Below are 72,089 nucleotides of genomic sequence, written 5' to 3'. Positions count from 1 at the left end.
GTACAAACCCACCCACAGCGAGGAAATGCCACAATAAAGAGAACTCCACAAACTGCCAGAATACAGAAAGGACACCCCAAACTCAGCAATTTAAACAAGATAAAGAGACAGAGGAATTCCCAGCAGGCCAAGGGAGAGGATAAATGCCCACCAAACCAAACAAAAAAGGAAGAGATAGGGAATCTACCTGATAAAGAATTCCAAATAATGATAGTGAAATTGATCCAAAATCTTGAAATCAAAATGGAATCACAGATAAATAGATAAATAGCCTGGAGACAAGGATTGAGAAGATGCAAGAAAGGTTTAACAAGGACCTAGAAGAAATAAAAGAGAGTCAATATATAATGAATAATGCAATAAATGAGATCAAAAACACTCTGGAGGCAACAAATAGTAGAATAACAGAGGCAGAAGATAGGATTAGTGAATTAGAAGATAGAATGGTAGAAATAAATGAATCAGAGAGGAAAAAAGGAAAACAAATTAAAAGAAATGAGGACAATCTCAGAGACCTCCAAGACAATATTAAATGCTACAACATTCGAATCATAGGGGTCCCAGAAGAAGAAGATAAAAAGAAAGACCATGAGAAAATACTTGAGGAGATAATAGTTGAAAACTTCCCTAAAATGGGGAAAAAAATAATCACCCAAGTCCAAGAAACCCAGAGAGTCCCAAACAAGATAAACCCAAGGTGAAACACCCCAAGACACATATTAATCAAATTAACAAAGATCAAACACAAAGAACAAATATTAAAAGCAGCAAGGGAAAAACAACACACACACAAGGGAATTCCCATAAGGATAACAGCTGATCTTTCAATAGAAACTCTTCAAGCCAGGAGGGAATGGCAAGACATACTTAAAGTGATGAAAGAAAATAACCTACAGCCCAGATTATTGTACCCAGCAAGGATCTCATTCAAATATGAAGGAGAAATCAAAAGCTTTGCAGACAAACAAAAGCTGAGAGAATTCAGCACCACCAAACCAGCTCTTCAACAAATACTAAAGGATATTCTCTAGACAGGAAACACAAAAAGGGTGTATAAATATGAACCCAAAACAATAAAGTAGATGGCAACAGATCATGCTTATCAATAATTACCTTAAACGTAAATGGGTTGAATGCCCCAACCAAAAGACAAAGACTGGCTGAATGGATACAAAAACAAGACCCCTACATATGTTGTCTACAAGAGACCCACCTCAAAACAGGGGACACATACAGATTGAAAGTGAAGGGCTGGAAAAAGATTTTCCATGCAAATAGGGACCAAAAGAAAGCAGGAGTAGCAATACTCATATCAGGTAAAATAGACTTTAAAACAAAGGCTGTGAAAAGAGACAAAGACAGTCACTACATAATGATCAAAGGATCAATCCAAGAAGAAGATATAACAATTATAAATATATATGCACCCAACATAGGAGCACCGCAATATGTAAGACAAATGCTAACAAGTATAAAAGGAGAAATTAACAATAACATAATAATAGTGGGAAACTTTAATACCCCACTCACACCTATGGATAGATCAACTAAACAGAAAATTAACAAGGAAACACAAACTTTAAAGGATACAATAGACCATTTAGACCTAATTGATATCTATAGGACATTTCATCCCAAAACAATGAATTTCACCTTTTTCTCAAGAGCACATGGAACCTTCTCCAGGATAGATCACATCCTGGGCCATAAATCTAGCCTTGGTAAATTCTGAAAAATTGAAATCATTCCAAGCATCTTTTCTGACCACAATGCAGTAAGATTAGATCTCAATTACAGGAGAAAAACTATTAAAAATTCCAACATATGGAGGCTGAACAACACGGTACTGAATAACCAACAAATCACAGGAGAAATCAAAAAAGAAATCACAATATTCATAGAAACGAATGAAAATGAAAACACGACAACCCAAAACCCGTGGGACACTGTAAAAGCAGTCCTAAGGGGAAAGTTCATAGCAATACAGGCATACCTCAAGAAACAAGAAAAAAGTCAAATAAATAATCTAACTCTACACCTAAAGCAACTAGAAAAGGAAGAAATGAAGAACCTCAGAGTTAGTAGAAGGAAAGAAATCTTAAAAATTAGGGCAGAAAAAAATGCAAAAGAAACAAAAGAGACCATAGCAAAAATCAACAAAGCCAAAAGCTGGTTCTTTGAAAGGATAAATAAAATTGACAAACCATTAGCCAGACTCATCAAGAAACAAAGGGAGAAAGATCAAATCAATAAAATTAGAAATGAAAATGGAGAGATCACAACAGACAACACAGAAACACAAAGGATCATAAGAGACTACTATCAGCAATTATATGCCAATAAAATGGACAACGTGGAAGAAATGGACAAATTCTTAGAAAAGTACAACATTCCAAAACTGGACCAGGAAGAAATAGAAAATCTTAACAGACCCATCACAAGCACGAAAATTGAAACTGTAATCAGAAATCTTCCAGCAAACAAAAGCCCAGGTCCAGATGGCTTCACAGCTGAATTCTACCAAAAATTTAGAGAAGCACTAACACCTATCCTACTCAAACTCCTCCAGAAAATTGCAGAGGAAGGTGAACTTCCAAACTCATTCTATGAGGCCACCATCACCCTAATACCAAAACCTGATAAAGATGCCACAAAAAAAGAAAACTACAGGCCAATATCACTGATGAACATAGATGCAAAAATCCTTAACAAAATCCTAGCAATCAGAATCCAACAACACATTAAAAAGATCATATGCCATGACCAAGTGGGCTTTATCCCAGGGATGCAAATTTCTTCAATATCTGCAAATCAATCAATGTAATACACCACATTAACAAATTGAAAAATAAAAACCATATGATTATCTCAATAGATGCAGAGAAAGCCTTTGACAAAACTCAACATCCATTTATGATAAAAACTCTCCAGAAAGCAGAAATAGAAGGAACATACCTCAACATAATAAAAGCTATATATGACAAACCCACAGCAAACGTTATCCTCAATGGTGAAAAATTGAAAGCATTTCCTCTAAAGTCAGGAACAAGACAAGGGTGCCCACTTTCACAACTACTGTTCAACATAGTTTTGGAAGTTTTGGCCACAGCAATCAGAGCAGAAAAAGAAATAAAAGGAATCCAAATTGGAAAAGAAGAAGTAAAACTCTCACTGTTTGCAGATGACATGATCTTTTACATAGAAAACCCTAAAGACTCCACCAGAAAATTACTAGAGCTAATCAATGAATATAGTAAAGTTGCAGAGTATAAAATCAACACACAGAAATCTCTTGCATTCCTATACACTAATAATGAGAAAACAGAAAGAGAAATTAAGGAAACAATTCCATTCACCATTGCAACGGAAAGAATAAAATACTTAGGAATATGTCTACCTAAAGAAACTAAAGACCTATATATAGAAAACTATAAAACTCTGATGAAAGAAATCAAAGAGGACACTAATAGATGGAGAAATATACCATGTTCATGGATTGGAAGAATCAATATAGTGAAAATGAGTATACTACCCAAAGCAATTTATAAATTCAATGCAATCCCTATCAAGCTACCAACGGTATTCTTCACAGAGCTAGAACAAATAATTTCACAATTTGTATGGAAATACAAAAAGCCTCAAATAGCCAAAGCTATCTTGAGAAAGAAGAATGGAACTGAAGGAATCAACCCGCCTGACTTCAGGCTCTACTACAAAGCCACAGTCATCAAGACAGTATGGTACTGGCACAAAGACAGAAATATAGATCAATGGAACAAAATAGAAAGCCCAGAGATAAATCCACGCACATATGGACACCTTATCTTTGACAAAGGAGGCAAGAATATACAATGGATTAAAGACAATCTCTTTAACAAGTGGTACTGGGAAAACTGATCAACCACTTGTAAAAGAATGAAACTAGAGCACTTTCTAACACCATACACAAAAATAAACTCAAAATGGATTAAAGATCTAAACATAAGACCAGAAACTATAAAACTCCTAGAGGAGAACATAGGCAAAACACCCTCTGACATACATCACAGCAGGATCCTCTATGACCCACCTCCAAGAATATTGGAAATAAAGGCAAAAATAAACAAATGGGACCTAATTAAACTTAGACGCTTTTGCACAACAAAGGAAACTATAAGCAAGGTGAAAAGACAGCCTTCAGAATGGGAGAAAATAATAGCAAATGAAGCAACAGACAAAAAACTAATCTCAAAAATATACAAGCAACTCCTACAGCTCAATTCCAGAAAAATAAATGACCCAATCAAAAAATGGGCCAAAGAACTAAATAGACATTTCTCCAAAGAAGACATACAGATGGCTAACAAACACATGAAAAGATGCTCAACATCACTCATTATCAGAGAAATGCAAATCAAAACCACTATGAAGTACCATTTCACGCCAGTCAGAATGGCTGCGATCCAAAAGTCTACAAGCAATAAATGCTGGAGAGGGTGTGGAGAAAAGGGAACCCTCTTACACTGTTGGTGGGAATGCAAACTAGTACAGCCACTATGGAGAACAGTGTGGAGATTCCTTAAAAAACTGGAAATAGAACTGCCTTATGATCCAGCAATCCCACTGCTGGGCATACACACTGAGGAAACCAGAATTGAAAGAGACACGTGTACCCCAATGTTCATCGCAGCACTGTTTATAACAGCCAGGACATGGAAGCAACCTAGATGTCCATCAGCAGATGAATGGATAAGAAAGCGGTGGTACATATACACAATGGAGTATTACTCAGCCATTAAAAAGAATACATTTGAATCAGTTCTAATGAGGTGAATGAAACTGGAGCCTATTATACAGAGTGAAGTAAGCCAGAAAGAACACCAATACAGTATACTAACGCATATATATGGAATTTAGAAAGATGGTAACAATAACCCTGTGTACGAGACAGCAAAAGAGACACTGATGTATAGAACAGTCTTATGGACTCTGTGGGAGATGGAGAGGGTGGGGTGATTTGGGAGCATGGCATTGAAATATGTATAATATCATATATGAAACGAGTCGCCAGTCCAGGTTCGATGCATGATACTGGATGCTTGGGGCTGGTGCACTGGGACTGCCAGGAGCAGGAGCTCTGCCTGTGGCAAAGGTCATGAGGAAGGAGGCTTGGCATACGCAAAGGCGGGATCGAGCCTCAGGAGTACCCCTGGAAATTCTCGAGCATCTACCCCCAAAACCAGAATCTGCCTACTTTCTGCTTTGTGCTCTCACCTACACCTCTGACTTTACAGGGGGCTGTCCCCCATTACCTCTCTCTGAAAAAACTGTTAACTTACAGCTCCAGTTAATGAAGTTCCTGGGTGTGATAGTGTTTCAACCTACAAACTCCTTTGGAAGTCTTCTAGCCTGCCTGAATAGGTTTTTCCAGCCACGTGTGATTGCTCAGAGCCTCCCAACTGTGAGAGGCATGAGATGTTCTAAACTGTCTAAATACAGATTCCTTTGAGCAGTTAAAAGATTGATTAGAAATTGTATTGGTGAAGGGTTTTTCACTTTTTGGGCCAATGTTTGCTGCTAAGTCTCCATATTCCTCACCTGCTGTGTCCCTGGCAGTGAATTGATTAATATAATTGGTGTAAGTAGTAGCTTTAATGTTTGTAACCTGGGACCCTTGAGTTAATTCTTTTTCTTGTTATAGCCCACCACACCTTTGCCCTATAGGAATGCAACTGTATCTAATGCTTTTGGAGGGTACACTTGACTAATCACCTTTAGAGAAAAATAAGTTTTCTGAAGAAAGGGTCTTAAAATGTTAACAGGCCTCCGGGCCAGAAGATGATGCAAATCTCCTAAACTTTTGCATGTGATAAGTTTGCAGGAAGAAAGCCTGGCTTACTTCATGACTCCACCCCTTCCCCCAGTGTCCTCTATGCATAACTTAAGGTATAAAAACTACTTTGGAAAATAAAGTGCGGGCCTTGTTCACCAAAACTTGGTCTCCCCATGTCGTTCTTTCTCTCACCTTCTGGCTGAATTATTCAGCCTCTTTTCTCCACTGAATTTCCACACCGAGCTATCCTTATTTAACCACTCTTTATATCCTTAATTAAAGTTTAATTAAGCAATTGTTTCCTGATCCTCACCGATGCCGTCCCTGCTTCGAACCCAGAGGGATGGTATGGGGAGGGAGGAGGGAGGAGGGTTCAGGATGGGGAACACATGTATACCTGTGGCAGATTCATTTTGATATATGGCAAAACCAATACAATATTGTAAAGTTAAAGAAAATAAAATTAAAAAAAAAGAAAATAATCCTACTTTAATTGCATCAAAAAGAATAAAATACCTAGGAATAAATTTAACCAAGAAGATGAAAGACCTGTACTTGAAAAGCATTCATGAAAGGAATTAAAGATGACACAAACAAATGTGAAGATATATGGTACTCAGGGACTCATACTGTTAAAATTCCCATACTACCCAAAGCAATATATAGATACCAATGGCATTTTCAACATGACTAGAACAACTCTGTTTATTGAAGAGACTCCCCTCTTTTTATTCTATATTCTTGATGACTCTGTTGAAAATTAGTTGATGGTATATACTTCGTTGTATTTCTGGGTTCTCTCTTCTGTTCCATTGGTCTTTATGCCAATACTATACTGTTTTGATTTCTGTGGCTTTGTAACATATTTTGAAATCATGAAGTGAGGCCTCTAGCTTTTTTTTTTTTTTTTTTCTCAAGATTGTTTTTGACATTTTGAGTCCTTTATAAAAGTTCCATATGAATTTTAGGATTTTGTTGTCTATTTCTTTAAGAGAGTAATTGGAATATTAGGATTTAATAGAAATTTCAGTGAATCTGTAGATCACTTCATATATTATGGACATTTTAACAATGTTTCTTGCCTCTACCTGCTTGAATGGTTTCCACTGTTTGAAATACTCTGTCCATTTCTTCTTTCTATTAAATTTCTTCTGTCCAAATTTATGAAGTCTGGGTAATGTCTTATAAATAGTAATAGAGTTTTGCAGTTCCTTAAGTACTGACTATTGTCAAGCTTATGAGAGAATTACTTGCCAATAACTTTCCCCCACTATAAGGGATTCCCTAGTGGCTCAGACAGTAAAGTGTCTGCCCGCAATGCAGGAGACCCAGGTTCAATCCCTGGGTCAGGAAGATCCCCTGTAGAAAGAAATGACAACTCATTCCAGTACTCTTGCCTAGAAAATTCCATGGATGGAGGAGCCTGGTGGGCTACAGTCCATGGGGTTGTAAAGAGTTGGACATGACTGAGCAACTTCACTCACTCACTCATTGTCAAGCTTAAGAGGGAATTACTTGCCAATAACTTTCCCCCACTATATGGGTAGCAGAAACTGTTTTCCTGAAATCAAAATTCTTAGCAGTACTAGCTTGGTATTGAACTATATCTGGTCAAGGTCATTTATAGAGACTGAGTGATCTGGTTTCCAGTTCAATACTCTTACTGTGATTCAACACCACTTCCTATCACCTCTTTGGGTACCAAGTGAAAAATGGGTACAAAGCAAAGATAACCTGATCATCTCTTAGGTCATCACCCAGTTATGACTTGTAATCCTTTTGTTTTTTCTATGAGTAAACTTGGTCCTTTAATTTCCTCAGACCCTTCTTCATATCTTTGTTCCTCAGGCTGTAGATGAAAGGGTTCAACATGGGTGTCACTATTGTGTACATAACTGTGGCTACCCGGTCCTTCACCACTGAGTACATGGACAGTGGCCTAAAATACACATAGATGACACTCCCATAGAAGAAGACCACCACAGTGAGGTGGGAGCCACAGGTGGAGAAGGCCTTCCACTTCCCAGCCGCAGAGGGGATTTTGAGCACCGTGATGATGATTCTCAGGTAGGAGAAGAGAATGCACAGGAAAGGGGTGGCGATGACAGCCAGGGTCTCGGTCATGACCACAATCTGGTTGGTAGTCGTGTCAGAGCAGGAGAGCTTGAGCACAGGTTGAGTATCACAAAAAAAGTGCTTGATGACATGGGAGGCACAGAAAGACAGGCGGGACATAAGTAGCACACGCAGCACGGAGTGCAGGTGAGAGATGGTGCATGAACCCAGCAACAGGAGGAGGCAACGCCGTGGGCTCATGACCACATCATAATGGAAGGGGTTGCAGATGGCTACCAGCCTGTCTATGGCCATTGAGGCCAGCAGGTAGCTGTCAGTGTTTCCCAAGGCCATGAAGAAGTACATCTGGACCAGACAGCCCACATAGGAGATGAATTTTGTCTCTGAGAGTAAGTTCACCAGCATGTTGGGCACAATGACTGTTGTGAAGCAGATATCCATGAAGGACAGGTTGCTGAGGAAAAAGTACATAGGGGTGTGGAGCCGAGAGTCAGAGTGGATGGCCAGGATGATGAGTCCATTCCCCACCAGGGTGATCAGGTACATGACAAGGAATACAGCAAAGAGGTGTTTCTGCATCTGGGGGTTGGAAGAGATGCCCAGGAGGATAAAGTCCACAGTGCTGCTGCTGTAGTTCTTTATCTCCATGTCCTTGACCTCTTCGTCAAGGTTTGGAGGCCCCGTGGGAGAGATGTGAAGGGCAATTTGATGAAGATGGCTCTTTCCTAACCTCCAGCCTATTAAAAAAAAGGAAGCCCACTGCTTTTTGTTAGGATTTTAAAGAATAGTTATTTCAAAAAACTACAGAGATCAGGGGATAAAACCCAACAAGGGGAAAGGTAAACAATTCCAAGCTACTCCCTAAATGAGAAGCTAAGATTTTCCCAGGTGTTCTTAGAAACATCTATGGAGCATAATTTTTTTGAGTTCTCTTTTGAAAGATTCTTTGGTTGTTTTACGTTTTTGCTCAGCCAACATCCCTAATCAACTCTCTCACCCCTCCCTGCCTTTTTTCCTTCTTCTTGTAGGGGAAAAGTCTTCTGGGTCCCACCTTGAATCAGGATGCTTTCATTCAAGAGGTACCAGTGAATGAGGTCCTCTCATTTGGATCCTCTCCTGTTCATATGTCCAGAGGTGGTGGTAGTAGTGGGGGTGGAGCAAAAGTGAGCATTGAATTTCATCCATGCTTCTCAGTATCCACAGAATTCAGATGAGAATTTTTTATGGCTTTGGAGCAAAACCTGCTTAATGTTTATTTAAGCATTTCCATTTGTCTAACATGTTCTTGATGCTCAGATTCTAGGTTTTTGGTTCAGGGATGCCACTCCAAATAGTTATATTATCAGGAATGGCCTATATTACCAAGATTAATCTTTTCAATATATTGAATTTTCTGATTAAGAAAGTATGAAGTTCTTGTTCTAAACAGTCTAATATTATAGGAAATTCAAATGCTGTATGTAAGGGCCCCATTCTCACTAGTGTCATGGAAAAGACTGGCAAGAATGATCTGTGTTACCACTATTAAGCTACACTGTTATAAAATAAATAAAGCAAAATGGAAGAAACAGAAGGCATAAACATTAGAAAAATTAAACTTGTCATTATTTTTAAGTAGTTTTATTGTGTATCTAAAGAAATCCAAGACAGTCATCTGAAAACTTCTGAATCCTGTGTAGATTTCAGCAAAGTTGCCAAGTACCAAATAAATATACAAATATTAATACTCTTCCTGGGATTTGCCTGGTGGTCAGTGGTTAAAAATCTGCATGCCAATACAGGGGACATAGGTTCCATCCCTGGTCGAAGACGATCCCACATACTGTGGAGCAACTAAGCCCATGCACCACAACTACTGAGCCCGCCTGCTGCAGTTACTGAAACCTGTGCGCCTTAGCGGCCCTGCTCAGCAGTAAGAGAAGCCACCGCGATGAGAAACCTGTGCACGGCGACTGGAGAGTCGCCTCTGCTTGCCACCACTAGAGAAAGCCCGTGTACAGCAGCAAAGCCCCAAGTAGCCAAAAATAAATAAATAAACCAAATGTAGCTCTTATTATTTCTTTATTCAGCAGTAAATGGTTATTAGATAAATTTCTATTTCTATGGTAGAAATATGTAACGGAAAAAAATGTTATAACTGACAATGGTAAGAAAATCTGAAAAATGTTTAGGGTAAACCTGAGTAGCGGAAAAAGAGATGATGGAGAGCTATATGAAGAAACTATACAGAACACAAGACGAGGAGCTGAATAAATAGAATAAATTTTAGGAATATTGCTAAAAATGGAAGATTGACTATTTAAAAATGCTAATTCTTAGATTCCACATATAAGTTTTATCATAAAATTATTTATCTTTCTCTGACTCTTTCATTTAGCAAAATGCCCTCAAGTTCCATTCATGCTGTGAATGGCAGGGTTTCCTTTTTTCTAACGGCTGACTCTAAAAAGCACAAGCTTCGGAGAAGGCAATGGCAACCCACTCCAGTACTCTTGCCTGGAAAATCCCATGGATGGAGGAGCTGGTGGGCTGTGGTCCATGGGGTCACTACGAGTCGGGCATGACTGAGCGACTTCACTTTCACTTTTCACTTTTCTGCATTGGGGAAGGAGATGGCAACCCACTCCAGTGTTCTTGCCTGGAGAATCCCAGGGACCGGGGAGCCTGGTGGGCTGCCGTCTATGGGGTCGCACAGAGTCGGATACGACTGAAGCGACTTAGCAGCAGCAGTGTGTAATATTTAATCTTAGATACTATCTTTTTAAATCACATAGTCATTGCAAAAATAAAATTATGATTTTTTTAATGCCAAAAAAAAAAAAATAAAATAAAAAGCACAAGCTTATAGAAACAGTATTGTGGTGGTTGCCATGTGCTGGGAGCTGAGAGAAATGGCAGATGTCAATCAACAGGTACAAACTTCCAATTACAAGATGAAATAGCTGTGGATCTAATGTACAGCCTGGTGACTAAAGTTAACACTATAGTATTATATACTTGAAAGGTGCTAATGCCCAATTCCCCAACCCTTCAGCCCCTGGTAATTACCATTCTGCTTAAGGGAGTGGATCTTAGATGTTCTGATCCCCCAAATAAAAATGGTAATTATGTGAGGTGATGGGTATGTTAACTAACCCTACTGTGTTAATCATTTTGAGACATGTAAGTGGATCAAATCACCATGTTGTACACCTTAAATGTACATTGTTATATGTGAAATCTCAATGAAGCTGAAAAAAGTAAATTTTTCTCAAGCCAAGGAAATTCAATTCACTAATAACACCCCAGGGAAATATTTAATGGAATTTGAAAAGGCCATTTGGGGGTGGGAGGGGGGTTCAGGATGCGGAACACATGTACACCCGTGGCAGATTCATTTTGCTGTATGGCAGAACCAATGCAATATTGTAAAGTAATTAGACTCCAATTAAAATAAATAAATTTAAATTTAAAAAAAAGAGGGAAAAAATAAAATTAATCTAGGGGTATAATGGACAAAGAAAAACAACTTAAAAATGGAATAATGATGGAGAACTTTTCTAACCAAAAATCATAGCATGGCATAATGAAAAATGGAAAGATAATTATACACACAGAAAAACAAATCAATAGTTCAACATAAAGAATTTTGTATACCTGTATTTATGCATATATATACAGCTAGCTCTATGTGGAAATGAATACATAATAAAGATTTATTTCATAGCAATGGAGAAAGAAAGGACTATTTAAAAAAGTGATGCTTATCACTTTTGGCTCAATGTTTTGAAAAAATAAGGCTAGATTTCTACATTATCTCACTTATACATAAATAAAACTCATATGAATGAACAATTTAAGAGTAAAAAAAATTAAACCATAAAATAATTAGCTAAAAATAAAGGAGAATATTTTATAGTCTCAGAATGGGGTTGCTATCCCAAGAAAGAAATAAAATATAGAGGCATGAATGACAAAATACCGTACTCAGAAATGTGAACATTACTCCAAAAGAGACCATGCTGCTCCTGCTGTTGCTAAGTCACTTCAGTTGTGTCCGACTCTGTGCGACCCCATAGACCGCAGCCCACCAGGCTCCCCAATCCCTGGGATTCTCCAGGCAAGAACACTGGAGTGGGTTGCCATTTCCTTCTCCAATGCATGAAAGTGAAAAGTGAAAGTGAAGTCACTCAGTAGTGTCCCACCCTCAGCAACCCCATGGACTACAGCCTACCAGGATCCTCCATCCATGGGATTTTCCAGGTAAGAGTACTGGAGTGGGGTGCCATTGCCTTCTCCGAAAAGAGACCATGAGGAAAGCTAAAATATAAACTATTGACTCAGAGAAAATATCAGCAACACATTTACCAAAGAAAACTTGTAAGGAGATGTCAACCTCATTGGTAATCAGAAAATAGAAATTAGACTTAATTGCAATTTATACCTGTGAGATTGTGTAGAGGTTCAGAACAGCCTTTCCCGGATCATTTTGGCCTGTAGATTAATTTGAACTCAAGTCGACTGAGACCCACTGGACTCAAGAAAAACTGCTGTTCCTTGCTTTACTATTTAGGATTGAAATGGAAGATTTATTACCAGAGAGAAATTTTATTTAAGTGGTCCCATCTGTATGGCAGGACAAACATCCAGCCACCCAACATCTGCTCTTCATAATGTCTTGTGGATGACTCTGTTGTTCTTGAGAGCCCCAGGCTTCTATAGCAATTCTTAGCTCAGGATGGCACATAGACCTCACTGGACCTTTCTATCTTTTAACCTCCCATGTGTGTGAGGTCTCTGACCCTGTCTTGGATGTGAAGTTCTCATACAAATGAAATTAAATTTGATTTTCCCATTAATTTATCTCACACTGATTTGATGATTAGAGCAGCTGAAGGAACCTTTGAAGAGTACAGGAAAATTCTACAATATTTAAAAAAAAAAATATATATATATATAAACAAGACACATACTCTGAGAGTGAGAGGGTAATCAGTATAGATCTTTTGGTAAACTCTATAAGAACTGAAAATCTTCATGTCTTTATTCAGTAAATCCACTTATACAAGTCTGTCCATTAAAGATAGTCATCTATACAAAGATACGTACACACGTTTTGATTGTAGCATTGCTTCTAATACCAAATACGACAATACAAATAAAACAAACCACAGAGGAATCAACCTAAATATTCACAATAGGTGAGTTAATGAAACAAGTGTTAGTGAATTTGCATTACTTAATATCTCACAGTCTTTAAAGAAACTAGATGGTTAATGTTGGTCAGGGCTTCCTAGGTGTTACTGTTGCTGTTTCTAGGAGACACAGTGGTAAAGAATCCTCCTGCCAATGCAGGAGATTCAGGAGATGCAGGTTGGAGCCATTTGTCAGGGAGATCCCCTGGAGAAGGAAATGGCAACCCACTCCAGTATTCTTGCCAGGGTAATCCCATGAACAGAGGAGTCCAGTGAGCTACAGTCCATGGAGTCAGAGGCGACTGAGCAGACATGCAATGTTAGTCACATATATGATTAATAGCACTCAGTGTATGCATACCATACCCAGTTAGTTAAGGACATTGTGTATCTTTTGACTCTTTTATTGTCTCCAAATCCTAAGAGATAAGCATTATTGTTTGGATTGGCCAAAAGATTGGTTATGTAAGGTGTTACAAACACACTCGAACTTACCTTTTGGCCAACGCAATATATCCCTATTTTACAGATAAAAAAATAGACTAGCAAAGTTAAGTAACTTTTCCGATCTCATAGTAACTAAATGGTAGAGCTGAGGTTTGAATTCAGGCAGTCTGATGGCAGAGTGGAAGCTATTCATTGGTAAGCTGTGTTATCAGTGTTACTCCACTGCCTATGATATTGTTAAGTGACAAAAGCAAGTTGCAGAACAATGGCTATAGAATAACCCCATTTTTGTAAAGAAAACTACCTCCGTTATATGTTGTGCTTGTTGTGGTGTGTGTGTTTACATAGTGTAGTTGCCTTCGGGAGTGAGAATGGATGGATGTAGTGGGTATTTCTTTCCATATTTAATTTTGTGTGTTTGCATTTAAAAATAAGGGGTGCATGTTTCTTTTATTAATTGTATAATTAAAAGGTGACAGTTCCCTAAAATTACACTTCCTAGAGACCTAGACTTGTGTGCGTATTTTAGTTTTTTCATTACATGGATCCATATGCATATTATATTCAGAAATGCGGTCATACTATCCATAATGATTTTTCTCTTATCACAGTGTTACAATGGATATTTTTGTATATAAATATTTTGTACTTATGAGAGAGTTTCTACAGTGTATAATACATTCTGAGAGATGAAATGCTGAGTTCATGAACACAGAAATTTGTAATAGATACTCCCAGTCTGAGACAATTGTCCTTTCATCCCATTTTGGGGAAATGTATTCATTTCACTCTGTTCTCTTTCCCCATTTTGTTCACCGTATCTTTCAGCCTCATTCCTGGGGCACTGTTTTTCCTGGTGATGAAGGACTAATGCATCCTTGTTGGTCTTGAACCTGGAATTCTCCATATCTAGGTGACTTTCTTCTGGGCGGTAGGGAACCTCCTTCCCATCTTATTGAAACTGGTAACAGTGTATTTTCCTCACGCCTTGAGCAAGACCTTTCACCTCAGTGTACCCATCAATAAGATGGGTGTGGTTTAACTTTTTGCCTGCCTGATCCTGTCATTTGGAGACATAGGTAGATTACCACACACCATTCCCACATCAAATTGTTTGCATTAAATATGTGCAGATTTGTATATCAATTATACTTCAATAAAGCTGTAAAAAAAGCAAGCTGTATTGCAGAGCCTTGATTTCAGTGATTTTGACTGCAGCTGGTTGAGCAGTCTCATGGGTAAAAGTCAATTCCACTTACTTGCAATACCTGTTTTTTGCCCCCAGAGCACACTTAGAGGAGAGACGCTTGTGTTATTTGATGCCAGATCATTACATATGTTACATATCTGGAGACTCTGATGGGAAAATGCTGTCAATGAATGAGATGCTGGAATTCAGACATGAACTGCCTATGTCCCTTCTTAGATATTTAGCCTCTTTCCCACGCTGATTATTTTGCATAACCCACATAAGGTGGAAGTAGGATGCTTCTTGGAGAAGGAAATGGCAACCCACTCCAGTGTTCTTGCCTGGAGAATCCCAGGGATGGGGGAGCCTGGTGGGCTGCCATCTATGGGGTCGCACAGAGTCGGACACGACTGAAGTGACTTAGCAGCAGCAGGATGCTTCTTTATCAAGGCGTTGTGATGATTAAGAAGCATGGGGTTTTGATTCATAGTTTTAAAATAAAAATGGAAGCACTTTTCATTATTTTCAAAAGCACAACTATAATAAATTGATTAGGTTATGCACACTCAATTTTATTATTAATTATATACCTTATTTCACTGCTGCTGCTGCTGCTAAGTCACTTCAGTCATGTCCGACTCTGTGTGACCCTATAGATGGCAGCCCACCAGGCTCCCCTGTCCCTGGGATTCTCCAGGGAAGAGCACTGGAGTGGGTTGCCATATCCCTCTCCAATGCATGAAAGTGAAAATTGAAAGTGAAGTCACTCAGTCGTGTCTGACCCTCAGCGACCCCACTACTTGCTTATTATTTAAACAAAATAATATGTGCTTACACACTTTTACATGGTATAGGACTTTGTAAATAAAAGTGATTATGGTTAGTAACAAAACATTTTATGTCACTGGCAAAATAAATATAGTTGAGTAGAAGAGTTTGGTGACTCTTTCCACAGGTGTTTAATGTTACTGCTGTGACAAGAGGCTAGAATAATGATATTTTAATGATTGGTAGGGCTTGTCATCAGGTACTAGTTGGGAAGGACCAGGAGGGACTGGAAACTTTGCAAGCCTTTGAAATCACACTATCCACCCGTAAAAGGTATTTACTATCTTCCTTGATAGCACAAAGAGACTATTTCTATACATTTCAATTTTTCTTCCTTAGCATTTTCTACTTAGTGGACATTTGTCATTACTGGTTGATTTCTCTTCCTTGCTAAAACAGTACCCGTCTCCAAGCTATCAGCCACATGAAACCAGGGAGTCCAAAGTTGGAGCAGAGAATGCCCTTTATGAACAGAATATACATATGTTTAGTGAGTAATATTTGGGTGCCAAGCTATACCTCATCCATGCTGCTCCCCAGAAGGAGCAAGGACAGCTGAAGAGTGACTAAACTGGGGAAAATTCAGTTAGCATTTATTGGACAGGTTCTGCACCTAGCTCTTGTCTCATGTAATCCTCACAATAGAACTAGGATGTTAGTAGTATTATTTCCCCATTTTATAAAGAACTTAATTTCAGAGAACCACTCAACTGGTATAAAGCAAATTCAAACTCAGGTATGCTTGATTTCAAATTGTGTGTTTCAAAGTACTTTATCAGACTTCTTCCCCAAACCATCCTTATTGGTCTTGAACCTGGAATTCTCCATATCTTTGGTGGGGAGCTAAGCCAGCCTGTCCTTTGTCAGCAGCCCTCCTCTGCCTGCCAACTGCCTTCAGCCTCCTTGCTGACCTGCTCCTCCTCCTCCTCCATCCTTTGCTCCCACACATCAGGACCTTTTCATTTTCCTTCCTTCCTGCTGTTCCAGTTCCAAAGCCTTAGGCTTGTGTGTTCCTCACCTTTATGGGGAAATGGTTGTGGAGACTCTGTACCTCAGCTCTGGCAGATTCTAAGCCAACAGCAGCTCTGTGCTCTTGGAGCACCAGGACCTGATTTTAGAATCTTTCCAGAACCCACTTTTTTTTTTGAATTCAGCTTCTCTTTATCTTGCACCTTCCCACTGACAGCATGAAGATCATATGTGTATAGTCTCCTTAACAGGGAAGTCCTGATGAGGGTCTGCAGGGCCCTTTTCAGGATGATCTTTCTTTCCTCATCTTTGTGAAATCTCTCCTTTCTGCATAGTTTTCACTCTTAGTTAAAGCTTTATGTAGTCCTTCTCAGCTGTTCAATTCTAGATGTCAAGACAAGTGGACTTTTCAAACACGCCTATGGAAATCCTTTTTGTGTGTAACTGTCTTCCCTCTGTCCCAACATACTGATCCATCAGAGGTACTTAAAGTGGCTCTCTTGAAAACAAATCTCTTGTGTTTCCCTGCTGAGCTGGCCATGTCTCCCACAGATTTCTCCACCTTGAGGCCCCCAAGTCATTGCAGCCTCTTCCCATGTATATTCTCATCATGGTCATATAATAGCTAACAATTCCACAGTGCTTACATGTGCCACACACTGCTCTGAAAACTTCACGTGCATTAAGACATTTAGTCTTTACAGCACCCCATTTTACAGGTAATGAAAGTGAGGCAGAGGGCACTGAAGTGACCTGCTAAAGGCCACACAGGTAGGTGATGGTGGAGCCAGATTCAGGGTGTATCCTCTTGACACTTGTGTTGTCCTAACTTTTTGTTCACTTGTTCCTCTGCTGACTCCTTTCCGGAAAAAGATAACTCTGTGGTTCTGGATTGTAGTATATGGGCTATGCCCCTTAAGGCAGGGGCCAGAGTAGATTCTACTCTGTGTGATACGCAATTATAAGGAGAGAGAGGAAAAAATAGAGAAGAGGAAGTGTTTCCTGGCTTTTGAGATGAAGAAGAGAAGAAAGGATTAGGAAAAGATCACATGAACATGTTAACCCATGGTCTCTGTTCCCAGAGACCCCTTAGCCTGCCTACCTGTGGGCTTGACAGGGGAGATTCAGGGTCCTGATCAGGCCTGGGATCCTGCCAGCGGGTTATGATCAGGCTCTGAATCTGAGGAAGGAGGCAGGTTTCAGTGAGATCTAACGTCAGAAGTGCACTGATTCTTCTCTCTACCTACAGTGAGAACTGTTGATAAGAGGGAGACCCAGAGGGAGTATCCTCCCCCTCAAGCCAGACCTCTGTGGGCATCGGTGCTGCAGCTCTCCCAGGAGAGAACAGTCCTGATGCCCTCACTGAGTTCTGTGCCCAGGAGACTAGGGAGCCTGGCTGTAGAGATGTAGCCTCTACACCTGGAAGGGAAGTAGGACCATGGAGCCATAGGGGTGGTGGCGTGTTCATGCACATGCATGTGTGCTATGTACATGTGCGTGCTAGTACACTCTATGTGCTCTCTGTACCTGCCTGTGCTCCTGTGCATGTCAGCATGTAGCTGGAAGGAGAGGTGATGGCCTCTGACATCTCTGAGTTTTTTCGTCTGCATGGATGACTGTGTCTAGGTGCAGGTGTCATGTTATAGGGAAGAGATTAAGCTACAAGCTCTGGAACCAGACTTGTACTTGTGCTTAGTTGCTCAGTCATGTCCGACTCTTTGTAACCTTATGGATTGTTAGCCCTCCAGGCTCCTCTGTCCATGGGATTCTCCAGGCAAGGATACTGGAGTGGTTTGCCATGCCTTCCTCCAGGGGATCTTCCCAACCCAGGGATCGAACCCAGGTCTCCTGCACTGCAGGCAGGTTCTTTACCGTCTGAGCTACCAGGGAAGCTGGAACCAGACTTAATAGATTCAAATACCGGCTCTGCCTCTAACAAGTTATGTGAACTCTGCAAGAGTTAATCTCCTTTGAGTCTAATTTTGATTTTGTTCGCCTTTCTTAAACATTTTATTGCTTCATTATCTTAAGCCAGACTATCGTTTTTGAATTCCAGTTCCATCAGTTATTATATGGGCACATTGGAGCAAGTTATTTAACTTCTCTAATCCACACTGTTCTCAAGTATAAGTGGCAGAGCAAACACAATTTTTAGATACATTTTTTCCAATTTTCCCCTTTAAATTGACTTTATAGGTTAGGTTATAAGTTCACAGAAAAATTCATCAGAAAGTATGGAGAGTCCCCTGTATCCCCTGGCCTTATATACATATAGCCCCCATTATCACCCTTCCTCACCACAGGGTGTATTTGGTATCACTGATTAACTTACATTGACACATCTTACCCAAAGCCCATAGTTTTACATTGGGCTTTGTTCTAGGTGGTGTACCTTCTGTGGGTTTTAACAAAAATATAATGACATGTATCCTTCATTATAGTATCATAGAGAATAATTTCACTGCCTAAAATTCCTGTGCTCCATCTATTCATTCTTTCCTTCCCCAACCCCTGGCACCTACTGATCCTTTTTACTGTCTCTGTAGTTTTGCCTTTTCTGGAATACACTGTTGGAATCATCTAGAATGTAGCCTTTTCACATTGGCTTCTTTCAGTTAGTATTTGCACTGAAGGTTCTTCCATGTGTTTTCATGGGTGGGTAGCTCATTTCTTCTTGTAAAAAGTGAAAGTGTGAAGTATTAGTTGCTCAGTAGTGTCCGACTTTTTGGGACCCAATGGACTGTAGCCTGCCAGGCTCCTCTGTCCATGGAATTCAGGCAAGAATGATGGCGTGGGTAGCCATTCCTTTCTCCAGGGCATCTTCCTGACTCAGGGATCTAACCCTGGTCTCCTGCATTGAAGTTAGATTCTTTACTGTCTGAGCCACCATAGCTGAATACTATTCCACTGCCTATATTTATCATGGTTTATTTCACCTATCAATATATATCTTTTTGTAAGTAGCTAGAGATGACTTATTGTACACAGGAAAGGCAAAAATTTATTTTGCTGCCTGATGTCAACTGAAACAAATGCACCACCTGAAAGTTGAGAATTATATTTTACTCAGCACACAAAACTGAAGACTTAAGTCCAGGACTCAGCCTCTCAGATCATTCAGAGAGACTGCTCCAAAACTGCAACTGGGAGCTCAGGATATATAGTAGCTTTTGTAACACAGATCAGGTTTTCAGAATATCAAAAGATTACTGTTAATTACAGAAAATCAGGCATCTTGAGTTAATGGATTTACCATTTTCTATGTATCTTGCTCGGTTGCTCAGTAGTGTCCCACTGTTTGTAACTGCTTGGACTCTGTCCATGGGATTCTCCAGGCAAGAATACTGGAGTGGGTTACCATTTCCTCCTCCAGGGGATCTTCCTGACCCAGGGATCAAACCCGTGTCTCTTGAGGCTCCTTCATTGGCAGGTGAATTCTTTACCACCGAGCCACCTGGGAATCCCATTTTCTATGTATGGGAAAATGCAAAAGTCTGGGCTCTTGGAAATCATTCCTTTGCTATGAACCTCAGCTATCTGGGACCAGTATCCTGTGCTTTCTCATCCGAGTCTGCTCAGGGTTCATCCTTGGGGGTGACTGTAGTGGCTGTCTGCTGACAGTAGCCTCTATTTTCCCATCCTAGCCTCCCTATTCTCAAGTTTAAAAAGCCCCAATAAGAGGTTTTCTCTGTCTCTCAAAGAAATTCCAATGTTTATTGCTTTTACCAGCTTGGATGATTTCCACTATTTGTTTTATTAAAGTTGAGCTGATTTATTATATTAGTTTTAGGTGTACAACATAGTGATTCAGTATTTTTTATAGATTATGCTAATTTAAAGTTACTACAAAATAATGGCTATAGTTTCCTGTGCTGTACAATATATCTTTGTTACTTATTTATTTTATACATTGTAGTTTGTATCTTTTAATCCTCTACCCCTATCTTGCCCCTTACCCCTTGCCTTACTCCACTGGTAACCACTAGTTTGTTCTCTGTGAGTCTGTTTCTCTTTTGTTATATTCTGCCGGGGACCAGCCCCAGCTGATCCAGGGTATTCGAAGGAGAGACAGCCTAGGCGACTATTTATATGCTAATTAGAGATATAGAGAACAATAGAATGAGGATAGCTCAGTAGGAAAATTCAGTGGAGAAAAGAAGCTGAGTAGCTTGGTTTACGCGGGAGACCAATAAAACTTCAAGACAAGAAGTTTGCACCACTTACGTAGGCCGCAGGCGCCCTCTCGAATAGCGGAAGGTGTCTCACCCTAGACTCCTTCTCGAGTGGGTCTTAGAAGCCCAGGCATGATTAGTAAGCGTGGTGGGTTCCGCGCTCCAGATGGAGACTCAGCTGGAAGTTAAAGGGAAGAATGACATGGGGAGACCAAGCGCTGGTAAACAAGGCCCGCAGCTTTATTTTTAACAGGGGCTTTTATACCCTAAGTTACACATAGAAGATAATAGGGGATGCAAAGTCAGCAGTCTTTGGTTCTTATCAAAAACCAAGGTTTCTTTCCTGCAAATGTATCGTATACAAATGGTTTAGGTGATTTACATCATCTTCTGGCCAGAAGGCCTACTAACATTTTATGACTCTTGACAAGGACTTATCAACAAAGACTTACTTTCTCTAAGAGTAATTATTTCAAGGTTTGGCACCATCTTCCAAAGATAAAATTGCATTCCTATAGGGCGGATGTGTAATGGGTTTACAACAAAGAAAGAATTTATTACCTTAAGGGTCTAAAGTTACTAACACCAAGGCCACTACTTATTTTTTCTACATACCCACTATTAATTGATACATATTCAAGGATACAATTCAGGGGATGTGAAAACTTGGCAACAAGCATTGACTCATCAATGAAATCCTTTACTAGTTTATTCTGACAGTTTTTAACTCTCTGAGAGGCTCTAAGCTATTTGAATATCTTAAGCTTCCCATGCCTCTCGAGGCTGGGAGACTGTAAACAATCGTATGCATAGCTGCAGGAGTCCGGGTAAACTTGTCAGGCGAGTTAGAGAGCCATCAGAGGGGTTTGGATTTAAACACTCCTAATTGCCCAGGAACTTTATTAATTGGAGCTGTAAGTTAACTCTTTGACAGAGAGAGAGCGAGATGGTGGTAGGGGACAGCCCCCAGTAAAGTCAGAGGTGAGAGCACAAAGCAATAAAGTAGGCAGACTCTGGTTTTTTGGGGGAAAATGCTCGAGAATATCCGGGGGGACTCCTGAGGCTCGATCCCGCCTTTGCGTATGCCGAGCCTCCTTCCTCATGACCTTTGTCACGAGTGGAATGCCTCACCGGCTCCCCGCAATATTCATTCATTTGTTTTATTTTTTAGATTCCACATAAAGGTGATAACTTAAAGTAGTTGTCTTTGTCTGCCTGGCTTATTTCACTAAGCATAATACCATATAGGTCCATCCACACTGTGGCAAATGGCAGCATTTCTTCTTTTTTATGGACAAGTAGTATTTCATTGTATATATATGCCATATCTTCTTTACTCATTCATTGGTTTAGGGATACTTGGTGCTTCCATATCATGGCTATTGTAAATAGTGCTCTTGTGAATACTGAGATGGATGTTTCTTTTTGAATTAGTGTTTTTATTTTTCTGATATAGTTCAAGGAATAGAAATATTGGATTATATGATAGTTCTATTTTTAGGTTTTTGAGTAGATGCTGTACTATTTTCTAGAGTGGCTGCACCAATTTATGTTCCCAGCAACAGTGTACTAGGGATCCTTTTTTTACATCCTTGCCAACATGTGCTATTTGTAGACCTTTTGATAATTGACATTCTGAAAAGTATGAGGTGATATCTCATTGTGTTTTTGATTGGCATACCCTGATGATTAGAGCTGTTGAACATCTTTTCATGTGCATGTTGGCCATCTGTGTATCTTGTTTGGAAACACGTCTATTCAGGTTTTATGCCCATTTTTATGGTATTATTTGTTTTTTTGATATTGAATTGCATGAGCCATTTATGTATTTTGGATGTTAATCAAATATTTTCACCCATTTAGTAAGTTGTCTTTTCATTTTGTAGATGGTTTCTTTGGCTGTGCAAAAGTTTTTGAGTTCACTTAGGTCTCATTTAAAAATTTTGCTTTTGTTCCTTTTGCTTTAGGAGACAAATCTCAAAAAATATTGCTACAATTTATGTTAAAGAGTGGTCTGCCTATGTTTTCCTCTAGAAGTTTTACTGTTTCAGGCCTTACATTTAGGTCTTTAATTCAAATATGTTTTTTCTATGGTTTAAGAAAACTGGTTTTTAATGTTTGAAATATTCTGCCTAATTCCTCTTTTATTGAATCTTCAATTCTCAAAATTGAAACACTCCTGAAGAACAATCTTACATCATCCCTCCAAGAAGTCTTTGATAATTTTCTATCAAATCTATGTTATTTCTTATTTAAAAATAGCAAAATTTTATAGTTTCTGGAACACTAGCCAGTGTGAAGCATATAGAAGAGTTACTTGGGGATAGTTTTATCCAATATATGAATGGCAGGAAATGTTTTCCTGCATCTAGATTCCTAGCAGTATTTGGCCTGGGATTGAACATACATTTGTGCAAAGTGATTGATAGAGACCAAGTGATCTGGCTTCCATGTCAATGCTCTTACTGTGATTCAAGACCAGCTCTCATTACCTCTTTGAGTACCATGTGAAAAATGGTACTCATCTCTTAGTACCATCTAAGTACCTGATCATCTCTTAGGTCATCTCCCAGTTATGACATTCCCTCTTGTTATTCTTTCTATGACTAAATTCTGCTCCTTAATTTCCTCAGACCCCTCTTTATATCTTTGTTTCTTAGGCTGTAGATGAAAGGGTTCAACATGGGCGTCACTATTGTGTATATAACTGTGGCTACCCGGTCCTTCACCACTGAGTACATGGACAGTGGCCTAAAATACACATAGATGACACTCCCATAGAAGAAGACCACCACAGTGAGCTGGGAGCCACAGGTGGAGAAGGCCTTCCACTTCCCAGCTGCAGAGGGGATTTTGAGCACTGTGATGATGATTCTCAGGTAGGAGAAGAGAATGCACAGGAAAGGGGTGGCAATGACAGCCAGGCTCTCGGTCATCACCACCATCTGGTTGGTAGTTGTGTCAGAGCAGGAGAGCTTGAGCACAGGCTGCGTATCACAGAAGAAGTGCTTGATGACATGGGAGGCACAGAAAGACAGGCGGGACATAAGTAGCACATACATCATAGAGTGCAGGTGAGAGATGGTGCATGAACCCAGCAACAGGAGGAGGCAACGCCGTGGGCTCATGACCACATCATAATGGAAGGGGTTGCAGATGGCTACCAGCCTGTCTATGGCCATTGAGGCCAGCAGGTAGCTGTCAGTGTTCCCCAAGGCCATGAAGAAGTATATCTGGACCAGACAGCCCACATAGGAGATGAATTTTGTCTCTGAGAGTAAGTTCACCAGCATGTTGGGCACAATGACTGTTGTGAAGCAGATATCTGTGAAGGACAGGTTGCTGAGGAAAAAGTACATAGGGGTGTGGAGCCGGGAGTCAGAGTGGATGGCCAGGATGATGAGTCCATTCCCCACCAGGGTGACCAGGTACATAACGAGGAATACAGTAAAGAGGGGTTTCTGCATCTGGGGGTTGGAAGAGATGCCCAGGAGGATAAAGCCTGAGATGCTGCTGCTATAGTTCTTCATGTCCTTGACCTCTGGTCAGGGTTTGGAGGAGTCGTGGGAGAAGATGTGAAGGGCAATTTGACCAAGATGCCGCCTTCCTTAATCTCTAGCCTATAACAAAAAGAAGCCCATTGCCATTATTAGGATTTTAAAGAATATCTACTTCAAGAAACTACAGAGATCAGGGGATAAAATCCAAGAAGGAGAAAGGTAAACGAAGTCCAAGCCACTCCCTACAGGAGAAACTAAACTTTTCCCTTGTGTTCTTAGGAACTTATGATTTGTCTGAGCTCTTCTCAATTCTCTGTGGGAAGATATCTCTTAAGTTCTTTCTTGATCAAATTTGTTAATTCCCCTTCTGCCTGCTTTTTTTCTTATTTTGAAAGGGAAGAGGCTGTTGGGTTCCCTCATGGATCAAGATGCTTCCATACAAGGGGTTGCTATGAATGAGGTTCTCTCATCAGGATCCTCTCCTGCTCACTTGTCCAGAGGTGGTGGTGGCGGTGGTGGGACAAAAGTGAGCATTGGATTTCATCAGTGCTCCTCAGTAGCCACAAAGTTCAGTTGAGACTTCCTAAGTCTCAGAGTAGTTTGTTCTTAAAGATTTATTTAAGCAATTCCATTTGGGTCACATGTTCTAGATGCTCAGATTCTAGGTTTTTGGTTCAGGAAAGTGAAAGTGAAAGTCACTCAGTCGTGTCAGACTCTTTGAGACCCCATGGACTGTATAGTCCATGGAATTCTCCAGGCCAGAATACTGGAGTGGGTAGCCATTCCCTTCTCCAGGGGATCTTCTCAACCCAAGGATTGAACTGAGGTCTCCCGCATTGCAGGCAGATTCTTTACCAGCTGAGCCACAAGGGAAGCCCCAAAATACTGGAATGGGTAGCCCATCCCTTCTCCAGCAGATCTTCCCAACCCAGGAATTGAACCAGGGTCTCCTGCATTGCAGGCAGATTCTTTACCAACTGAGCTATGAGTGCTCCTCCAAATAGTCACATTATCAGAAATGTTACTAAGATTTATTCTCTTGATATATTGATTTTTCTGATTAAGAAACTATGAATATCTTGGGCTTCGCTGGTGGTGTAGTGGTTAAGAATCCACCTGCCGTTGCAGGACACCCAGGTTTAACCCCTGGTCTGGGAAGATCCCACCTCCCAGGGAGCAAATAAGCCCATGTGCCACAACTACTGAGCCTGTTCTTTAGAGCCTGGAAATTGCAACTGCTGAAGCCCATGCACCTTAGAGCCCATGCTCTGCAACAAGAGAAGGCACCACAATGAGAAGCCCTCACACCATAGCCCTGCTAGCCACAACTAGAGGAAAGCCCATGCAGCAACGGGACCCAGCACAGACATAAATAAATAAATAAAATGAAAAAGAAAGTAGTAAGTTTTTGTTCTAAATATTCAAATATTCAGTTCAGTTCAGTTCAGTCACTCAGTCATGTCCAACTCTTTGCGACCCTATGAATCACAGCACACCAGGTCTCCCTGTCCATCACCAACTCCTGGAGTTCACCCAGACTCATGTGCATTGAGTCAGTGATGCCATCCAGCCATCTCATCCTCTGTCGTCCCCTTCTCTTCCTGCCCCCAGTGAGTCAACTCTTCGCATGAGGTGGCCAAAGTATTGGAGTTTCAGCTTCAGCATCAGTCCTTCCAATGAACACCCAGGACTGGTCTCCTTTAGGATGGACTGGTTGGATTTCCTTGCAGTCCAAGGGACTCTGAAGAGTCTTCTCCAACACCACAGTTCAAAAGCATCATCTTTGGCACTCAGCTTTCTTCACAGTCCAATTCTCACATCCATACATGACCACTGGAAAAACCATAGCCTTGACTAGATGGACCTTTGTTGGAAAAGTAATATCTCTGCTTTTTAATATGCTATCTAGGTTGGTCATAACTTTCCTTCCAAGGAGTAAGCATCTTTTAATTTCAAATATTACAGGAAATTAAAACACTGTGTGTAAGGACTCCATCTCACCAATGGCACTGGAAAGACAAGGCAAGGATGATCTCTGTTACCACTGTTAAGCTACACTCTTCAGTTGACAGCCTTACTCAGTGAAAAAGCAAAGTGAAAGAAACAAAAAGCATAAACATTAGAAAAGTTGATACTGTCATTATTAAGTGACTTAATTGAATCCTGTGAAAATTGCAGCAAAATGGTCAAATATAAGATAAATATACAAATACCAGTCTATCCTAAAGGAAATCAGTCCTGAATTTTCATTGGATAGACTGATGCTGAAGCTGAAGCTCCAATACTTTGGGCCACCTGATGCGAAGACCTGGCTCATTGGGAAAGACCCTGATGCTGGGAAAGATTGAAAGCAGGAGGACAAGGGTTCAGTAGAGGATGAGATGGTTGGATGGCTTCACCAGTCGATAGACATGAGTTTGAGAAAGCTCCAGGAGTTAGTGATAGGGAAGCCTGGCGTGTTGCAGTCCATGAGATCACAAAGAGTCGGACACGACTGAGAGACTGGACTGGAACTGAGATACAAATATTGACATTCTTCCTATAGAAAAAATATGTTGGAGCAAAACATTACAACTGACAATGGTAAGAAAGTCTGAAACATACTTAGGATATACCTGAGGAAGGAAAAAAGAAATGGTAAAGGGCTATATGAAGAAACTATAACAGACCACAAATGAGCAATCTGAATAAATAGAGTAAATTTTAGAAATATTTCTAAAAATGGAAGAGTCAATATTTTAAAATGTCAATTCTTAGATTCCACCTATAAGTTTTATCATACAGTATTTGTATTTCTCTGTCTCTTTCATTTAGCAAAATGCCCTCAAGTTCCATTCAGGTTGTAAATGGCAGAGTTTCCTTTTTTCTAATGGTTGAATCTAAAAAGGACTAACTTATGGAAACAGAGATTTGTGGTGGCTTCCAGATGCTGGGAGGTGAGGGAAATGAGATGTTGATCAAAAGATATAAATTTCCATTATAAGATGAATAAATTCAAGGATCTAAAGTACAACTGGTGACTAATATTAACAATATAGTATTATATACTTGAAAGGTGCTGAGAGGGAATGCATTCATTTATTTCTTATTTATTTTATTGAGATATAAGTGACATGGAATTAAATAAGTTTAAGGTGTTCAGTATGTTTATTTGATGCATTTAGATATTACAATATGAGTAACAATGTATCATTAGATAACACCTAAATCACATCATACCCACTCCAGTGTTCTTGCCTGGAGAATCCCAGGGACGGGGGAGCCTGGTGGGCTGCCCTCTATGGGGTCGCACAGAGCCGGACACGACTGAAGCGACTTAGCAGCAGCAGGAGCAGCAGTAAATCACATCATATAATTATTTCTTTTTTGGTGGCAACAATTAAGATCTAGTCTAATAACATCTGTGAAGATTTATAATATATTATTGCTGTGTATAATCACTATGCTGTGTATAGATCTCCAAAATTTGCTTAACTATTGGTGGCAACTTTATACTCTTAAATATCTTCCTAATTCCTCTATCCCATAGTCCCTGGTAACAGCCATTCTACTTAAGGGAGTATATCTTAGCTATTCTGACCACAAAAAATAAAAATGCTAATTTATATGAGGTGATAGATATGTGATTATCCCTTGTGTTAGTCCTTTTGAAACATCCAAGTTTACCAAATCATCTTGTACACTTTAAACTTATGCCATGTTATATGTACATTATGTCTCAATAAAGCTGAAAAAGAGTCAAATGTTCTCAAATAGGTAGAATTAAGGGCTTCCCTGGTAGCTCAGCTGGTACAGAATCTGCTTGCAATGCAGGAGACCTTGGTTTGATTCCTGGGATAGGAAGATCCGCTGGAGAAGGGAAAGGCTACCCACTCCAGTATTCTGGCCTGGAGAATTCCATGGACTATGCAGTCCATGGGTTCACAAAGAGTCGTACAGGACTGAGCCATTTTCACTTTCACTGTTAATAACACCCCAGGGAATGTTTTTAATGGGAATTGAGAAATCCATTTTAAAATTCATCTAGAGGTAAATGGTCAAGGAAAAAGAAAAGTGGAAAAATGGAATAATGAGAGATTACTTTTCTAACCAAAAATATAGCACAGTATAATGAAAAACAATAAGGTAATGGAATACACAGAAAAACAAATCAATGGTTCACTATGAAGAATTTTGTATACCTGTATTTATACACGTATATACAGCTAGAAAATCACTGCAGATGGTGACTGCAGCCATGAAATTAAAAGACACTTACTCCTTGGAAGGAAAGTTATGACCAACCTAGATAGCATATTGAAAAGCAGAGACATTACTTTGCCAACAAAGGTCTGTCTAGTCAAGGCTACGGTTTTTCCTGTGGTCATGTATGGATGTGAGAGTTGGACTGTGAAGAAGGCTGAGCGCCAAAGAATTGATGCTTTTTAACTGTGGTGTTGGAGAAGACTCTTGAGAGTCCCTTGGACTGCAAGGACATCCAACCAGTCCATTCTGAAGGAGATCAGCCCTGGGATTTCTTTGGAGGGAATGATGCTGAAACTGAAACTCCAGTACTTTGGCCACCTCATGCGAAGAGTTGACTCATTGGAAAAGACTCTGATGCTGGAAGGGATTGGGGGCAGGAGGAGAAGGGGACGACAGAGGATGAGATGGCTTGATGGCATCACTGACTCAATGGACGTGAGTCTCAGTGAACTCCGGGAGTTGGTGATGGACAGGGAGGCCTGGCGTGCTGAGATTCATGGGGTCGTGAAGAGTTGGACAAGACTGAGTGACTGAACTGACTGAACTGAACTGATACAGCTAGATCTGAATGGAACTTAATATATGGTAAAAATTTATTTCATACCAATGGAGAAAGGATGGACTCTTTAAAAAATGATATTTATGACAACTGGCTCAATGATTTGAAAAAATAAGCCTAGATTTCTATCTAATCCATCATAGAAGTAAAGCCCGTATGAATGAGCAGCTTAAAAGTAAAGACTCTAAACAATGAAATAATTAGGAAAAAATAAAGAAGCATATTTTTATGGTCTCATAATGAAGATGCCATCACAAGGAAGAAGTAAAATATAGATGCATGAATAACAAAATACTGTACTCAGAAATGTGAACATTACTCTGAAAGAGATCATACGGAAAGCTAAAATATAAACTATTGACTCAGAGAAAATATCTGCAACACATTTACCAAAGTAAACATATGAGAAGATGTTCAACCACACTGGCAATCAGAAAGTAGAAATTAGGCTGCATTGCAATTTATACCTGTGAGATTGTGTAAAGGTTCAGAACAGGCTTCCCTAGGATGTGTCATTATGGCCTGTAGATTAGTTTGATTTCAAAGCAATTGAGACCCATCAGGCTCAACAAAAACTGCTGCTTCTCCCTTTATCCACAGAGTTGAAATGGAAAGGTAATTATTACCAGAGAGAAATTTTATCTAAGTGGCCCCATCTGTATGGCAGGACAAACATCCCACCACCCAGCATCTGCTCTTCTTATCGTTTGTGAATAAACCTTCTGTCCTCGAGAGCCTCAGGCTCTTAGCTTAACCCTTAGCTTGAGATGGCAATAGATTTCATTGGACCTTTCTGTCTTTTAACCTCCCATGTCTGTAAGGTCTCTGGCCCTGTCATGTGTGTGGAGTTCCCAAAGAAAGTGAAATTTGATTTTCTCCCATTAATTTGTCTCATGTCAATTTGATTATTAGACTATTGGAAAGAGTCTTCAAAGAGGATAGAAAATTTCCCCATTATTGTAAATATATATTTTTTAGTAATATAGAAAAGGAAGACCTATCCTTGAAAAATAGTCAAGGATATTATACAAACCTATCTATGAAAAATAGTCATCTAAGTGTAGCACAAAGATATGTACATACATTTTGATTTTAGCATTGCTTACAATACTGATTAAACTGAAAAGTTAAAGTCACTCAGTTGTGTCCGACTCTTGGCGACCCCGTGGACTATACAGTCCATGGAATTCTCCAGGCCAGAATACTGGAGTAAGTAGCCTTTCCCTTCTCCAGGGGATCTTCCCAACCCAGGGATTGAACCCAGGTCTCCTGCATTGCAGGCAGATTCTTTATCAGCTGAGCCACAAGGGAAGCCCAAGTATACTGGAGTGGGGAGCCTATCTCTTCCCCAGGGTATCATCCCCACCCAGGAGTTGAAGTGGGGTCTCCTGAATTGCAGGCGGATTCTTCACTACCTGATCTAGCAGGGAAAATTTGGTATTATAAATAACACTTTGATTTTAGTAGCTTACTATACCAAATAAAACAATAGGAATAAACAACCTACAAAGGAAACAACCTAAATATCTACACACAGTCTTTAAAGAAATTCAATGACTAATATTAGTCAACATTTATTATCACTCAATATATATATATACCACACACTGATGTAAGAAGTACTTTGCCTATTGTTAGCATTTTATTGTCTCCAAATCATAAGATATAGGCCTTATTAGTTTTCATTCCAATCCCAAAGAATGGCAGTTCCAAAGAATGCTCAAACTACTGCACAGTTGCACTCATCTCACACGCTAGTAAAGTAAAGCTCAAAATTCTCCAAGCCAGGCTTCAGCAATAGGTGAACCGTGAACTTCCAGATGTTCAAGCTGGTTTTAGAAAAGGCAGAGGAACCAGAGATCAAATTGGCAACATCTGCTGGATCATCGAAAAAGCAAGAGTTCCAGAAAAACATCTATTTCTGCTTTATTGACTATGCCAAAACCTTTGACTGTGTGGATCACAATAAACTGTGGACAATTCTGAAAGAGCTGGGAATACCAGATCACCTGACCTGCCTCTTGAGATACCTATATGCAGGTCAGGAAGCAACAGTTAGAACTGGACATGGAACAACAGATTTGTTCCAAATAGGAAAAGGAGTACGTCAAGGGTGTATATTGTCACCCTGCTTACTTAACTTCTATGCAGAGTACATCATGAGAAACGCTGGACTGGAAGAAGCACAAGCTGGAATCAAGATTGCCGGGAGAAATATCAATAACCTCAGATATGCAGATAATACCACCCTTATGGAAGAAAGTGAAGAGGAACTAAAAAGCCTCTTGATGAAAGTGAAAGTGGAGAGTGAAAAAGTTGGCTTAAAGCTCAACATTCAGAAAACTAAGATCATGGCATCTGGTCCCATCACTTCATGGGCAATAGATGGGAAAACAGTGGGAACAGTGTCAGACTATTTTTTGGGGCTCCAAAATCAGTGCAGATGGTGATTGCAGCCATGAAATTAAAAGACGCTTACTCCTTGGAAGGAAAGTTATGACCAACCTAGATAGCATATTGAAAAGCAGAGATATTACATTGCCAACAAAACTCTGTCTAGTCAAGGCTATGGTTTTTCCAGTGGTCATGTATGGATGTGAGAGTTGGACTGTGAAGAAAGCTGAGGGCCGAAGAATTGATGCTTTTAAACTGTGGTGTTGGAGAAGACTCTTGAGAGTCCCTTGGACTGCAAAGAGATCCAGCCAGTCCATCCTAAAAAGGAGATCAGTCCTAGGTGTTCATTGGAAGGACTGATGCTGAAGCTGAAACTCCAATACTTTGGCCCCCTCATGCACAGAGTCGACTCATTGGAAAAGACCCTGATGCTGGGATGGATTGGGGGCAGGAGGAGAAGGGGACGACAGAGGATGAGATGGCTGGATGGCATCACCGACTCGATGGACATGAGTTTGAGTGAACTCTGGGAGTTGGTGATGGACAGGGAGGCCTGGCATGCTGTGACTCATGGGGTCGCAAAGAGTCGGACACGACTGAGTGACTGAACTGAACTGAACTGATATACATATTTTACAGGATAAAAAATTACAGTTTAGCAAAGTTTACCAACTTACCAGATCCCATAGTTAGTAAGTGGTTGAGCTGAGATTTGAATTCAGGCAGTTTGATCACAAAGCGGAAGGTATTTATTCATCGCTAAACTGTGTTGTCACTGTTACACTACTGCCTATGATATTTTAAGTGATAAAAGCAATTTGCAGAATAGCGGATACAGAGTAATCCTGTTTTTGTAGAGATATACTTCCTTTATATGTTTTCTTTGTTGTGGCGTCTGTGTTTACCTAGTGTAGTTGCCTCCAGGAGTGAGAATGATGGTATGGAGTGTGGAGTTCCTTCCATATTTCACTTTATGTGTTTGCATTTAAATGTAAGGGACACATGTCTCTTTAATTAATTTTATAATTAAAAAGTGGAAGTTCCCTAAAATTCGACTTCCCAGAGAACTAGTGATGTGTGCATATATTTAAGTTGCTTTCTCTGCATGGATCCACACACACATATTATATCCAGAAATGGGGTCATATTATTCAGAATACTTTTCCTCCTCCATAGACAGTGTTGCAGTAGATATTTTTGTATATAAATATTTTGCTCTCATGAGAGAGGTTGTATGGTACAGAATATATTCTAAGAGATGGAAAGCTGAGTTGGAGCTTGTGAACACAGAAAGTTTTAGTAGGTACTCCCAATCTGAGACAATTAGTCTTCAACCTACTCCTGGGCAAAGTATTCATTTGACTTTGGACTCTTTTCTGCTTTCCTTCACTGTGTCTCTCTCTTTTTTTTAGCCTCAGTTTTCCTTGGTGGTGAAGGACCATCTGGCTTGCCTTGGTCCTGAACCCAGATTCCTCAGATCTACGTGACATTTCTCAGTAGTGCGTCCCCTTCCCATTTAGCTGAAACTGGTAAGACTGTCTGTTTCCTCATGCCTTGGGCAGGTCCTTTCACTTCAGTGTACCCAATCAAAAAGATGGGGGTGGGGCGTGGTTAAACTTTCTGCCTGCCTGCTCTTGTCATGTGGAGACTCAAGTGACATTTGACATTTGTATATTACTGTGTGCCATCATCACATCAAATTGTTTCATTAAATACGTCAGATTTGTATATCAATTAGACTTCATTAAAGCTAAAAAAAAAAAAAAAAAAAAAAAGAGGCAAGCAGCATTGCAGAGCCTTGAAGATTTGCAGACTCAATCTACACTCTTAAGAGAATCCTGCCTATTTGTCCTTGAAAACTTTTCAGAGTTAGCCTTAAAATGAATTCAGTGATTTTGACTGCAGTTGGGTGAGCAGTCTCATGGGTAAAAGTCAATTCCACATACATGCAATACCTGTGTGTTGCCCCCAGAGCACACTTAGAGGAGAGAAGCTTGTGTTATCTGATGCCAGATCATTACATGTGTTACCTATCCTGAGACTCTTGATGGGAAAATGCAGTATCAATGAATGAGATGTTAGAGATCAGACGTGGACTGCCTGTGCCCACTTCCAGATATTTAGCCTCTCTTTCTCATGCTGTTGGTTTAACATGACCCACAGAAGGTGGAGCTGGGATGCTGCCTTACAAGTCTTTGTGATAATTAAGAAGTGTGGGTTTTTGATTCACAGCCAATTTAAGAGTGAAAATTGAAGCACTTTTCATTTTTTTTCAAAAGCAACATTATAGCAATTTGATTAGATTATCTTCACTTTTAAGTTTATGATTAATTACACAAATTATTTGACTACCTTCCAATTACTTAAATAATATATGCTAAGACATTTTTTATGTGGTATAGGACTTTGTAAATGAAAGTGATTTTGATTAGCAATAAAACGTTTTGTGTTACTTGCAAAATTAAAGATATATTTTGGTAAAAGTTTGGTAATTCTTTCTATAGGTGTTTAATTTTACAGTTCCTACAATAACCTACAAAAATGAAATTTTTAATGATGGGGCTTTCATCCGGTAGTAACTGGGAAGGACCAGGAAGCCCTGGGAACGTTTCCAAGCCTTTTAAATCACACTATCTCTCCTGATCCCCTTGTGCTTCCCTGGTGGCTCAGACGGTAAAGCGTCTGCCCGCAATGTGGGAGACCCCGGTTCGATTCCTGGGTCGGGAAGATCCCCTGGAGAAGGAAATGGCAAGCCACTCCAGCACTCTTGCCTGGAAAAATCCCATGGACGGAGGAGCTTGATAGACTACAATCCATGTGGTCACAAAGAGTCAGACTCGACTGAGTGACTTCACTTTCACTTTCTATCCCTCCTTAAAAGGTGTTTACTCCCCTTCTTTCTGCCTAGTTTTCACTCCCATAGAAGATTAAAACTTTACCTAGTCCTTCCCAGCTGTTCAATTCTAGATGCCAAGGCAAGTGAACTTTTCAAATATTCCCGCTGGAATCCTTTTTGTGTACAATTGTCTTCCCTCTCACTCAACATACTGATCCATCAAAGGTGCTTCAAGTGGGACTTCTGAAAACAGATCTCTGGTGTTCCTCCAGTGAGCTGGCCATGCCTCACCGGGATGTCTCCACTTTAATACCGCCATTGCAGCCCTTCTCATGTACATTCTCTGTGAGGGTCATAAAATAGCTAACAATTCCATCGTGTTTAAAAAATATGCCAGACACTGCCCTAAGAACTTCACATATATTAAGAAATTTAGTCTTTATAGCACCTCATTTTACAGATAATGAAAGTGAGGCAGAGGGACCTGTTGGAGGCCACATAGCTAGGTGATAGTCGAAGCCAAATTCAGAGTGTGTGCTCCTAAACTCTGCATTATCCTACGATTTTTGTTCACTTGTTCCCCCCTGACATCATTTTGAGCCCTTTAAGGCAGAGGCCAGTGCTTCACACAGAGTAGATTCTTCACCAATGTGTAATACATGATGAAAAGTGGAGAGATGAAAAAGTAGAGCAGAGGCCTTGGTTCCTGGCTTTTGAAATGAAGGAGAGAAGAGAGAATTAGGAAAAGGTCACATGAAGGTGTTAAACCTCAGGCTCTGTTCCCAGAGACCCCTCAGCTTGCCTACCTGTGGACTCGACAGAGGAGCTTTAGGGTCCTAATCAGGCCTGGGGTCCTGCCAGGGGCTTATGATCGGGCTCTGAATCTCTGAGGAGGGAGGCAGGTTGCAACGAGATCTAACTTCAGAAGTGTGCTGATTCTTCTCTATCTGCAATGAGAACTGTTGATAGAAAGGAACCCAGGGGTGTTCCCCCCGACCTACCTCTGCAAGCCAGAGCCCTGGGAATCATTTCTGCAACCTTCCCAGGAGAGAACAGTCCTGATGCCCTCACTGAGCTCTGTGCCCAGGAGACTGGGGAATCTGGGCTCCAGAGGTGTAGCCTCTACACCTGGGAAGGGAAGTAGGGCCATGGAGCCGTAGGGGTGGAGGTGTGTTCATGTATGTGTGCTGTGTTTACAGGTGTGTGCTGGTACACTCTATGTGCTTTCTGTACACACCTGTGCTCTTGTGCATGTCAGCATGTTGGGTGGAAGGAGAAGTGATGGTCTCTGACATCTCTGAACTTCTATGACTGCAGGGATGACTGTATCTAGGTGTAGGTTAGTGTTACAGGAAAAAGATTAAGGTACACGCTCTGGAGTCAGACTGAATGGATTTGAATACTGGCTCTGTCTCTTACAAGGTGTGGGAACTTTTGTAGGAGTTAATCTTTTTTTTTTTTTCTGACTGTGCTCTGTGGCATGAGGGGTCTTAGTTTACCTGACCAGGTATTGAACTCACGCCCCCTGAGTGGAAGTGCAGAGTCTTAACCACTGGACCACCAGAGTTTACCTTTTTGAGACTCATTTTTGATTGATTTTTGTTTGTCTTTCTTAAACACTTTATTACTTCAAGATCTTAAGCCAGACTACTTATTTTTGAATTTCACTTCCAGCAATCACTACATGAGTGAACTGGGGAAAGTTATTTAACTTCTTTAATCCACACTCTTCTCAAGTATAAGTGATATAGCAATCACAACTTTTAGATATGCATTTTGTTTTCTCTTCTTTCAATTTTTTTCCTTTAAATATATTTTATCCTTCAGAGCATTTATAGAATCATGGAAAAGTTGATCAGAAAGTATAGAGAAGTCCCCGTCATACCTGTCCTTATGTATATTTGTTGTTGTCTAGTCACTCTGTCATGACCGACTCTTTTTGACCTCATGGACTGTAGCCTTCCAGGCTCCTCTATCCGTTGGATTTCCCAGGCAAGAATACTGGAGTAGGTTGCCATTTCCTTCTCCTTATATAGACAAAGCTTCTGCCACAATTACCCTTCCCCACCAGAGTACATTTGGTATAACTGATTAACCTACATAGACACATCATCACCCAAAGTCCATAGTTTACATTAGGCTTCTTTCTTGATGTTGTACCTTCGATGAGTGTTAAAAATATAATGACATGTATCCATCATCATAGTATCATCCAGAGTAGTTTTATTGCCTTAAAATTCCTGTGTTCCATTTAATCCTTTCTTTCCCTCAGCTCTTGGCAACTACTGATCTTTTTACTGTCTCTGTAGATTTGATTTTTCTGGAATACAGTGTTGGAATCATATAGAATGTAGCCTTTTCAGATTGGCTTCTTTCAGTTAGTACATACTTGCAAGCTCCCCCATATGTGTTTCATGGCTTAGCAGCTCATTTCTTTCTAATGCTGAATAATATTCCATTGCCTGGATGTTTATTTCACCTATCTAAATATATCTTTTTATGGGCAGCTAGACATGACTGAACTGAACAGAGATGTGACTTACTGTACACAGGAAATGCCAAAAATTAATTTTGCTACCTGATGTTGACAGAAAAAAAAAAAGCACAACCTAAAAGTTGAGAATTATATTTTATTTGGCAGACCAAAATGAGGACTTCAGCCTGGAACACAGCCTCTCAGACTCTCACTTTTCTGTGTATCAGTTCAGTTCAGTAGCTTAGTCTCATCCAACTCTTTGCGACCCCATGGACTGTAGCACACCAGGCTTCCCTGTCCATCACCAACCCCCGGAGCGTACTCAAACTCATGTCCTTTGACTCGGTGGTACCATCCAACCATCTCATCCTCTGTTGTCCCTTTCTCCTCCTATCTTAATCTTTCCCAGCATCGGGGTCTTTTCCAATGAGTCAGTTCTTCCCATCAGGTGGCCAAAGTACTGGAGTTTCAGCTTCAGCATCAGTCCTTCCAATGAATATTCAGGACTGATTTCCTTTAGGATGGACTGGTTGGATCTCCTTGTAGTCCAAGGGACTCTCAAGAGTCTTCTTCAACACCACAGTTCAAAAACATCAATTCTTTGGCGCTCAGCTTTCTTTATAGTCCAACTCTCACATCCACACATGACTACTGGAAAAATGATAGCTTTGACTAGATGGACCTTTATCAGCAAAGTAATGTCTCTGATTTTTAATATGCTGTCTAGTTGGTTATAGCTTTTCTTCCAAGGAGTGAGCATCTTTTAATTTCATGGCTGCAGTCACCATCTGCAGTGATTTCGGAGCCCAAGAAAATAGTCTGTCATGGTTTCCATTGTTTCCCCATCTATTTGCCATGAAGTGGGACCAGATTGGAAGATGCAAAGTCTGGACTCTAGGAAGTCATTCCTTTGCTGTGCACTCAGCTATCTGGGGCCAGTATCCTGTATTTTTTCATCCTGAGTCTCCTCGGGGTGCATGGCTGGGGGCAGCTGGAGTGACTGACTGCTTAGTGGCAACCTCTGTGTTCTCATCCTAGTCTCCCTGTTCTCAAATTGAACAAGCTCTACAGTGCTTTTCTCGGCCTCTCAAGTACATCCCAGGGTTTATTGCTTTTACCTGCTTGGCTAGTTTCCACTATTTTTTTTTAATTAAAGTATAGTTGATTTATTCTATTATTTTAGTCTCAGGTGTTCAACAGAGTGATTCATAATTTGCAATATTTTTGCAAATTATACTCAGTTTACTGTATAAAAATAATGGCTATAGTTCCCTGTGATGTACAATATATTCTTTTTTTTTTTTTGGTACATTGTAGTTTATATCTCTTGAGTCTCTTCTGCTATATTGCCCCTCCCCACTTGGCTTAGTTCACTGGTAACCACTAGTTTGTTTTCTATATCTTTGAGTCTGTTTCTGTTCTTATTAAAATATTCATTCATTTTATGTTTAGATTCCACACAGAAGTGATAACAGAATATTTGTTTCTTTGCTCGGCTTATTTAAGGTCCATCGTATAGGTCCATCCACAGTGTTGCAAATGGCAGTGTTTTTATTCTTTTGTATGGCTGAGTAGTATTCCATTGTGTATGCAGGTATGTTTGTGTGTGTGTTCAGTCACTCAGTCATGTTGAACTCTTGAGTCCCCATGGACTGTAGACCACCAGGCTCCTCTGTCCATGGAATTTTTCAGGCAAGAATATTGGAGTGGGTTTCCATTTCCTATTCCAGGGAACCCCAGGGAATCTTCCTGACCCAGGAATTGAACCTGTATTTCTTACATCTCCTGCATGGGAAGGCAGATTCTTTACCATCGAGCCACCTGGGAAGTGTGTGTGTGTGTGTGTGTGTGTGTGTATCACATCTTCTTTATCCATTCATCTTTTTAGGAATGCTTAGCTTTTTCTTCTATCATGGCTATTATGAATAGTGTGCTGTGAACATTGGGGGTGCATGCATCTTTTCAAATTAGTGTTCTTACTTTTTTGATCTATTCCTAAGAGTAGAATTACTGCATTATATGTTATTTCTGGGCTTTCCCGGTGGCTCAGTGGTAAAGAATCTGCCTGCAGTGCAGGAGACGCAGGAGACATGGGTCTGATCCCTGGGTCTGGAAGATCCCCTGGAGGAGGGCATGGCAACCCACTCCAGTATTCTTGTCTGGAGAATCCCATGGACAGAGCATCCTGGCAGGCTACAGTTCATAGGGTCACACAGAGTCTGAAACAACTGAAGTGACTTAGTACATATGCATGGTATTTCTATTTTTATTTTTTTGAGGAAATTCCATGCTGTTTTCCACAGTGGCTGCACAAATTTACATTCCCACCAAGAGTGTACTTGGGATCCCTTTTCTCTACAGCCTTGATAACATTCCTTAGTTGTAGACTTTGACGATCACCCTGTTGACAGGTATGAGGGGATATCTCATTGTGGTTTTGATTTGTAATCTCTGATGATTAGAGATGTTGAGTATCTTTTCAAATTCCTGTTGGCCATCTGTATATCTTTGGAAAAATGTCAGTTCAGGTTTTATGCCCATTTTTTAATTGTACTGTTGTTTTTTGATGTTGAGTTGTATGAGATGTTTATATATTTTGGATAACAACTAAGCATTTCCTCCTATTTAGTAGGTTATCTTTTCATTTTGTCAATGGTTTCTTTTGCTGTGCAAAAGTTTTTAAGTTTACTTCAGTTCAGTTCAGTCGCTCAGTCATGTCCAACTCTTTGCAACCCCATGAATCGCAGCACACCAGGCCTCCCTGTCCATCACCAACTCCCGGAGTTCACTCAAACTCCTGTCCATCAAGTCGGTGATGCCATCCAGCCAGCTCATCCTCTGTCATCCCCTTCTCCTCCTGCCCCCAATCCCTCCCAGCATCAGAGTCTTTTCCAATGAGTCAACTCTTCGCATGAGTTGGCCAAAGTACTGGAGTTTCAGCTTTAGCATCAGTCCTTCCAAAGAATATCCAGGACTGATCTCCTTTAGAATGGACTGGTTGGATATCCTTGCAGTCCAAAGGACTATCAAGAGTCTTCTCCAACACTACAGTTCAAAAGCATCAGTTCTTTGGTGCTCAGCTTTCTTCACAGTCCAACTCTCACATCCATACATAACCACTGGAAAAACCATAGCCTTGACTAGACGGACCTTTGTTGACAAAGTAATGTCTGTGCTTTTCAATATGCTATCTAGGTTGGTCATAACTTTTCCATTAAAACATTTTTGCCTTTATTTATTTTGTCTTAGGAGAAAGATCTGAAAAAATATATCACTACAATTTATGTCAAAGGCTGTTCTATGTTTTGCTTTAGAAGTTTTATGGATCAGGTCTTACATTTAGATCTTTAATCTTTAGGGTCTATTTTTATATACTGAGAAAAATTGTTCCCATTCTTTGAAATACTCTGCTCATCTCCTTGTCTATTGAATCTTCTTTTCAAAATTCAAATTATCTTTAAGGACAATCTTAGGTCATTATTCCAAGAAATCTTTCCCTATTTTCTATCAAACCCATGTTATTTCATATTTTTAAAATAACAGGACTTCATGATTTCTTGAGCACTGGAGAAGGCAATGGCAACCCACTCCAGTACTCTTGTTTGGAAAATCCCATGGACAGAGGAGCCTGGTAGGCTGCAGTCCATGAGGTCACTAAGAGTCAGACATGACTGAGAGACTTCACTTTCACTTTTCACTTTCATGCATTGGAAAAGGAAATGGAAACCCACTCCCATACTCTTGCCTGGGGAATCCCAGGGACTGGGGAGCCTGGTGGGCTGCCGTCTATGGGGTTGCACAGAGCCGGACACGACTGAAGCGACTTAGCAGCAGCAGCAGCAGCCAGTGTGAAGCACATGAAAGAGTTCTTTTGGGGTAGTTTTATTATTCCACCATATGGGTGGCAGAAACTGTTTTCCTAAATCTGGATTTCTTGCAATACTTGGTCAGGGATTGAACGTATACTTGTTCAAGGTCATTGATAGAGGCTGAATGATCTGACTTTCAGATCAGTGATCTTACTGTGATTCAACAGCACCTCTTTGGGTACCATGTGAAAAATGGATACACAGGAAGGATAACCTGATCATTTCTTAGGTCATCTCCCAAAGATGACAATCACTCTTGATGTTTTTCTATGAGTGAATTCTGTCTCTTAATTTCCTCAGACCCCTCTTCATATCTTTGTTCCTCAGGCTGTAGATGAAAGGGTTCAACATGGGTGTCACTATTGTGTACATAACTGTGGCTACCCGGTCCTTCACCACTGAGTACATAGACAGTGGCCTAAAATACACATAGATGACACTCCCATAGAAGAAGACCACCACAGTGAGGTGGGAGCCACAGGTGGAGAAGGCCTTCCACTTCCCAGAAGCAGAGGGGATTTTGAGCACCGTGATGATGATTCTCAGGTAGGAGAAGAGAATGCACAGGAAAGGGGTGGCGATGACAGCCAGGGTCTCGGTCATCACCACAATCTGGCTGGATGAAGTATCAGAGCAGGAGAGCTTGAGCACAGGCTGGGTATCACAAAAGAAGTGCTTGATGACATGGGAGGCACAGAAAGACAGGCGGGACATGAGTAGCACACGCAGCATGGAGTGCAGGTGAGAGATGGTGCATGAACCCAGCAACAGGAGGAGGCAACGCCGTGGGCTCATGACCACATCATAATGGAAGGGGTTGCAGATGGCTACCAGCCGGTCAATGGCCATCGAGGCCAGCAGGTAGCTGTCAGTATTTGCAAAAGCCATGAAGAAGTACATCTGGACCAGGCACCCCACATAGGAGATAGACTTTGTCTCTGAGAGTAAGTTCACCAGCATTTTGGGGACAATGACTGTTGTGAAGCAGATATCCATGAAGGACAGGTTGCTGAGGAAAAAGTACATAGGGGTGTGGAGCCGGGAGTCAGAGTGGATGGCCAGGATGATGAGTCCATTCCCCACCAGGGTGACCAGGTACAGGACGAAGAAGACAGCAAAGAGGGGTTTCTGCATCCGGGGGTTGGAAGAGATGCCCAGGAGGATAAAGTCCTCAGTGCTGCTGCTGTCGTTCTTCAGCTCCATGTCCTTGACCCCTGGTCAGAGTTTGAAGGTGGTGTGGGAGAGATGCGAAGGGCAATCTGAGGATGGCTTCTTTCCTAATCTCCAGCCTATTGAAAAAAAAATAAAAGAAGTCTACCACATTTTGTTAGATTATTTTCTTCAAGAAACTATGGAAACAAGGAGTTATAACTCAATGTGGGGGAAGTTAAATAATTTTAAGCTGCTTCATAAATGAGAACTAAAAATTTCCCATGTGTTTCTAGGGAGTTCGATATAGCCTAACCTGTCTGAGTTCTCAGTTCCCTTTTTAAAGATTCTTCCTAGGTTCTTTCCTGACCAACTCCCTAATGCCCCTCCCTTTCTTCTTGTAAAATAGGGGAAGAAACTGCTGGGTCCTAATCTGAATCAGGATGCTTTCATACAAGAGGCTCCCATCCTGGATGTCCTCTCGTTCAGATCCTTTCCTACTCATATATGCAGAGGTGGGGGTGGTGGTAGTGGGGGTAGGACAGAAGTGTGAATCAGATTTAATCAGTGCTCCCCATTTTCCACAGAGCTCAGTTGAGAATGTTGTGTCCTCAGAGAAAAGCCTGCTTAATATCTATTTAAGCACTTCTGTTTGGTTACAATGATCTGGACACTTAAAATCTAAGTTTTTCTTTCAGATGTGTTAGTTACTCAGTCGTGTTCGACTGTTTGAGACCCCATGGACTGTAGCCCACCAGGATCCTCTGTCCATGGAATTCTCCAGGCAAGTATACTGGAGTGGGTTGCCATTTCCTCCTCTGGGAGATCTTCTCAATCCAGGGATCGAACCTGGGTCTCCTGCACTAAGGGTCAGGGATGCCATTCAAAATAGGAGTATAGTTGACCACTGAACAACATGGGCTTGAATTGTGCAGATCCACTTATACGTAGATTTTTCAATAAATATGTAGTACAGTACCACATGGTCTATTGGTTGGTTGAATCCTTGAAAGTAGAACCCATGGATATGGGATGCTGTGTAGTTATATGTGCATTTTTGACTGCAGGAAGGGTCAATGTCCTTTATTTTTGTATTATTCAAGAGTCAACTGTTCTACCCCAGGATTAGCCTATGTCACTGAGTTTATTCCTTTAAATAAATATTTGTTTCCAATTGAAAATTTTGAAGTTCTCATACTAAACATTCAATTACTGCAGGAATATAAAACTTTGAATATGAATCCCATCCCCACCAATATCATGGAAGAGAAGGCACAGATGGCCTCTGGCTAATACTATTCAGCTACATTGCTCAAACTGAGATAAAATTGACATATAACATGTAAATTAAGGTGTACAATTTGTTGATTTGATACATTTTTTTCAGATTATAATCTAGCTCCTTTAATCTTTTTTTAAAAATTGTTTACCAGCATATCATTAGCTAACACCTCTATCACCACACACAATTATCATTTCTTTTTGTGTGGTGGATATAATTAAGATCTAGTCTCTTAGCTACTTTTGAGGTACATGCATAGCTTAGTATTGTTGTCTGTAATTGTTAGGCTGTGTATTGGATCTCCTGCACTTATTGTTCTAGCAATGATTGCAAATTTTGTACTCTTTAACAACATTTTCCCCATTCTTCCAACTCCCATCCCTGGTGACCATTATTCTTCTTAAGAGAGTAGATCTTAGATCTTCCCACCACACACACATACAAAAAGGTAATTGTGTGAGTTGATCAAGGTGTTAATTAACCCCAGTGTGGCAATCATTTTGCCCTATATCAGTGTATTAAACATCACATTGTACACCTTAAATTTATGCAATATTACATGCTAATTATATCTCAATAAATCTGAAAAAATTTCAAATTAATGATTCAATGCACCTATAACAACACCCCAAGAGGATTTATATTTTTTATCTTTTAAAATTAATTTTTATTGGAGTATAGTTGCTGTACAATGTTGTGTTAACTTCTGCTGTACAGCAAAGTGAATCAGCTGTCTATATACATTTATTTCCTTTTTTTTGGATTTCCTTCCCATTTAGGTCACCATAAGCATTGAGTAGACTTCCCTGTGCTATCCAGTATGCTCTCATTAGTTACCTATTTTATACACAGTATCAATAGTGTATATATACCAATCCCAATATGAAAGGGAGTTTTTCATGGAATTGAGAAGGTCATTCTAAAAGTCATCTAGATGTGTAAATGGCTAAGAAAAGATGAGATGATTTTGAAAATATTAGGATAATGACAGTGAATTTTCTTACCTGAAAATCAAAGGACATAGAAATGAAAAACAAAAAGGTAATGGTATATATAGCGGTAAAAAGTCAATGGACCAATAAAGAAGTTCGTATGCCTGTATTTATACATATACATAGATCTAGATCTATATGGAACTTAGTATATAATAAGGATTCATTTCGTAGTAATGGGGAAAGGACGGACTATCAAGTGACATTTATGATAATTGGCTAAACATTTGGTAAAAATGATGCTGGATTTCTCTCTCACCTGCACAAACCCATATGAATTAATTATCTAAACATTAAAAATCAAAAACATAAAATATATAAATTAGGAAAAAATAAAGGAGCACATTTTTATGGTCTCAGGATGGGGATGCCATTCCAGGCAAGAAAAAGAATGACAAAATACCATACTCAAAAATATGAACATTGCCCCCAAAGAGACCACAAGAATGGCTAAAATATAAACTATTGATTCAAAGGAAATATCTACAACACATTTACCAAAGAAAACATGTAAGGTGTTCAACCTTATTGGTAATCATAAATAGAAATTAGACTTAAGTACAATTATCATTTATCAGAATATCCATAAAATTGTTTGAACAATATCCAAAGGGAAAAAGACCTCCACATACCTGATGGTGAGACAATTATCAGTATAAACCTTTTGGTAGTCTCCATCAGATTTGAAAACCTGCATCTCATTATCCAGTGATTACACTTGTAGGAAGCTATCCTTTTAAAATAGTCATATGTGTAGCACAAGGATATGTACACATATTTTTTATTGTAATATTGCTTATAATACCAGATAAAACAGTATGATAAAACAAACAAAAGACAATGATAACCCAACCTAAATATTCATAGATAGTTGAATTATTGTAATAATTATAATGAATTTGCATTACTTACTATCACACAGTCTCTAAAGAATGTAGATGACTGATGTTAGTCAACACTCAATATATGCTACATGCTAGGTACTTTGACTCTTATCATTTTAATGTCTCCAAATCTTGAGAGATATGTACCATTATTCCTACTTTACAGATTAAAATATAGTTTAGCAAAGTCAATTAACTTACCAGGTCCCACAGTTAGTAAGTGGTAGAGCTGAAATGTGAATTCAGGCAGTCCAATGGCAGTTGGCAGGAGCTATTCATTGCTAAGCTGTGTTATCACTGTTACACTGCTGTCTGTGATAATTTGTTAAGTGACAAAAGCAAGTTGCAGAACACTGGAGACAGAGTAATCTTATTTTTGTAAAGAAAGGTATCTCCTTTATATGTTGTGTTTGTTGTGGTGTGTGTGAGTATGTATTGTAGTTGCCTCCTGAAGTGAGAATGAAGGGATGAAATGTGGAGTTCCTTCCATGTTTCACCTTACATTATGTGCTCACATTAAAAAATAAGGGACACATGTTTCTTTTATTAATTTTATAATTAAAGATGAATGTTCCCTAAAATTCCACTTCCCAGAGAGCTAGAGATATGTGCATATTTTCCAGTTACTTTATACACACAGTTATCTATACACACATACTCAGAAATGGGCTCATATTGTTCATAATACTTTTTCTCCTCCATAGACAGTGTTACAATAGATGTTTTTTATATAAATATTTTGCACTCATGAGAGAGTTTGTATGATACAGAATACATTCTAAGAGATGGAATGCAAAGTTGGAGAATATGAGCACAGAAAATTTTAGTAGATACTCCTAATCTGAGACTCACTCTTGGGCAATGTATTCATTTGACTCTGGATTCTTCCCCTGTGTTTTTCACTGGGTCTTTTTTTTTTTTGAAAACCCCAACTTTTATTCTTGAAAGACAGCTGGATAAACTGGCAAAAGCCAGTTTGTTGAAATTTCAAGATGGTATAAAAATGCTTCCAGGATATAGTCAGCATATTCACGTTCATTTCAGCTCCATTCAAATGGATTTCACCTTCAAAGGGCACGCTGCTTGAATCACTCATCCATCATTTGCCAACTTTGATTGTGAGGTACTGATACAATGGACCAAGTTCTTAAAAATTTATTTTAAAAGAATAAATGATGCTGGAATTCTGGACCTGAGGATCTTTAGTATTTGAACAAATTCACAGATTAAACTGAAGGTAGATGACTTCAGTTTTGGTTACTTTCAACTTTTTTGTGTGGACTTATATTCCATTAAAGCTCAGGCTTGTAGCCACAATGTTCCTTTTGTAAAGATGTCCAAGTTTTATGGTTTAAAATCCAGCCAACCAGTGGCCGAAACAGCCAAATTAGCCATAATTCACTGGGTCACACGGTGGAGCCACAGGTATCTGGCTCTCATTCATATCTAAGCCATGACCTCCATATTTGGAGATCGGGGAAGAACTTGAGTGAGTAGCAACCAATCCACTCAAACAGTTTTCCTTGTGCTTTATGCCTGATTTCTTATTGTGCCTACCTCAGCAACCCCCAATGTAAAACTGCTTTTATCTTTGAAAAAAATCTGCCAACTTCCAAAACATTATAGTAAGGGATTCTAGTTCAAGGATTGACATCTGAATCCATTTGCATCCCGGAAAATAATTCTGCAAAGACAAGACATGGGCCTTGGTCCAGGTTCTATGTAAAACCATTTAAAAATGGATCCAATTTGTTTCTGTCCCTGGTGGCTTCTTTAATGCTTATTTTGCCCTGTCTATGATTATGTAAAGTTGCATTCCTTTTCATGAAACTTGTACCCTCAGGACTGGGTAACTGCAAAGGCCTCTCTCTTCACAAGAATTCCATGAAGATCTAGATCCAAAATGCTGATTTCAATGGAGGTGAAGGGATAGACACTGTAACAATGAGGTCTAGAAAGATCTTTAGATCAAGTTACCAAAATCTAACACAAATTGAGCTGTCATCAACGGGTCTGGGTAACTGATGAGGTGTTCCTTGGCCAGCGTACAAGGATCTATCCCATCTAGGGTTATCCTGATGGATTTAGGAACCTTAGCTGGGAAGGAAGAGAAGCTGAGACTTCTGCTCAGGTGAGGAGACGCTGTTGTCCTCTCTTTGCAGATTACTGTCAATTCCTTGGAACTTTACTGCTTTTCTCTAATTGTCCTGACTGTTTTCTTATGGTTATTTCTCTTAATTAACTATATTATTTAAAATTTTGTTTTCCCCCTCTGGGGCCTCCCTTGCTTCCCCTCCACTAGCTCACTGGGGATGAACAGGAAGGGGAGTTCTCTAGCCAAGGAGACGGTGGTGGGGTGGGGAGGCCCGTAAGGGAGGAAGCCGAGAGTTTCAATCCTCATCCACCTCCTCTCCCTCTGACTCGTCCTTCTCAGTCTAAGACTTTGTTTTCCCAGTGGTAAAGGGTTGACCTGCCTTGGTCCTGCACCTGGATTCCTCAGATGTATGTGACGTTTTTCAGGGTGGTAGTTAGTCCCCTTCCCGTTTAGTTTAAATTGATAACTTTGTTTATTTCCTCATGTTTTGGGTAGGTCCTTTCCCCTCAGTGCACCCACCAATAAAATGGGGTTTTTCAACATTCTACCCACTTACTTCTGTCATTTGGAGACTCAAATAACATTAGACATATGCATATACTGAGAATTATCAAATTGTATACATTAAATATGTGTAGATTTTATATATCAATTATACAATCATTAAAGCTGTAAAACGAAACCAAAACCCAGCATTACAGAGCCTGGAAGGTTTGTCGACTTAATACACATAGGACCCTGCCCTATTGACTGTCCCTAAATACTTTTCTAAGGTAGACCTGAAATGAATTCAGTGATTTTGACTGTAGTTGGTTGAGTGTCATGGGTAAAAGACAATTGCACTTCTTTGCAATACCTGCTTGCTGCCACCACAGCACAGATAAAGGAGGTAAACTTGTGTTACCAATGGTATTCTGAGGCTCTGTTATGAACCTATTTACAGAGAAGAAATGGAAACGCAGAAGTAGAGAAAGGACTTATAAGCACAGTGGGGGAAGGAGAGGCTAGGACAAGTTGAGAAAGTAACATTGACATATATACACTATAATGTGTAAAATAAATAACTATCAGGAAGCTGCTATATAACATAGGGAGCCCAGTGCTCTGTGATGACCTAGAGGGATGGAATGGTGGAGGGGTGGGGTGAGGAAGGAGGCTTAAGAGGAAGGGATGGATATATATATATATAATTATGACTGATTTAAGTTAGTGCTCAGCAGAGACCAGCACAACATTGTAAAGCAATTATCCTCCAATAGAAAATAACAATAAAAAAATAAAAAGACAGGGAAAAAAGAGACTGAGCATGTTAGAATTCAGAAATGAACTGCCTGTGCCCCTTCCCAAATATTTAGCCTCTTTCCCATGGTGTTGGTATCGCATGACCCACATGAGGCAGAGGTAGGATGCTGCCTTATCAAGGCTTTCTGATGATTATGAAGAAACATGGGGTTTTGATTCACAGTCAATTTAAGAGTAAAAATGGAAGCACTTCATTTCTTTCAAAAGCATAGTTCTGTGATTTGATTGGATTATGTATAAGTTCCTTATTAATTCCCTACATTCATTCACCATCTTCCTGTTATTTAAGATAATTTATGCTAACAGATTTCATATGGTAAAGTACTATATAAATGGAATTGATTGTGGTTAGTAATAAAACATTTTGTATTACTGGTAAAAAAAGAAAAAAGATAGTTGAGTGAGTGTTTGGTAAAGCTTTCTGTATGGGCTGTGTGTGCCCAGTCGTTAAGTCGTGTCTGACTCTTGGTGACCCCATGGGCTGGAGCCTGCCAGGCTCCTCTGTCCAAGGGATTTCCTAGGCAATAATACTGGAGTAGGTTGCCATGCCCTCCTCCAGGAGATCTTCCTCACCCAGGGATCGAATGTAGATCTCTTGTATGTCCTGCATTGGCAGCTGGATTCTTTACCACTGAGCCACCCACAGGTGTTTACTTTCATTGCTCATACAATAAGCTAGAAAAATGACATTTAAATAACAGGGTTTGTCATCAGTTTGTGACTGGGAAGGACCAGGAGGGACAGAACTTTTGCAAGCCTTTAATATCACACTATCCATACTTGAAAGGTTTGCTCCCTTCCTTGATAATTAGGAAATAAAGACTATTTCTTTAGTGCTCTACTTTCTCCACTGGAATTTTCTACTTTGTTGACAGTTGCCATCTCAGATGGATTTTCCTTTCTTTGATTCCTAACCACTTATGCTAGGTCAGTTTCTTCAGCACCAGCCCACCTGACCAGAGAATAGGAACTGGGAACACAAAATGCACTTCCCAAATAGGAAATAAACATGTTTGGTAGGTAATAAGCATTAGTCACAGTCGTGTCCCATTCTTTGCGACCCCATGGATTGTAGCCTGCCAGGCTCCTCTGCCCATGGAATTCTCCAAGCGAGAATACTGGAGTGAACAGCCATTCCCTTGTCCAGGGGATTTCCCAACCCAGGGTTCGAACCTAAATCTCCCACATTGCAGGCAAATTCTTTACGGTCTGAGCCACCAGGCAATGGTGGCGATAGTTTAGTCGCTAAGTTGTGTCTGAGTCACCAGGCAATACATTGGTGCAAAATTACCCAATATCCATGTACCTGCTCCCATGAGTAGGCAAGGACAGCTGAAAAGTGCAGAAAATTACTGGACGTTTACTGAACAGATTCTGTGCTTAGCACTTGTCTCATGTAATCCACACAATAGCACTGTGATGTTAGTAGCATTATCAACGCTTTTTTATAGATTGAGAGACTGATGTTCAGAGGGTCACAAAGCTAGTATATCTGACACTTAAATCTAGGTATGTCTGATTTCAAATCGCATGTTTTAAACTACTTTATCAGACTTCTTCCCCAAACCATCATCCTATCGTAGAGAGCGACAGTGGCCAGTCCTTTGTAGGCAGCAGTCCTTCTTCCTGCAAACTGCCTTCAGCATCCTTGCTCACCTGCTCCTCCTCCTCCATCCTTGTCTCCCACACATTGGGATCCTGTCATTTCCCCTGCTTCCTGCACCCATTTCTACCTCTCATTCCATAAATCTTTATGCTCAGCTTTCTCCCTTCTCTTTGGAGAGGAATGGTTGGACTGCAGCTCTGGCAGATTCTGAGTGAAAATTGATTTTCTGCTTTCCCACCATCAGAACCTGATCTTAAAATTTCTCCTGGACACCCCCACCCCCGCCCCTGGGCTGTTCCCACTACCAGCAGTAAGACACATGAGTGTATAGTCTCCTGCAGTGATATAACCTACATAAGGGTCTGCAGGGTGCTTTTCAGGATGGACTTTCCCTCCCCAACTTTCTGAAATCTCTCCTTTCTGCCTAGTTTTCACTCCTATAGCAGACTAAAGCTTTACCTAGCCCTTCCCAGCTGTTCCATTCTAGATGCCAAGGCAGGTGGACTTTTCAAATATGCCTATTGGATTCCTTTCTGTATTGTCTTCCCTCTGTCTCAACATACTGATCCACCAGAGGTGCTTAAAGTGGGACTTCTGAAAACAGATCTCTTGTTCCTCCACTGAGCTGGCCATGCCTTCCCCAGATGCCTCCACCTTGAGACCCCCACGTCACTGCGGCCCCTTTCCATGTACATTCTCCATCACGGTCATATAATAGCTAACAATTCCATAGTGCTTATACATGCCAGACACTGCTCTAAGCACTTCACACATATTAAGACATTTAGTCATTATAGTGTCTCATTTTATAGGTAATGAAAGTGAGGCAGAGGGAACTGAAGTGACCTGGTTAAGGCCACACAGCTAGGTGGTGGTGGAAGCTGGATTCAGGATGTATCCCCTTAGCACCTGCACTATCTTAACTGTCTCATTCACTTGTTCTCCTGCTGACTCCGTTTTGTGCCCTTTAAGACAGGGGCCAGCACTTTACACAGAGAAGCTTCTCCAAAAATGTGTGATATGTGATGAAAAGCAGAGAGAGGGGAAAAAAAAGAAGAGGCAGTGTTTACTGGCCTTTGAGATGAAGGAGAGAAGAAAGGATTAGGAAAATGTCATGTAAAGATGTTAACCCCTCGTCTCTGTTCTTAAAGGTCCATCATGCTGCCTACCTGTGGACCTGACAGAGGAGACTCAGGGTCCTGGTCAGGCCTGGGGTCCTGCCAGCAGGTTATGCTCAGGCTCTGAACCTCTGAGGAAGGAGGCAGGTGAGATCTACATTCAGAACTGCACTGGTTCTTCTCTCTGCCTACAGTGGGAACTGTTGATAGAAGGGAGACCCAGAGGTGTGTCCTCCCCCACAACCCCCACAAGCCAGAGCCCTCAGGGGATCATCCCTGAAGCCTTCCCAGGAGAGAACAGTCCTGATGCCCTCACTGAGCTCTGTGCCCAAGAGACTGGGGAATCTGAGCTCTGGAGGTATAGTCTCTACACCTGGGAAGGGAAGTAGGACTGTGGTGCTGGAGGGGTGGAAGTGTTTTTGTGCACGTGTATGTGTGCTATGTACATGTGTGTGCTGATACCCTCTATGTGCTCTCTGTTCATACCTGTTCTCCTGTGCATGTCAGCATTTTGGCTGGAAGGAAAGGGGATGGCCTCTGACATCTCTGAGGTTCTGTGTCTGCATGGATGATTGTATCTAGGTGCAGGTTATTGTTACAGGGAAGGGAATAAGGTACAAGATCTGGAGTCAGACTGAATGGATTTGAATACTAGCTCTGCTTCTTAAAAGCTGTATGAGGTTTTGCAAGGGTTAACTTTTTTGAGCCTCATTTTTCAATTGCTTTTTGTTTGCCTTCCTTAAACATTTTATTGCTTCAGCTTCTTAATCCAGATGAAAAAGATACAAAAGTCAGGGCTCATTGAAATTTATAGGGAAAAAGTAGGTGAATTGGGGCAACTTATTTAGCTTCTCTAATCCACACTATCCTCAAGTATATTTGGCATAACAATGAGGACTTTCAGTTATATTTTGTAGTTTTTTCTTTCATATTTTCCATTTAAATGTACTTTATTTTTTATAGCAGTTATAGGTTCACAGGAAAATTCATCAGAAAGTACAGAGAGTTTTCTTCTCTCCCCTGCCCTTACATATACATAGCTCCCCCAGGATTACCCTTCCCCATATTGATACATTATCACCCAAAGTCTATAGTTAACATTAAGCCTCATTCTGGTGGTGTACCTTCTAGGTGTTTCAACAAAAATAAAATGACGTGTATCCATCTTTATAGTATCACATAGGAAATTTTTACTGCTTTAAAATTCCTGTGCTCCATTTCTTCATTCTTTCCTTCCCCAACTTCTGGTAATTACTGATCTTTTTAGTGTCTCCATAGTTTTACTTTTTCTGGAATACACTGTTAAAATACACTGTAGTCTTTTCAGATTGGCTTCTTTCAGTTAGTATTTGCATTGAAATTTCTTCCATGTGTTTTCATGGCTTGGCAGCTCATTTTTTTTTTTTTAATTGCTGAATAATATCCCATTGCCTGGATGCACCATAGGTTATTTCACCTAACGAAATGTATCTTTTTGTAAGTAGCTAGAGATTATTTATTGTACTCAGAGAATACAAACAAATTTGTTTTGCTGCCTGATGTTGATTGAAAAGAATGTACAACCTTCTTGTTGAGAATTTTATTTTATTCAGCAGACAAAACTGAGGACTTAAGCCTGGAACTCAGTCTCTCCAATAGCTCAGAGAGTGATCAGAAGAAGTAAGGTGGAGCCAAGATACACAGGAGATTTTACAACAAAAATCAGGTACTCAAAACATAAAAGATTGTGGTTAATTGAAGAAAACCAGACATCTTTAATGAATGAATTTAGCACTTTTCCATATATCAGTTCAGTTTAGTTGTTCAGTCGTGTCCGACTCTTTGTGACCCCATCAATCCCATCACGCCTGGCCTCCCTGTCCATCACCAACTCCCGGAATTCACTGAGACTCACATCCATTGAGTCAGTGATGCCATCCAGCCATCTCATCCCCTGTCGTCCCCTTCTCCTCCTGCCCCCAATCCCTCCCAGCATCAGAGTCTTTTCCAATGAGTCAACTCTTTGCATGAGGTGGCCAAAGTACTGGAGTTTCAGCTTTAGCATCATTCCTTCCAAAGAAATCCCAGGGCTGATCTCCTTTAGGATGGACTGGTTGGATCTCCTTGCAGTCCAAGGGACTCTCAAGAGTCTTCTCCAACACCACAGTTCAAAAGCATCAATTCTTCGGCCCTCAGCTTTCTTCACAGTCCAACTCTCACATCCATACATGACCACAGGAAAAACCATAGCCTTGACTAGACGAACCTTTGTTGGCAAAGTAATGTCTCTGCTTTTGAATATGCTATCTAGGTTGTTCATAACTTTCCTTCCAAGGAGTAAGTGTCTTTTGATTTCATGGCTGCAGTCACCACCTGCAGTGATTTTGGAGCCCCCCAAAATAAAGTCTGATGCTGTTTCCACTGTTTCCCCATCTATTTCCCATGAAGTGATGGGACCGGATGCCATGATCTTTGTTTTCTGAATGTTGAGCTTTAAGCCAACTTTTTCACTCTCCACTTTCACTTTCATCAAGAGGTTTTTTAGTTCCTCTTCACTTTCTGCCATAAGGGAAGTGTCATCTGCATATCTGAGGTTACTGATATTTCTCCCAGCAATCTTGATTCCAGCTTGTGCTTCTTCCAGTCCAGCATTTCTCATGATGTACTCTGCATATAAGTTAAATAAACAGGGTGACAATATACAACCTTGACGTACTCCTTTTCCTATTTGGAACCAGTCTGTTGTTCCATGTCCAGTTCTAACTGTTGCTTCCTGACCTGCATACAAATTTCTCAAGAGGCAGATCAGGTGGTCTGGTATTCCCATCTCTTTCAGAATTGTCCACAGTTGATTGTGATCCACACAAAGGCTTTGGCATAGTCAATAAGGCAGAAATAGATGTTTTTCTGAAACTCTCTTGCTTTTTCCATAATCCAGCGGATGTTGGCAATTTGATCTCTGGTTCCTCTGCCTTTTCTAAAACCAGCTTGAACATCAGGAAGTTCATGGTTCACATATTGCTGAAGCCTGGCTTGGAAAATTTTGAGCATTACTTTACTAGCGTGTGAGATGAGTGCAATTGTGCGGTAGTTTGAGCATTCTTTGGCATTGCCTTTCTTTGGGATTGGAATGAAAACTGCCCTTTTCCAGTCCTGTGGCCACTGCTGAGTTTTCCAAATTTGCTGGCATATTGAGTGCAGCACTTCCACAGCATCATCTTTCAGGATTTGGAATAGCTCAACTGGAATTCCATCACCTCCACTAGCTTTGTTCATAGTGATGCTTTCTAAGGTCCACTTGACTTCACATTCCAGGATGTCTGGCTCTAGGTCAGTGATCACACCATCGTGATTATCTGGGTCATGTAGATCTTTTTTGTACAGTTCTTCTGTGTATTCTTGCCATCTCTTCTTAGTATCTTCTGCTTCTGTTAGGTCCATACCATTTCTGTCCTTTATCAAGCCCATCTTTGCATGAAATGTTCCTTTGGTATCTCTGATTTTCTTGAAGAGATCTCTAGTCTTTCCCATTCTGTTGTTTGCCTCTATTTCTTTGCATTGATCACTGAAGAAGGCTTTCTTATCTCTTCTTGCTATTCTTTGGAACTCTGTATTCACATGTTTATATCTTTCCTTTTCTCCTTTGCTTTTCGCTTCTCTTCTTTTCACAGCATAAAAATATATAAATAATCTAAGTTTAGGTTTCTACTTTATACCACATATAAAAATAAATTCCAGATGGATTTGAGGTCTAAAAGGCAAAAATCTATAAAATAATGAGAAAATATAGGAGAATATTTTTATATTCTCAGGGATGGACTAAACCTTCCACAAAATGTAAATATAAAATAAATCCTAAAGCTCTAAAGGGAAAGATTGACTGACTTTACTACATAAAAGTGAAAACATGTGTGATAAATGATGTATGGTAACTGATGCCATGAATGATGCTAAAACAGAAGCAAAGGATTTGTAGGAAATATTATCTATATGGTAGACATACAATATAATATATCCATACAATATTATACATGTAGTATCCATAAAATACAAAGGATTCCAATAAATCAATCAGAAAATGACAATTATTCCAATTATGGCAGGGACAATGATGTTTACGAAACATTCCATATGAAACTTAAATTTCCCAGACCCTGAAGTTGGTATGAACACTTTTATGTATATATGGCATAGTATACATTTGAAAAATATATATGTAGAGGTGTTCATAGAAGTATTGTTTGTAATAGAGACAACAGAGAATAGAAAGTCTAAATGTCCAGCAATAAAGAAACGAGTAAATAAATTATGGTGGTTTTATATTATAAAATGTTATTAAAATACTATAGAACAGTTAAAAACAATCGTGTAGATTGCAGATATTGGTTACTTGGAACTATCTTTAAGATATTTTGTTAGACAAAAATTCAAGTTGTAAGATAATATATTTATGTAGTGTGATTTCAATGTTGTTAATCTTTATATTCATTTACCTATGTGGAGATATATTTCTACATGTAGCATTTGTGGGTAGGACTCAAAAGAGAATTTCAGTTTCAGATTGTATTCATGTATTATCAGTGTTGTTGTTTAGTCACTAAGTCGTGTCAGACTTTTTGACCCCATGGACCATAGTCCACCAGGCTCCTGAGTCCATGGAATTCTCCTGTCAAGAATACTGGGGTGGGTTTCCATTTCCTTCTCCAGGGGATCTTCCCAACCCAGGGATTAAACCTACATCTCCTGCTTTGGCAGGCAGGTTCTTTACCACTGACCCACCAGGAAAACTTATTTATCAGTGTACCTAGGAGATTAAAATGGCAATTAGAAATATGAAAGATCAGAAACATAGAATTAATATTTTAAATGTAGAGCCTTCTTTCTGTCGTCTCTCAGCATCAAATATTGACATATAAAAAACTTTTGAAAACTCTTAGGATATAAAAAACATACCTTGGAGACTGGGAAAGAAGGTTATTAATTTACTGAAACCTAAACTCACAATGAGGGCTCTAACAAATTTCATAAGACAATTGGAGCCCTTTAAAGAGATCAGTCAGAGAAGGCAATGGCAACCCACTCCAGTACTCTTGCCTGGAAAACCCCATGGATGGAGGAGCCTGGTGGGCTGCACTCCACGGGGTCACTAAGAGTCAGACATGACTGAGCAACTTCACTTTCACTTTTCACTTTCATGCATTGGAGGAGGAAATGGCAACCCACTCCAGTGTTCTTGCCTGGAGAATCCCAAGGACGGCGGATCCTGGTGGGCTGCCGTCTACGGGGTCGGACAGAGTTGGACACGACTGAAGCAACTTAGCAGCAGCAGCAAAGAGATCAGTGATTCTCAGCCTTGGCAGTTTATTGGAATCACCTGGAAGCTTTAAAACTGATATCTAGGTGGCACTCAGAGATTCTGATTTAATTGGTCTGGGGTATGGTGTTGGGCTTCAGGATTGTTTTAAAAACTCCCCTAGATGATGCTAATGATGCAGGGGAGGTAGAGAATCACTGCTTTAGATAAAAGTAGACACTCTAACAAAGGTTTTTAATAAGGAGACCAAAAAATGGGGGAATTGAATTGGATGTCTCAAGGATAATGTTATTCAAATAATACAAGGGCAAGGGCCATGCCAAGACTACCCTTTAAAAACTACCCTTCCTCTAAAAACGATTATCTAGTAGCTCCCTCCAATGTTGCCCTGGGGGATTGGTGTCAGATGGGAGGAGGCAAATCTTCTGAGTTAAGGCATCCCGTTTCCTGTTTCTAGAATTAAAGCAGAATATGGCCCCTTGAGAGCAGCCCAGGAGGAAAACCAGAAAAACCAGGTCTTTTCTGACAACGTGTCAGAAAAGTTTCTGAGCCACTATCACTGCAGAAGCTCCCTCAGAGGGACGGGCACACTCTCAGCTTTCTTAACAAGACTCACGGGAGATTTGGCTAGTGAACCTCTAGGCATCTTGACTCTGATGCTAATTAACCACTCAGGGCAGCTCCTTGCAGCCTAATTAAATAAAGTCTAGAGGTAGAAGTTTGGCTTCTCCTTGTGAATTGTTGATTGGGAATTAAGGCTGGAGCCTCTTAGCACAGCAAGTCAGTCTCACTGTAACGTTGGTCACAACTGATTCCAACACAGTTGTCAGTCAGAGAAACAGACTACCCAGGTTCATCCATCCCCCTGCCTAGTTAGAAAAATATACCTTTCCTCAAGGGCAGAAATGTCGATCTGATCAGAACATTGGCTCATCTGGTTCAGAACTCTTCCAGAAAGAAACTCAGGAGGGACTCTGGGGAATGGCCTTGACTACATCCTCATGCAGATTAAGACGTGGCCTTAGACATTTACCATTTCTCCCCATAACGTTTGGGGAGGCAGTTGGGATTTAGAGTTAATCAATTCTGAGATTGAGTTGTGGTGACCACTTACCTGTTCATGACTTTGTCGCTTCACCTCTGAACTTTGGCCTCATCTTTGAAATGAGGTGATTAATTCCTATCAGTCAGAGTTGTAGGTGATTGATTTGTGCTGGTTACTTTTCATTACTATGATGATCTAACTAGCACCTATAAATTTATTAAAATAAATGATTAAAAGTATATGCTAGCTCACCAGATGGTGGAAATTATTAAGAGGACCTTATGGGCAAGGGACTTGGGAAAATGTGAATCTCACTCTAAGGTCCAGCTGCCTCTTTCCATGAGGTTGCTAAGGAAAATGCTGCCCAAAGAAAAATGGCAAAGTGGAAGCAAAGTAACACGTTATTGTTATTTGTATCTTGAGCATAGAATCCTAATGCAGAGGACTCTGGACAGCTAACTGAATATTCTGTTGAGGTAGGAGATAGATAGGCTCCAGGTTGGACATTTACAACCAGCCAGCCTCCTATTTGCACTTCCTGAGGCAAGAGATAGGTGGGCTCCAGTTGAAGAACTTACAACCTGCCTCCTGTTTGCCCTCCAAAATGGAAGTAACAACAGATACAGGGTAAATAGCCAGTCTTGGTCTCTTGTAAACATCTCAAGGGAATAATCATGGCAGGGACAAAGAGAGGCAAAAACCCTGAGTAAAGGATAAGGGAGACTCTATACATGTGCATAAAGACTTCCTGGAATCAAAAGTCAGGATAATTCCAGGCCATAGTGAGTCTTGTTCCAGGCCATAGTGAGTCTTGTTCCTCCCAGAGCCTTCACTTTGAGATCCATCTCGGCTAAGGTGTGAGTGCGCACCCCAGGGGAAAGTCCTGAGGCAAATTAACCAGGCGCGGGAGGGAGGTGGGGGTGGGGGACAAAGCACGATGATTAGCGTGAGGGAAGACAAAGATCCGGAAAAATGCCCCATTGTAAAGGACTTAAGCTTCCCAAAGGTGTGACTCTCTCTCTGAGCTTGCCCATGTGCCTTTCCACATGTATTCTTCTTTTCAATAAAGGTTTTACTTTACTCTTTACCATCTGCCTCCTTGCCTGCATTTGTTCTTGACGAGGAAGCCAAGGACTGGGGACCCTACTCCTAACTGCTGGCACCTGTGATCCAGCGGTTAGGACTCTTGGTCTGGGAAACTAAGATCTTGCTTCCAGCTACTGCTCACTGCTCTTTGCTGCAAGCTGTCATTTACTGCTGCACCACTGTTTCTAAACTAGTTTTGTTTACATAGCTTTAAAAAAAAGCAAGTTCTTGTCTTCTTGTGATCAAATCTGAGTGTTCCATCTGATTTGGCATTATGAAAAGAACAGATAAGTGACAGTAATGACAAAATTAACATTTATTGAATGCTTATTAACAGCCAGCTACTGGTCTAAGCACTTTACATACAGTCCACTTAATCCTGTGATTTGTTTGTGATCCCACACATGAGAAGGATTGGTTAAGAGAAAAAACGTAGAATTTATCACTTTTAGAAAGTTCACATAAAGAAATAAATGTGTGAGAATTGTCAAAAATAATTTTGAAATATCATATTCAAAGAAGGAATTACTTTAGTATGAATTAAACATAGCTATGGTCATTAAACATTCTGGCTTGACACAAGAAGAGACAATTAAATTAGTGGAACAGAATAGAGAGTCCAGAAATAGACAGTTCAGCTCAGTTCAGTTTGGTTGCTCAGTCGTGTCCAACCCTTTGTGACCCCATGGACTGCAGCACGCCAGGCTTCCCTGTCCATCACCAAATCCCGGAGCCTACTCAAACTCATGTCCATTGAGTCGGTGGTGCCATCCAACCATCTCATCCTCTGTTGTCCCCTTCTTCTCCAGCCCTCAATCTTTCCCAGCATCAGGGTCTTTTCCAATGAGTCAGTTCTTCGCAGCAGGAGGCCAAAGTGTTGGAGCTTCAGCTTCAGCATCAGTCCTTCCAATGAATATTCAGAATTGATTTCCTTTAGGATGGATTGGTTTGATCTCCTTGCTGTTCAAGGGACTCTCCAGAGTCTTCTCCAACACCACAGTTCAAAAGCATCAATTCTTCGGTGCTCAGCTTTCTTTATAGTCCAACTCTCACATCCTTACGTAACTATTGGAAGAACCATAGCTTTGACTAGATGGACCTCTGTTGGCAAAGTAATGTCTCCGCTTTTTCATATGCTGTCTCGGTTGGTCATAACTTTTCTTCCAAGGAGCAAGTGTCTTTTAATTTCATGGCTGCAGTCACCATCTACAGTGATTTTGGAGGCCCCCCCCCCCCCGCCCCAAATAAAATCTCTCACGGTTTTCAATTGTTTCCATCTATTTGCCATGACGTGATGGGACCAGATGCCATGATCTTAGTTTTCTGAATGTTGAGTTTTAACCCAACTTTTTCACTCTCCTCTTTCACTTTCATCAAGAGGCCCTTTAGTTCTTCTTTGCTTTCTGCCATAAGGGTAGTGTCATCTCCATATCTGAGGTTATTGATATTTCTCCTGGCAATCTTGATTCCAGCTTGTGCTTCATCCAGCCCAGCGTTTCTCAGGATGTACCCTGCTTGGTACATATACACAATGGAGTATTACTCAGCCATTAAAAAGAATACATTTGAATCAGTTCTAATGGGATGGATGAAACTGGAACCTATTATACAGAGTGAAGTAAGCCAGAAAGAAAAACACCAACACAGTATACTAACGCATATATATGGAATTTAGAAAGATGGTAACAATAACCCTGTGTATGAGACAGCAAAAGAGACACTGGTGTATAGATCAGTCTTATGGACTCTGTGGGAGAGGGAGAGGGTGGGGAGATTTGGGAGAATAGCATTGAAACATGTATAATATCATGTATGAAATGAGTCTCCAGTCCAGGTTCGATGCACGGTACTGGATGCTTGGGGCTGGTGCACTGGGAGGACCCAGAGGGAGGGTAGGGGAGGGAGGAGGGAGGAGGGTTCAGGATGGGGAACGCGGGTATACCTGTGGCGGATTCATTTCGATATTTGGCAAAACTAATACAATATTGTAAAGTTTAAAAACAAAATAAAATAAAAAAAAATAAGTTAAATAAGCACGGTGACAAAATACAGCCTTGACGTACTCCTTTCCCAATTTCAAACCAGTCTGTTGTTCCATGTCCAGTTCTAACTGTTGCTTCTTGAGCTGCATACAGATTTCTCAGGAGGCAGGTGAGGTGGTCTGTTATTCCCATCTCTTTCAGAATTTTCCACAGTTTGTTGTGATCCACACAGTCAAAGGCTTTGGTATAGTCAATAAAGCAGAAGTAGATGCTTTTCAGAAACTCTCTTTATTTTTTGATGATCCAATGAATGTTGGTAATTTGATCTCTGGTTCCTCTGCCTTTTCTAAGTCTGGCTTGAACACCTGGAAGTTCACAGTTCATGAACTGTTGAAGTGTGGCTTGGAGAATTTTGAGCATTACTTTACTAGCGTGTAAGATGAGTGCAATTGTGCAGTAGTTTGAGCACTCTTTGGCATTGCCTTTCTTTGGGACTGGAATGAAAACTGACCTTTTCCAGTCCTGTGGCCACTGTTGAGTTTTCAAGATTTTCTGGCATATTGAGTGTGGCACTTTCACAGCATCATCTTTCAGGATTTGAAATAGCTCGATTTGAATTCTATCACCTCTACTAGCTTTGTTCGTAGTGATGCTTCTTAAGACCTGCTTGACTTACATTCCAGGATGTCTGGCTCTAGATGAGTGATCACACCATCGTGTTTATCTAAGTCATGAAGATCTTTTTGGATAGTCTTTTTGTGTATTCTTGCCACCTATTCTTAATATCTTCTGCTTCTGTTAGGTCCATACCATTTCTGTCCTTTATCGAGCCCATCTCTGCATGAAATGTTCTCTTGGTATCTCTAATTTTCTTGAAGAGATCTCTAGTCTTTCCCATTCTACTGTTTTCCTCTATCTCTTTGCATTGATCATTGAAGAAGGCTTTCTTATCTCTTCTTGCTATTCTTTGGAACTCTGCATTCAAATGGCTGTATCTTTCCTTTACTCATTTGCCTTTTTCTTCTCTTCACAGCTATTTGTAAGGCCTCCTCAGACAACCATTTTGCCTTTTTGCATTTTTTTTTTTTCCCCTGGGGATGGTCTTGATCACTGTCTCCTGTACAATGTCATGAACCTCCATCAATAGTTCATCAGGCACTCTGTCTATCAGATCTAATCCCTTGGATCTGTTTGTCACTTCTACTGTATAATCATAATTTGATTTAGGTCATACCTGAATGGTTTAGTAGTTTTCCCTACTTTCTTCAATTTAATCTGAATTTGGCAATAAGGAGTTCATGATCTGAGCCACAGTCAGCACCCAGTCTTGTTTTTGCTGACTGTATAGAGCTTCTCCATCTTTGGCTGCAAAGAATATAATCAGTCTGATTTTGGTGTTGACCATCTGGTGATGTCCACATGTAGAGTCTTCCCTTGTGTTGTTGGAAGAGTGTGTTTGCTATGACCAGTGGGTTCCTTTGGCAAAACTCTATTAGCGTCTGCCCTGCTTCATTCTGTACTCCGAGGCCGAATTTGCCTGTTACTCCAGGTGTTTCTTGACTTCCTACTTTTGCATTCCAGTCCCCTATAATGAAAAGGACATCTTTTTTGGGTGTTAGTTCTAGAAGGTCTTGTAGGTCTTCATAGAACTGTTCAACTTCAGCTTCTTCAGCATTATTGTTTGGGGCATAGACTTAGATTACTGTGATATTGAGTGCTTTGCCTTGGAAAGGAACCAAGATCATTCTGTCATTTTGGGGATGACTCTTTTGTTGACTATGATGGCTATTCCCATTTCTTCTAAGGGATTCTTTTTTTCTTTAATTGGAGGCTAATTACTTTACAATATTGTAATGGTTTTTGCCATATGTTGACATGAATCAGCCATGGGTGTACATGTGTTCCCCATCCTGAACCCCCCTCCCACCTCCCTCCCCATCCCATCCCTCAGGGTCATCCCAGTGTACCAGCCCTGAGCACTCTGTCTCATGTATCCAACCTGGACTGGCGATCTATTTCACATATGATAATATACATGTTTCAATGCTATTGCCCACAGTAGTAGATATAATGGTCATCTGAGTGAAATTCACCCATTCTAGCCCATTTTAGTTCACTGATCTTATTAGGCATATGATATTGGTGACTTTTTAATTTAGTGAGAAAGGGTGTTTTAAGATAATTCTGGAATCAGAAAGATAGATTTATAAGGGTCATATAAAATTGCACTCTTCAGTTCAGTCACTCAGTCACGTCTGACTCTTTGTGACCCCATGGACTGCAGTATGCCAGGCTTCCCTGTCTATCACCAATTCCTGGAACTTGCTCAAACGCATGTCCATTGAGTCGGTGATGACATCCAACCATCCCATCCTCTGTCATACCCTTCTCCTCCTGCCTTCAATCTTTCCAAGCATCAGGGTCTTTTCCAATGAGTTAATTCTTTGAATCAGGTAGCCAAAGTATTGGAGCTTCAGATTCAGCATCAATCCTTCCAACTGATGTCCTTTAGGATTGACTGGTTTGATCTCTTGTGGGGACACTGCTCCTTTTTCCTGGCTCCTGATGCACACAAAGTTTTGTTTGTGCCCTCCAAAAGTCTGTACTCCAGCTTGATTAAAAATATAAGGCCAAATCAAGAATACTTACAAAATACTAGAACAAATTTTATTATTATTTACATAGCCTACCTTCTCACTCAGAATGTAAAAGAAAGGATGAATAAACTAGTCTATGTTGAAAATAAAAAAAATATTGATTTTTAAAAGTGAAACTACAGGACATTTGAAGAAAATACTTGTAAACACATAAGTAAACAAACTTTTAACATTCTCAATTTACAGAGGTCCTACCAGTTGATAAGAAAATTACAACAATCTCCCCAAAGGGCAAAATACTTAGGCAATTTAAGGAAGTGTGCTGTGTTCAGCCACTAAGTTGTGTCCGACTCTTTGCAACCCCATGGGCTATAGCCCACCAGGCTCCTCTGTCCATGGAATTTTCCAGGCAAGAATACTAGAGTGTGTTGCCATTTTCTCCTCCAGAGGTTCTTTCCAATCCAGGGTTCAAACCTGTGTCTCCTGCATTGGCAGGCAGATTCTTTATCACTTGAGCCACTTGGGATGTCCAGTTTAAAGAGATGGTGCAAAAGCTCAATAATGATAGGAAATTTGCTCTCCTGCTTCAGTAGGGAAAAATGCCTAAGATGCCACTGTCCATCATCAGATTGAGATTTTAAATCTTTATAAATTAGTAGCATACAGTATTGGTGGAGATATGGAGAAATGCAGCCTTTATGTTTTTCTGGAGACTGTGAATTGCTAAGAATCTAATCTGGCAGAATTTATTAAAATTTTTTTATGTATCTACAAGTGAATCTCAACTATACAGTTTGATTTCATCCTCCAGAGACTCTTCTGGTTTGAGTACTAGAGGCCTCTCTTTGTCCTTTTTCTCTTTGTATACCTCATTGCTCTAGTGGGGAACCTATTAATCATTCTGATCATTTGCTCTGACTTTTGTACCCCATCTCTTACTAGTTAAGTTTAGGTCTTATTCCCAAGCAAGCTAGAGGTTATGGAAATTTCCTAGTTTTATATTCCACTGGATTTACCCACAAATCAGAGACTTTCAGGTTTTTTTTTTTTTTTTCTTTTTTTAAAAAATTTTATTTTATTTTTAAACTTTACAATTTTGTATTGGTTCTGCCATACATCAATATGAATCCGCCACAGGCATACATGTGTTCTCCATCCTGAACCCTCCTCCCTCCTCCCTCCCCATACCATCCCTCTGGGTCGTCCCAGTGCACCAGCCCCAAGCATCCAGTACCGTGCATCGAACCTGGACTGGCAACTCGTTTCATATATGATATTATACGTATTTCAATGCCATTCTCCCAAATCATCCCACCCTTTCCCTCTCCCACAGAGTCCAAAAGACTGTTCCATACATCAGTGTCTCTTTTGCTGTCTTGTATACAGGGTTATTGTTGCCATCTTTCTAAATTCCATATATATGCATTAGTATACTGTATTGGTGTTTTTCTTTCTGGCTTACTTCACTCTGTATAATAGGCTCCAGTTTCATCCACCTCTTTAGAACTGATTCAAATGTATTCTTTTTAATGGCTGAGTAATACTCCATTGTGTATATGTACCACAGCTTTCTTATCCATTCATCTGCTGATGGACATCTAGGTTGCTTCCATGTCCTGGCTATTATAAACAGTGCTGTGATGAACATTGGGGTACATGTGTCTCTTTCAATTCTGGTTTCCTCGGTGTGTATGCCCAGCAGTGGGATTGCTGGATCATACAAGTAATAAATACTGGAGAGGATGTGGAAAAGGGAACCCTCTTACACTGTTGGTGGGAATGCAAACTAGTACAGCCACTATGGAGAACAGTGTGGAGATTCCTTAAAAAACTGGAAATAGACTTTCAGGTTTTGAAAACTAATGGAATAGCCAGAATGAAAGACATGTGGAGTACTTGTGGATTAAATATTTGAGACAATGAGTGCCATGTGCTTTTCAGTTATCACCAGCAAGATCATCAAAGGTGTTTTATTTGTTTGCTGTGTGTGCTGAGTTGCTTCAGTTGTGTCCAACTCTTTGCGACCCCATGAACTATAGCTTGCCAGGCTCCTCTGTCCATCAGATTCTCCAGGCAAGAATACTGGAGTGGGTAGCCATGCCTTCCTCCAAGGGATCTTCCCAACCCAGGGTCAAACCCACATCTCTTATGTCTCCTGCATTGGCAGGTAGGTCCTTTACCACTAGGGCTGCCATAACAAAGTATCACAGGTTGGCTGGCTTAAACAACAGAAATCTATCTTCTCCCAGTTCTGGGACTTCCTAGGTGGTGTTAGTGGTAAAGAACCTGCTTGCCCATACAGGTAGATGTAAGAGATGTGGGCTCAATCCCTGGGTCGGGAAGATCCCCTGGTGAAGGGCATGGCAACCCACTCCAGTATTCTTGCCTGAAGAATCCCCTGGACAGAGAAGCCTGGTGGGCTACAGTGCGTAGGGTTGCAAAGAGTCGGACATCACTGAAATGACTTAGCATGCACCCACAGACATCTGAGACCGGGGTATTGGGAGGGTTGGTTTCTTCTGAGGCCTCTTTCTTTGACTTGCCGTCTTGTCCCTGTGTCTTCACATGGTCCTCCCTCTGTGTGTATCTGTGTTCTAATCTCTTTTTATAGACACCATATAGTAGTAGAGGCCATCCTAATGACATCCTTATAACTTCAGTTCAGTTCAGTCACTCAGTTGTGTCTGACTCTGTGACCCCATGGAATGCAGCGTGCCAGGCTTCCCTGTCCATCACCAACTCCTGTAGCTGGCTGAAACTCATGTCCATTGAGTCGATGATGCCATCCAACTATCTCATCCTCTGTCATCCCCTTCTCCTCCTGCCTTCAATCTTTCCCAGCATCAGGGTCTTTTCCAATGAGTCAGTTCTTTGTATTTTAACTTAATTGCCTCTTTAAAGAACTTATCCCCAAATAAGTCACATTCTGAGATCCTGGGGATTATTATAATTTCAACTTAAGAATTTCATAAATTTTACCTGCATAAGGGATGATTGAAGCAAAATCAAAGGGATTTAAGCACTCTTTATTTTATCATTTAAAACTTTGAGGTCATCCATTAATTCCTTGTGTAACATACCATGAGAGATTAATTTGTTTGACTTAAACAATTCCATTTGTTAAAGTACAAACACCAGGAGAGAAAGTCACCCTAAACTGTCCTTACCCATAACAACATAATGCATAGTAATTCATCTGACTGCTTTCTTTTGCTTTTTTTAAATTGAAGTATAGTTGACTTATAATATTATATTAGTGTCAGGTGAACAACAGTGATTTGATATTTTTATAGATTATACACTATAGTCTATAACACTTTGGCCACCAGATGCAAAGAACTGACTCATTGGAAAAGACACTGATGCTGGGAAAGATTGAAGGCAGGAGGAGAAGGGGACAGCATAAGATGAGATGGTTGGATGGCATCACCGACTCAATGGGCATGAGTTTGAGCTAGCTCTGGGAGCTGGTGATGGACAGGGAAGCCTGGCATGCTGCAGTCCATGGGGTGGCAAAGAGTTGGACATGACTGAGTGACTGAATTGATAGACTGTACACCATACAAAGTTATTATAATGTTATTGACTATATTCCCATTTTGTACATTACATCCCTTGCCTGTGACTTTATTTTATAGCTGACACTTATTAATAAGAGATCTTATTCCCTTTCACCTATTTTTCCCATTCCTACCTGCCCCAAACTGCCCTTCCCCTCTGGCAACCACTGGTTTGTTCTCTGTATTTGTGGTCTGTTTCTGTTTTATGTATTCATTAGCTTTGATTTTTAGATTCAACATATAAATGAAGGCTAGAGTGTTTGTCTTCCTCTCTCTGATTCTGCTTTTCTATATAATTCATTCCCCACCTAAATTGAAAGGCTCTTTCATATCAGGCATTCTAAACCAAATGCTTGTAACTATTAGTTTACATCCATTTATCTTTTTTTTAAATTGAAATGCATCCATTGATTTTTTATTCTGCCTCCAGGGGCTATAGGAAACATTTCTGATTACATAGAATAAATAAATCTTCCTTCATTCTGAAAAAATAAACAGATAAAAAAGACATGGAAATATAGGCATTTTCAGAGAGAAAAACACACAGGTAAGGAGACCCCGAGTCTGGTCTGATAAGGAGGTCACCGCCCCCCACTCCAAATACACACACACAGACACACCTGCAAAAAATGTCTGAAAGTTTAAATAGAACAGAGTGGTTATGTATGCATAAATATCTTTGTGCACGAATAGATTTCTCGATAGATGTGTACAAAAATTCAAATGCCTAAACTTGGCTGAAGTTATAAATAGATGGAAAAATGGACAGTTCCAAGTAAATATAGAAGGAATAAAGGGGACGTGATTTTCCTAGAATGGAGAGGTATCATGGAGTGAGTCTACAGTTCTAGCATAGGTACCAGGACATGGGTAGAACTATCCAACCACGGCATGATAGAGACCACAGGGTGGAAAACTGTCCACCCAGTTGATGAAAGAGTATTTCTCCATAAAAGACTTCCCTCAGATGCTGAAGTGTGTGTGCATGAGTGTGCACATGTGCACACACATCCACACAGACACCTTTCAATCAGGCTCCATGGATTTTGTTGGAATTTGTAGTGGAAAGCCTATTCGTTTGAAACTTCATCCTGCTTATCAATTTCTCTAAGCCCTGTTTCATGCCTTTGTTTCTTAAACTGTAGATAAATGGGTTCAACATTGGTATCAGCACAGTGTAGTTGACCGTTACTATTCCATCTTTGACAGTGTAGCTGGACAATGGCTGGAAATAGACACAGCAAATACTCCCATAAAAGAGAGTCACCACAGTGACATGAGAGCTGCAGGTGGAGAAGGCTTTGCGTTTTCCAGCAGCTGAGGGAATTTTGAGGACCGCAATGAGGATTCTCAGGTAAGAGATGATGATGCAGACAAATGGGGCCATCACAGAAACCCCTCCTTCTGTCGTGGCAACAACTTCATTGACAGAGGTAGAAGAGCAGGCTAGCTTCAGAACTGGGTTGACATCACAGAAAAAGTGATGGATAACATTTGATGCACAAAAAGTGAGCTGATTCACCAGGAGGACATGCAGGAGGGAGTGAAGGCAGGAGAAAGCTGTGGAGAAGGCCAGTAGCAACATACAGCGTCCATGGTTCATAACAGTGACATAGTGCAAGGGATTGCAGATAGCTACATAGCGGTCAATGGCCATGGCTGCCAGGAGGTAACTGTCCATGTTTCCAAAGACTAGGAAGAAATACATCTGCACCAGACATTCAGCATAGGAAATGGTCTTTTTCTCTGATAAAAAGTTCACTAACATCTTGGGGACTATAACTGTTGTGTAGCAAACGTCAGCAAAGGACAAGATGCTCAGGAAGAAATACATTGGGTTTTGGAGCTGAGGATCAGAGTGGATAGCCAAGATGATGAGCAGATTTCCCATCAAAGTGACCAGGTACATGATAAGAAAGAGGGCAAAGAGTGGTTTCTGGTCCTCAGGGCGAGAAGAGAGTCCCAAGAGGATGAATTCAGGGAGTCTTGTTAGGTTGGACATCCCCATGGACTTGAATGCACCTGCAGATAAACAATAAGGTCAATGGATGGTTCTTGTCACCTGGGACATGCATCTTTCCATCTAGTTCTTACACTGAGTGGTTATTAATAAATAGAGTTTTTAATGTAATGTTTTTTCCCCCTGAATATGGAGAAATTGAGGTCAAAGTATGTTTTCACTTGTTTTTTAAAAAATCTTTGCGATGGAGAGCTATAGAAAACAGATGCGGGGTGGCATTGGTGAGAGAGAGACAGAGAGAGAGAGAAAGGGCTTTGAGAGCTTGGTTTCCTTTCCCTCTTTCCTACTCTGTGGCTCATAATCACAGGAACCACAGATGCAGTCTGTGAATCAGGTTCAGGTCAGCTTCTGATTAAGGATTATCAGTGACTAATCCACATCTTGATAATCATGAGATAGTCATCTCATCTAGTTTGCAGTTGGTGAATCTTTTTGAATCAAGATGCTTCTTTCCACATCATATATAATGGAGCAAGGAAGTCATCTAAAGCACACTGAATTGAATGTAAACAGTTTTAGTGAAAAGAGAGATGGGGAAGGGGAAGTGAGAAAGAGGGAGTGAACTAGCACGACAAAATGAACTCCCCAATCTCCTTGTTCATTGACTGATAATTCATGTCCTGAGGCCAGAGGAATGTGACTCACAGACAGATGGGTAAAGGAAGATTCAACTTTGGAGTATAGACATAAAAACTCAACATTTTCATGAACATATTTAGTCTCTAGTGATGACTAATTACTTATTTAGTACCCAGTGATGACTAATTATCTCTCCGAGATCAGATATTCACACCTTCTTGCCAGGCATTCTCAAAGTTGATTTCTTACCTGGGAAGAACTTTGAAGTCTTGCCTCATCTATTTATTCCACTCTTCCCTTACTTATGCTCCGCGGAATGACTTGTCAAAAAGAAGACAAAACTGTGCCAAGAGATAGCATACAGAAAAGGTACCTGATTGACTGCAGACCATTTCCTAATGTTTCTTCAATCTGATGCTCCCTTCCCTGGATTCTTTTCATCCTTCACAACCTGCAGATACTTACAGCTCCTGCTTCCCTCCTGGGAGCATCCTCTAATACTGTGTCACTAAGTCCCTGGTGTTTGGTGGAGGAGAGAGTAAGGAAACAAACATCCATTAATTTTGTGCAGGATCATCTCCATGGATCCAGGAGAATTACATGTTCTGCCTCCAAGTATGGCCCCAAGTCCCTTTCTTCAAACCTGTGGGTCTAGTGTAACCTCTGTTTAGCTTGACATAGGTATCCAAGAGGGACAATAATTTTCCATCCCTGGCTCTTCAACCCCTCTGAGGGCTTACCTGGGCGGTGTCCCATGTAGCACCGAGGATGGAGTACCAGGCAGGGATATCTGGGCTCAGGATCCCACTTGAGCCTATAAAGTCTCCATTTGGCCTCTCTGAATGCCTCCATTTTAACAAAGGACAACTACTGTCTCTCCATTTCTCCCAAATTTAGATACAGCTGTTAGTTCTGTTAGGTAGAATAGGGAAAACATATAAAAGGAGGAGCCAAAGCACTTTCTCACAGACTCTCTCTCTCCTGCGTGCATGCACACGCTTTCTCTCTCTCTCTCTCTCTCTCTCTCTCTCTCTCTCTCCCTCCCCATGCACTCCTCCACTCTCTTCTCTTCGAGTCTTTGACTTGGCATGCCCTCACACTTCGAGGATGGATTCTCCTGCTATCTTCTAAATAAAATAGAGCTGTAACACTGATTTGCTTAAGTGCTATAACACGGTTTGTCCAAGACCCAAGAGCTGTGATGCACCGAGGGCTTTAATGTCTGTCGCTCCAAATCTTTGTTGTGATGAGACAAAGAACCGAGGAACATACACTCGTGTGACAGTTCAGTAGCTGTGGCTTTATGTCACTATCCTCTAACAAAAGGGAGGATCATAGCCTTTGAAACTAACCTTAGATCACCCTTCCCTGGTGACCTCAAGTCTGCTCAGATATTTGATTACCATTCCTTGCTGCCACCACTATGGAAAACTACCAGCTTCAGATTGTTGACTCTTCTCAACTCACGAAAGCACACAGAATCCCTACATCAGGGTCTCGACATGCCCCACCAAATACATGTTGCTCATTTCCTGTTACTTAGTGATTCCTGATCACATCTTACAATTCAACCACCTCACTGTCTTGCATTTCTCCCTTCACCTGCATCTCCAGGCTCAAATGCAGCCTCCTATAGGGAGCATTCCTTGGTGACCTGATTAGAATGATATATCTGTCGTCTCTGCTCCCTCAGTACATGAATTTCCATTAAACACAAATCATGTTTATTGTAACATAATCTTTCACTTAAAGGAAGGCACCTAACATTTATGTACTCAGGAATTTATAAGTCTCTCTGACACAAACCACACAACAGCCTCATAACATGTACATTTATTTTCTTCATTGTATAGTGACTTAAAAAAATAAGGTAGTTGACAAAATATAACTCGAATCAGGGACTCTTTGAAGCCAAACTGTATAGTTGAATTACTCCCCTGAAAGACCTCTCTCTTTTCTTTGACAAAATTAAAACTTTTATGTTAAGACACAGCCTTCTATTTACTAAGGGAGCTAAAATATTGCCTTATTTTTTTTCTTTGTCAGATTAAACATGAAAGCTTTTGGAGCCCTGAATCAAACCCAGGCCTTATTCCAGATGAGCATGTGTGTTCAGTCGCTCAGTCATGTCGGACTCTTTGCAACCCCTACTGTAGCCCGCCAGGCTCCTCTGTCCACAGGATTTCCCAGCAAAATACTGGAGTGGGTTGCCATTTCCTTCTCCTAGGGATCTTCCCAAATCAGGGATCGAACCCATGTCTCCTGCGTTGCAGGAGGATCCTTTTACTACTGAGACACCTGGGAAGTCTCTTATTCCAGACACTATGTGCTATATATTGTTCATGATCCAGATATCTTATCAGTAAATCCATATTTTATTAATATAAGACACTTTTTTATACTTTAATATCTCATATTGAGGTTCATTTAAGTTTATGGCGTGTCACAAATAATTGGGAGCATTTTTCTCAATGGTATATTAAAATAATGTATTTTACAATAGATGGTATTTTAGATTTAATTAAATACAATAATCTGGAGTTAAGGAGGTAAAAATGATGTTCAGTTCACCTATGAGCACATCAGTCCATAAGTATTTGTTATGTGTTTACCATGAGCTATACACTCTGTTATCCACTGAGGATATACAGCTCCAAGTAAAAGAGACATAATTTTCCCTTGGCTCTAACACATTAGAATCCCATAGCACCTAGCACCCATCCTTTACTGCAGAGGTTCAAGTTCAAGCGAAATTTACTCAGTCATGTCCAACTCTTTGCGACCCCATGGACTATACAGTCCATGGAATTCTCCAGGCCAGAATTCTGGAGTGGGTAGCCATTCCCTTCTCCAGGGGATCTTCCCAACCCAAGGACTGAACCCAGCTCTCCCACATTGCAGGCAGATTCTTTACCAGCTGAACCATAAGGGAAGCCCTTACTGCAGGGAATGC

The 72,089-nt window shown here is 40.4% G+C and overlaps 3 protein-coding genes and 1 pseudogene across 3 annotated transcripts; all 4 read right to left on the bottom strand.

Moving 5' to 3' along the window:
* Window positions 1–7,600: 7,600 nt before the first annotated feature.
* LOC113900797 (olfactory receptor 1L4-like) lies at window positions 7,601–15,116 on the bottom strand. Its single transcript, XM_027554437.1, has 2 exons — window positions 15,093–15,116; window positions 7,601–8,613 (listed from the first exon to the last, which is right to left on the bottom strand). The coding sequence occupies exon 2, from the start codon at window positions 8,534–8,536 to the stop codon at window positions 7,601–7,603; it is 936 nt and encodes a 311-aa protein (XP_027410238.1). The 5' UTR covers window positions 8,537–8,613; window positions 15,093–15,116.
* Window positions 15,117–23,273: 8,157 nt separating this feature from the next.
* Window positions 23,274–24,295, bottom strand: LOC113900796 (annotated as a pseudogene).
* Window positions 24,296–40,813: 16,518 nt separating this feature from the next.
* Window positions 40,814–41,840, bottom strand: LOC113900795 (olfactory receptor 1L4). Its single transcript, XM_027554436.1, has one exon. It carries the CDS (start codon window positions 41,747–41,749, stop codon window positions 40,814–40,816), a length of 936 nt encoding a protein of 311 aa, XP_027410237.1. The 5' UTR covers window positions 41,750–41,840.
* Window positions 41,841–67,567: 25,727 nt separating this feature from the next.
* Window positions 67,568–68,545, bottom strand: LOC113900876 (olfactory receptor 1L3-like). Its single transcript, XM_027554491.1, has one exon. It carries the CDS (start codon window positions 68,543–68,545, stop codon window positions 67,568–67,570), a length of 978 nt encoding a protein of 325 aa, XP_027410292.1.
* Between the last annotated feature and the right edge of the window lie 3,544 nt (window positions 68,546–72,089).

Source organism: Bos indicus x Bos taurus, chromosome 11, assembly GCF_003369695.1.
Source record: "Bos indicus x Bos taurus breed Angus x Brahman F1 hybrid chromosome 11, Bos_hybrid_MaternalHap_v2.0, whole genome shotgun sequence".
NCBI lineage: Eukaryota > Metazoa > Chordata > Mammalia > Artiodactyla > Bovidae > Bos > Bos indicus x Bos taurus.
Note: the sequence above shows the minus strand (reverse complement) of the source record. Positions and strands in the feature narration are given on the sequence as shown.

Excerpts from the sequence above, each read along its gene's own strand:
- LOC113900797 (XM_027554437.1), bottom strand. The coding sequence starts at position 8,536 with ATGGAGATAAAGAACTACAGCAGCAGCACTGTGGACTTTATCCTCCTG.
- LOC113900876 (XM_027554491.1), bottom strand. The coding sequence starts at position 68,545 with ATGGGGATGTCCAACCTAACAAGACTCCCTGAATTCATCCTCTTGGGA.
- LOC113900795 (XM_027554436.1), bottom strand. The coding sequence starts at position 41,749 with ATGGAGCTGAAGAACGACAGCAGCAGCACTGAGGACTTTATCCTCCTG.